This window comes from Thamnophis elegans, chromosome 8 (assembly GCF_009769535.1).
Source record: "Thamnophis elegans isolate rThaEle1 chromosome 8, rThaEle1.pri, whole genome shotgun sequence".
Taxonomy (NCBI): Eukaryota; Metazoa; Chordata; class Lepidosauria; order Squamata; family Colubridae; genus Thamnophis; species Thamnophis elegans.
Genome location: NC_045548.1, coordinates 11,498,498 through 11,570,586, shown reverse-complemented (window position 1 = coordinate 11,570,586; position 72,089 = coordinate 11,498,498).

Genomic DNA, 72,089 nt, shown 5'->3' with positions numbered 1-72,089 from the left:
GCAATTCCCTTCATCAAAAACCTAGAACTGTTCCAGTTAAGTCCAGCCACAAGCAGACCAATGCTAATCCACAGAGCGATGACCAAAGAGTCTACAAGACACATGAAAGTTTCCCAATCAAAATAACCAACAGGCAAACTTATATCCACAACATAAAAGAGTTCATGAAGGAAGAAAAAGTCCAAAGTTTACAAGCCACAATTCAAGTTAAGGCACCGTGTCAATCCAAAGTGAGGCAGAAATCACAATGACTGGAAAACACACAGCTAGGAAACAAACACATTGCTCCCAATATTGTCTCCCTCTGTCTGCTGTGCTTAATTGCCAGCTTCTGGTGCAGCCCATCAAGAAGGGCGAGGCTGCCTCCTCACAAGTAATCTGGCTGACCTTCTCTGCTCCTGCCTTTTCTCTGCCCTACGTTTTTTTGGATCAGGTGCATGGTTTCCCCACCTGGAGCCTCAGGACTGTTCTGCTGCAGCTGTCCTTCAGCCAAACCCCTCACAAATGGCTGCTCAGAGCCATCAATCAACTCAGCTCTTTACATGCCAGGAATTGGCTCATCCTCCCCCGAACTGACATCTAGAGAGGTAAATGGGGAAGCGCCTGAGGTAGTCATCACGAATGGTCATAAACAAACTAGTAAGCTGAGAACTACCTATAGCAGTGATGGCGAACACTTTTCTGCTCGGGTGCCAAAAGGGCGCGTGCGCACACACACCCGTGCTCCCAGGCGTAGGCCTCACTGAAGCCTCTGGACTTCCAATAGGCCCGTTGGGTTGTTTTCGCCCTCCCCAGGCTTCAGGAAAGCCTCTGGAGCCTGTGGATGGTGAAAAAAGGGCTCAATGGCTCTACAAACATCCGGTAGATATGGCTATGCGTGCCACCAGAGTTATAGTCTGCATATGTCTCTTGATTCTTGTCTCTGGCATATGTTCATAACATTATAAAATCACTTATTTACTATCACATTGTATTTAAGAATTAGGTGAATGCAAGTCCTAAGGCTCATGTTGTGGGGCAGGAGGCCTTAAAGAGTCCTTCCTCAGAACATCTTTGATTCCTGGAATCTTCTCTGACTTAAAGACCATTATGTGGGTGTGGTCCATTGATGTCATAATTACAGTTGCCATTAGCGACCGAGCAGAGTAATGTCTTGAGCTGGGGTTCCATGTGAAATAGAGAAGATCTTCCAGCTTGTGTACCTCACTAGAAAGTAAAATGTAAAAGAGTGATTAACAGGAAAAAAAAAAACCCTTGAAGACCACTCCTGAGGTGCCGAAGAGAGAAATCAGTACCTTCTCTTCTCCACTCCTGTCTGCAGAGATATACAATCAACTGTATTTTGAAAAGCTTTATTTTTTTTTTTTTAAATTAACCAATGGTATCTGCAACACACCATCCCTGTTTGACCAGGTGGGACGGGACAATGTAATTGGAATGAGATGGTTCCACAACTAATCTGGTCCCATGCCATGAAGGGCTTTAAAGATGATGACATCAATTGGACCCAGAAGCAAACTAGCACCCGGAGCTTCGCATAATCCCCGACCTCCGGTCCTTCCGACGCGCCCTAAAAAGTTGGCTTTTCCAGCAAGCCGGCCTGTCCTGAATAGAATAAAATATAGGGTTAATTTGGTTGTTAATTTAAATTTAATTTTTAAATTTTTATTGTAAATATCCATTGGTTTTTTTGGATACTTTATTTAATGTCCCTTTTTAATTTTTGTAATAAGTGTTTTCTTTTATGTTGTACGCCGCCTGAGTCCTTGGGAGAAGGGCGACATATTAATCCAATAAATCTAAACCTAAACCTAATACAGCTTGCAACTCCAGAGGCAAAGAAAAGTACTCAGGCCACTACATTCTGCCCTAATTGTAGCTTCCAGATATTCTTCAAGGGTAGCCTCATGGAATGCATATTGCAGTAGTCCATAATGGAGATGATCAGGACATGCGTGACTGAAATAAGGGCTTTCTCAATCAAGGAAGGGTGCAATTGGCACACAACACAAAACTGAGCCAAAGTCCATCCAGATATGCCACCAGCTTCCTGACCAGCAATCATTAATCTGGGAGGATCCCTCAGATTACACATTGGGTCTGTCTGGGGCAGTGCAATCCCATCCAGGACCAAAGATGGTAAATTCTCAGTTATGGAAGAGCTTCCAGTACATAGTTACTCCAACTTACCAAGGTTTAATTGAAGCCTGATGTTCCTCATCCAAACCCTCTACAACACCCAGGCCTCATGAAAGGACACCCACAGTATTACTACTTTCCCCAGGACAAAAACATACATCTGAGTATCATCAGCATGCTCATCAGCACACATCTGAGTATCATCACGCTGATGATACTTCATGCCATGGCAATGGATGATGTCGCCCAACAGTTTCATGTAAGTGTTGAAAAAAGAACAGAGCGAGCACTGAAACATGCGGCACCACACAAAGTAAGGGCTGTGGACTGGACCCCTCACTCCCTATCAACACTGATTGGGACTGGTCACAAAAGGAAAAGGTGAACCAGCACAAAACTGTGCCTCCCACCCTCCCGAAGCTGGACCCAAAAATTCCATGGATCAGAACTGCCGGGTCGCACCAGTTTGGGTGAACCAGTTGTGGTGGTGACACGAGGCTCCACCCAATCACCCTGACATCATCATGGACCCTCTGCGCATGCACAGAAGATTCTGCGCATGCACAGAAGATTCTGCGCATGCACAGAAGGTTCTGCGCATGCCCAGGCGTGCGTGCCCCACTACCGAACCGGTAGCGAAGATAAGAGGGTTTCATGCCTGCCATGGATGAAGGTATTTAAAGCAACAAAAGGTCAAGAAGAGCCAGGATGGATGCACTGCCCCCATTCTGCTCTAATTGAAGATCAAAGTGAGTATTTTTAATTTCCTGCTTGCAGACACCAGGTCAAGGGCAAGGAAATGAGAAATGTGTGGAGATTGACTGGTCCGATCTCATTCACTGAAGAAGGTACCAACAAGTACAGTACAATCCTTAATTTTTGATGGCACAATTTGATTGAACTCTGCTCTTCTTTGTCTGTAAACAGAGAAAAGAGAACAGAGAGGAGGCTGTCTCAAAACGAAGTAAGAATTCAGCATTATTAGAAGCGTTTTTTTTTTCCAAGCTGGGATTTATGTTAAAAATTGCTTAAGTGAGGATGGGGGGGAAATGCCATGAAGATGGCACTTAGCTCTTTCTAGAGGATGTAATGGCATTAAAATAACTAATCTTCTCAGTTTTTATGACACCCTATCTCAAAAAGATGTTCATTTCCAGGCTTTTAAAGAAGTAGCACTGAAAGGTAATTATACTGCAAAGTAATGGAGTTACAAAGACAATTGCGAGTTTTGATGGAATAACAGGCTCCTGATAGAAGCCATTAGCCTACCAAGTACAGAAAGTGTGCCACTAAGCAATGCATGACAGCTATTCCAGATGTAGAAAACTATTTTAAATCATTGTCATTCTATGAGCAACCCAATTAAAGCAGTCATATGCAGAATTACAGATGGGTGAGAGTCCCTATCTTTGGCCTGTTAGCTGCAGTTTGAGAGGAAAGGCTGTGTAACTAAAGAGAAAAAAATTCGTTTACGCACTTGCTGACTTGGGAAGCAGTGTTGCCATCCATATTTATCAGAACCTATACAATGGTCTGAGAGGGACAGAGTAACAGGGCAACAGAACTAGAAGGGACCCGGTAGATATTTTAGTCCAACTCCCTGCTCAAGTCGGAAAATATACCATTCCAGACAAATGGCTAACCAGTCTCTTTTTAAAAGCCTCCAGAGCACTCACAACTTTTTAAGGCAAGCTGTTCCATTGGTTAATTGTTCTCCCTGGTAGGAAATGTCTCCTTTAGTTTTAGATTGCTTCTCTTCTTGATCAGTTTCCATCCATTGTTTTTTGTCTTGACTTCTGGTCCTTTGGAAAATAGATTGATCCTCCTCTTCTTTGTGGCAGCCCCTCAAATATTGGAACATTGCTATCATGTCACCCCCTGGTCCCTCTTTTCACTAGATTAGACATACCCGATTCCTGCCACTGTTCTTCATAGGTTTAGCCCAGTGGTGGGTTTCAAAAATTGTTCAAACCTACTCTGTGGGTGTGGCCTCCTTTGTGGGAGTGGCCAGATGGGAGTGGCTTATAGCAATAGCAGTTAGACTTATATACCGCTTCATAGGGCTTTCAGCCCTCTCTAAGCGGTTTACAGAGTCAGCATATTGCCCCGAACAACAATCCGGGTCCTCATTTTACCCACCTCGGAAGGATGGAAGGCTGAGTCAACCCTGAGCCGGTGAGATTTGAACAGCCGAATTGCAGAACTGCAGTCAGCTGAAGTAGCCTGCAGTGCTGCATTTAACCACTGCGCCACCTCGCCCATGTGACCGGATGTGAAGATGCCGACGACATTTGTCAGAACCACCTTAAATTACCTCACACACAGCACTGGCATGCATAAGAATATGATGTAAACTTGTTTTTTAAAAGGCAGAACACGCAATGTTCTGATTGCACCACAAACTCAGTAATCATCCTTACCTTTCATAGAGGCACTGAGTTTTATAAATATGAGCATGATAGTGTAGAATAATCATATCCAAGGACCAGTGGTGGGTTTCAAAAAATTTTGGAACCTCTTCTGTAGGTGTGGCCTGCTTTCCGGTCCACTGGTGGAACCTCTTCTAACCGGTTCGTCAAATCTACCGAACTGGTAGATAGGTGCGAACTGGTAGGAACCCACCTCTGGTTTAGCCTCCAGGCATCTAATAATCTCCGTAGCTCTTTTCTGCACTCTTTCCAGAGTCCCAACATCTTTTTAAAGAAGTTTTCATTAGAGCTAGGTGTTTTTTTTTAAACTAGCGCTAGACAGTTTTCATTAGAGCTAGCACTGAGGGTTTTTGAAAAAACTCCATCAAATAAGTGAAAATCAAAACTGGATGAACATTTTCTCAGGATTCTCTCATAATTTCTCCAAGGCCAGACTGCCCCTTAACAGTGATTGTGCAGTAGCATCTCTACTGCAAAAATCCAGTGAGGGGAGGTTTTTTTTTCATAATATCTTCCTTTGAGATTTAATTAAAGTTTGGGAAGCTCAGAGGGCTGGAGAGAACTGAAGAGATGATTACAGAATGTAAAATTAGACATTCTTATGCTTGCCCAACTTCCTTTGCCACCTCATAAGTAAACCATCACAAGAACACCAAAAGACAAAATGAATCTCCCTCTTTGGGGAAAAAAAAGTTAAAGCATCAAGGTAATTTTTCTGCCCATCTCTAGCTTTTACATACTGCGGTGTCATATATAAACTATCTAATGAGAGAATTTGGGTCAAAAGAAAGATGCTTTTAACACTCGTTCAGTACATTGATGAATAATAAATGTGGCCTGGTATATGATTCTGACCACTTGATCAAAAGAGGGCTGCTGTAATTTGCCTGATGTGGAATACCATCAAAGATTTAGCTTTAAAATGTAGGGTTACCTATATTTGATACTCTAAGTCAGGGGTAGTCAACCTTTTTATACTTACCGCCCACTTTTGTATCTCTGTTAGTAGTAAAATTTTCTAACCGCCCACCGGTTCCACAGTAATGGTGATTTATAAAGTAGGGAAGTAACTTTACTTTATAAAATGTATAAAGTAAAGTTACATGTGTAAAATATTACAGCAAATCCCTACCACCCACCAAGAAAGCTGGAACGCCCACTAGTGGGCAGTAGGGTCCAGGTTGACTACCACTGCTATAAGTAGATTAGATATTCCTGCCTTCCCCAGCCAGATATCCTTCAGATTGTCAGGTATATCAAGTCAAATGGTTCACCGACAAATGCGCGCTCGACAAAAGCGTGCTGACAAAACCACAGGGAGAAAAGCGCGAGTTCGAACTCGCGCCGACGAATGAGCACAGAAGCGCACCGGCAACAGCGCGCCAAGAGAGGCGCGCTCTAAACCTAACCCTAAAGGTAACCCTAAACCTAATCCTAACCTAACACTAAACCTAACACTAAACCTAAACCTAACCCTGAACCTAACCCTAAACCTAACCCTAAACCTAACACTAAACCTAACACTAAACCTAAATGTGACTCTAACCCTTACCCTTACCCTAACCCTTACCTTAACCATAATGGCGCTTCTGTCGGTGCTTTTTTGTCAGCACGCTGTTGTCAGGCGCGCATTTGTAGGGTCACGAAGTCCAATAGTGTTGATGGTTCTCTGAGCTGTTGTTAAGTTTAGTTCAGTTCACCAAAACCAGATGTTCAATGAATGGGTGAACAGCCAGGGTGACCTTACCACCAGATTACCCTCACACTGTGCGACCCTTTGGTCACATGACCAACTGGCTACAGAAGATCCATAAAAAAAGAAGATAATGGAATCAAGACAATTCAACCATAGTTCCACTGCTGATGTTACCTAGCCTGGTGACGAAAATTTTGGACACTCAACAACCAGCTCAGAGAACAAACCACCACCCACCTCTACCACCTGAGCTACAAATATTTTCCACCATTTCTAAATCCAAAATTTTCTGTCATGAGGACTGGAGATTTGGGAAACACATTGGAAAATCACAAGTTTGGGAAAGGATGTTCTAAATATTTTGCCACTAGGTTGACATTTTCTTCTATGTGTAAGTCAACTGACCTGCTTTCTTTCTCAGGAAATATGTTGAATTTGAGTTGAATTGTAGTCAATGCTTTTGGATGATGGCAGTTCCTAGATAGCCTAAACACCAGCTTTTTCACAAAGAAAGGTAAAATTTAGGCTCCCCTCCTTACAAAGAAGTTAAAATGATCTCAGACAGACTGTGCAGACTACTATATATTGAGTAATGTCAGCCTTAAAGGTCACCTCCCAGCTTACTCTCACACATTTTGTGGAGAGCATTCTGTGTTGTAACCAATGAATTCAGCTGTAGTTTCGGAAATGGAGAATATTTACTGTTAAGCCTAATGTTTTTGATGAGAGATTTCCCGCATATTCAGATAATTATATATGAAGAACATTTCAACATGCCACTTACATAAGGCTAAATTTATGTGGCAATAAACGGAGCATATGGTAACAAAGATGTACTATAAGGCTACAAGCTTGTTCCCATATGTATTTTCTTCATTTCCTGACTGCAATCTTCAAGGATGGATTAAATAAAACTAGTTAAGTATCATGTTATCTTTAACATTGATCCTTTGCCCATTCATTTCAGTTCTTATTTACTTTTACTTGCTTGTCAAGCTTTGTAAGGCACAGACTGGGTGAGTCAATTGAAAGGAGATTCTGCTGAATCTTCAGATCAATTTGTTTGTTTGTTTTTTAATAAATTTTTATTCTTTTTAAACAAAACAACACATACAAAACAAAGCAAGAGGGGGAAAAAAGAACAACTTTCCCCCACTTCATCAAATGAGGTTACAAGTTTTTGTGCATCAATTCTTAAATTTAGGATTAACTGGTTTACATTAAACATAGCTGAATGTTTCGCTGTCATTGAGCATTATATGTTTAGATTATCATTAATATCATTTCATTTATAACAATCCTTTTTTCCTTGAATTCATAATTATCTATCAAATAACAATGAGTCTTTAAACTATTATAGTATCACCTATCTCTAAAGAGTAAAAGCGAAGATTGGAACAAAGAATTCCCATTGGTTTATAATAAAGCATTCATATTTTCAATTGACCATAATGTCTCCAATCATCCAGAATTCCAAGAATGGTTTCCCATTATTAATTATTCGTCCATATAGTGGTTAAGTATTTCAATTCATGTATATATCAATTATTCCTTACATCATCATTGATCTGTTTAATATACAAAGATCTTTCTAATGTGAAATGGTCACTACATACAATTATACCAAAGTATTTAAATCATCCCACTCTTATACATTAAAAACATTATTGTCCTTTATATATAAGTAGTATTCTATATCATAACAGAAAAAAAATAAAAAAGACAGAAAAGAAAAAATTATTACAACATAAGTAAACAGTTTCATTCACAGGTTTTTTTATCCAACCATTGGTAAAACAAGTCCCACACTTTATAATATTGCTCATCCTCTTGTTCTCTAATTTCAAATGTAAACTTACTCATTTCTGCACATTCCATTATTTTCTGGATAGTTTCCTCCTGTGATGGTGCTTTCTCAATTTGTGAGGTTAAACAATACTTTTGAACTGATGTAGAGAAAACTGAAGATATTTGCAGATTTGATCTTCTTCCTCTTCCTCCTTCTCCTCATCCTCTCTTACCATTTCGGGTGTTGAAGAAGGTACATCAGTTCTGGTTCTTGCTACTCTGACAGCCTCAACCATTGTTCATTTGCAGTGTGTCTTTGATGTTGTATCTCCAACTTCTTCTGGGTCTGCCTAGTGTTCTTTGACCTTCTCCTCTTTTTGTATGTCTTATATGGTATAGAATCCCATGGTTCACCGACAACAGCGCGCCGACAAAAGCGCGCCTTCAACAAACAACTAATAACAACCTAATAACCCTAACCCTAATCCTAACCCTAAACCTAACCCTAAACCTAACCCTAAACCTAACCCTGAACCTAACCCGAACCCGAACCCTAACCCTAACCCTAACCCTTACCTTAGCTTAAATCGCGCTTTTGTCGGTGCGCTATTGTCGTGCGCGCATTTGTCAGGTCACAGAATCCCATGACATTGACATAACACAAAAATGATTTGACAGACTTTCTTTACTTTCGTACTATTTCTTCCATTTAGTCAACGTCCAACGTCCAAATCTTCTTGCCTTTAGATTTTAAATGGACTCACACCTCTTCTGAGTCTTAAATCTCAATTCAATACAGATCTTGGCTGATTTGGTACTTGTTTGAGTATTTTTATCCATTCTGCAGGCCAACAAAGCTCCTACAAATGCATTTTCATAAACATATCATTATACATAGTAGTTACAAAACAAAGAAAGAGATTGGGAATAAAGAAGAAAAAAGCAAACAGTGGCACTGATTCTTTCTTAATGTATTGCCAACATTATACATCCAATAACTTTTTCACTCCTTCTCGGGCTTCTGCTAATGTGACTTGGGGAAAATTCTTTTAAGTTATTTCTTGCAAACTATAATCCCGTTGAAATGCCATGGCTTTTAGAAATGACCCCTAGGATCCTTATCAGAATCTGTTTTTTTTTATACAATGTGCAAATCCTTTTAATCTTAATTAACAGCTTCTGATTGCAGTATTTTAAATACAACCAGCAATCAAAAAGTAGAGGAAGTAGGGATTTATTCATTTTTTCACTGCCAGTGGAAGAATCAGCTAGGGCAGCTGCATGTTGCTGGGGAATTCTGGGAGTTGAAGTCCACACATTTTAAAATTGCCAACGTTGGGAGACACACAAGTAGACACATCTGGAACTTAATCTGCATGCATAATTTTGAGTACGATGCATGTATTGACATATAATTATTAAGCCTGTAATACTACTGGGAATTCTGAGTCTTTGACACAGATTCATATATAAATAAACATGCATAAATTATAGCCTAATGAGCATCACAGAGCTACTGTATATAAGGGAAAGATGATACGCAGTGTAACTATTTTAAATAAATTAAATCCAAATTACAGAATTTCATGATTTTGAAATAATGAACAATATTTCATCTGAATTATGTAAAAAAATAACAAGCAGTTTGAGCACGGATTTTGTTTCAACCAACTACCGATATAAGTTACATGAATTTAGAAGTATTAATAATTAAGTGACATAAAACACTATATAGAAGCTTATACAAAAATGCAGCAAACATTACAGAAAAGAGAAGTTATAGGCTGATAGTACATTAAATGAGTTTGGAAATCAAATTATTTATTATTATTTATATTCAATTCAATTCAATTCAATTTATTAGATTTATAGGCCACCCAATTCCAGAGGACTCTGGGTGGCTTACACAGAACAAGAAAAGAAAAACAACAAAATAAAAATAAAAATAAAAATATTAAAAATTCTCCAACACGCATACGTTCTGATTGGGGCCGGACCCTACATAATAAGGTCAACAGCCCCAGGCTTGCCGGAACAGCCAGGTTTTAACAGCTTTTCTGAAGGCCATGAGGGTGGGTGAGGTCCGGACCTCTGGGGGTAGCTGATTTCACAAAGTTGGAGCAGCCACAGAGAAGGCTCTCCTCCGAGGCCCTGCTAGCCGACACTGTCCGGCTGACGGCGACCTAAGGAGGCCCACCCTGTGGGATATTATCGGCCATTGTATATTCACACAACGATCCATTAAAACCAATCCAAACACTCACAGGAAAATGCTAAGCAGATAAATCAGAGTTCCCATATTATTTGTTTGCTTGTATCCTGCCTTTATTATTTTTACAATCAAACCAAGGCAGTGAACATATCCAACACATCTTCCTCTTCCTATTTTCCCCATAGCAACAACTCTGTGAGGTGCGGTTTGGCTTAGAGACAGTGATTGGCCCAAGGATACTGAGCTGCTCAAAGTTATCCAATTGGTGAAGTCCTCTAAGAAAGAAAGAAAAACCAAGACCCCATCTTACTTCTCAGCTCCTTGGTGCCAAGGTTCAAATTTATCCCTCTCCTCAGTCAGGACATAGATAAAGGCTCCAAAACTTTATTAAGAATTTACAGCATGTTGGTTAGATGTAAAGGATCCCTCAAGTAATTTTCCCAAATGAAAGATCCTGAACGGAGGGACAAGTAAGCTTATATCGTCAGTTTCACATGAAGCACTTCAAACTGTGTAATCCCATTGGCTAATTCATATTTGGTCCTGTTCAGATTTCTAAGCAAATGGAAACTCCCTCTCCAAGGTTTACCTGTCTATATGCATAGAATAGTGGCATTATCATAATGGGTTTATTCTGTTATATGTAGAAGCTGTTTGGTGACACAATGTGCAGTTCTACCACATCTAGGAGCCAAGGTGGCGCAGTGGTTAAATGCAGCACTGCAGGCTACTGCTAGATCAGCAGTTCAGCGGTTCAAATCTCACCGGCTCAGGGTTGACTCAGCCTTCCATCCTTCCGAGGTGGGTAAAATGAGGACCCAGATTGTTGGGGGCAATATGCTGACTCTCTGTAAACCGCTTAGAGAGGCCTGAAAGGCCTATGAAGTGGTATATAAGTCTACTGCTATTGCTATTGCTATTACCCTTCTAGCCGTGTAAACACAACAACTATTTGCTTATGTGTTCTGTAGGGTTTCAGCCAGTGGTGGGTTTCAATTTTTTTTTAGAACCTCTTCTGTAGGTGTGGCCTGCTTCATGGGAGTGGCTTGCCAGCCATGTGACTGGGTGGGAGTGGCTTGCTGGTGATGTGACTGAGTGGGCGTGGTCAACTTGTAAAATGTGGTGAAACTCACTTAACAACGCTCTTGCTTAGCAACCAAAATGTTGGCTCAGAAACTCTGGCATTTGAAGCACGCAAGTCTTAAAAGATATCAAGTTACAAGACTCTTGCACCCCTAACCCTTTTAAAAAAAACCTGGGGTGTTCAAACTTGACAGCTTTAAGACTTGTGGACTTCAACTCCCAGAATTCCTCCTGTCGCTCTTCATCTTGATGATGTGCGGACGGGCCGGTGGAGGGAGCTGGAACCGGTTCTAAACAGCACTGTAGATTTGTGGAACCTCTTCTATAGAAGAGGTGAGAACTGGCAGGAACCCACCCCTGGTTTCAGGTAACTTGCATCTCTATACTGAGGAATGGTTGGCTAAGGCTAAACCTCTTTATTAAGGGAGTAAATTCCTGATGATTCCCCCCCAAATTCCTCTGGGTTCATCCATCCCTTGCGCGATCATTTATTGCATCTCGTGAAATAAATAGCTTTGTCACATTTATTTTCCTTCACTGGTTCTGGCAAGCAGAACAGAAAGGGCTCACAAACTGGGTCATCTTGCAAAATGTCTTAATTCTGTTTTTCCTTCCCCCATTCAATAGCATGGAATGGTGGTTGGTTTTTTTTTTAAAAAAAAAAATAGGCTTCTCTCAGAATAGAAATTGAAACATTTTAAATTGCACAAAAGGCCGCACTTTATATTTGAAATAATTCCCACAATTATACTTTAACAATTGAAATAAATTGCTCACCAAATGCTAATTTTAACAAAATGTTTATGAAAAGGAATGAGAAAGAGAACACAACAGCCTTACTACCCTCCACAGGTAAGGCTGTGGGGAAGCAGGCGGGAAGCTCTTAAACAGCAGCATGCATTTTTCAAACTTTAAATTTCAGATAGAGGAAAGTGAGATTTCCCCCTTCTTTTGATACATTAGTGCTATTTTGTGTAGTTGTCATTGTACATAGACAAAGAGGATTCAGTACAGCAGCGATGGGCTTTAAAATTATTGACTGTTTTCCTGATGCAATGTATTTACAGAAATACATGCTGAGCATACAATCGGGGGATACGTTCCTGGCTCAACATACATAAAAAGCTGAAATGTTCAACACACCTAAAAAGCAACCAGAGCCTTGATTGTAACCCAATGACCACCTGTTCATTTTTTTATTTTATTTTTTTCTCCCCGGTTAGATCCGTAATCTCTCCTCAAAACAGTGAAATTATAACCTCAAGAATTATTTGGGTTTCCACATGCTGAGTTAATTACAGGGGCGTGGACTATAAAAAACTGTAAAGAAAACCCCGACTATGGGTACTGTGGTAAGTAAGTAGGAAAAAGATTGAAGTGAATCTTCTGTTCCCGAGCCATTTGGGAGCTTTCAAAGGGAGAAGGTCGGTAGGCGGTTTTACAGGAGATCTGTAGATAGAAAGGAGATCAGAAAGCGAAAACCCTTGTTGTGTAAAAGCAAGTTTCCCCATTGTAGACTGTTCCTGGAATCTTCAGCCCAAATTTTGAGGCTGATAATCCAAGTGTAATGGACATGATGAGAAAATTTATATTCAGGAGAGACCGCCATAGGACCCAAGTCTGTCTTCTCATTCCAGCAATAACACAATCCTCGGACCTACCAAGACTCTTTCCAAATTTGTCTCTTACTGCTACAATCCTTCGACATCCTCTTGTGCTGTATGCCAGCGCAGCTGCATATTTTTTTTAGCACAAGTCTGCTAGGGGTGTGGCTCATGCAAAACCAGTGCACCACTCATGCCAACACAGCTCTGCCTACTGGCTCGGAAAAGGCTGAATTATGCCACCAAAGCAATTAAATATCCCAAGTACAAATTACCCACCAAAAAAAAAAAAGGCATTGAAAACTACTAGTTGCCTTAGAGGAAATATCACTCAGTTAGTTCTTCTTTGTCTCTCTGATTGCACAAAAGCCATTTACTCACACAAAGGTAACAGCTGAATGTCCCCCCCCTCCCACTTGCTGTTCATGCAATTTCTTCCTCTAGTTGCTGGATCATCAAAAATTCTAATCAACCCTGATATAATGTAAAGCACTTTGTGGCATTTGTCATCTGTATTAGTCCTTAATGCCCCATGCAGGGTTTAATCAAAGGTAAGAAACCATATATACATGCACTCTCATGCACACTTACACCAGGAAAAAAAGCCAATAAATAAAGCTGTATGTTTGGAAGTCCAGATAACAGGCGACACATTTGCTCCCTATCACTATGCGTGCCCCTGAACTGAAACTGAAATCAGGGCTATAAAGGAAGGTCTGGAGAGCTTAGATATTTCCATATTTCTACACTGATTGTCTCTTGATAGCTTGCAATACTGTTGTCCCGAACCTGGGGCCCTCCAGATGTGCGGGAGGAGGGCAAACCATGGAGTCAGTTTTAATTTTTAACTTTTATTTTGATCCTGGCGCAAGAAATCAGGTGCAAGAAATCAGGCGCAAGAAATCAGGAACCAGAGTTAGATCCAAAATGTATGCGAGTTGATTTTATGCTGCCTCTAAACAAGAATCTGAACCACTAACTGTCAAAGCGAATTGGTGGTAGATAGGAGTCAATAGGATTCAAGGTGGGCTGGATGTAGATCTCTTGTCCCATAATGGGACTCCAGATAGTTGATGTGTTTGAGGCCCCTCTAAGGTTCTGCCTGATTTTTTTTATTTCCTACATCTATTAGCATACATTATATAAAAATGTGTAAATAGTATACAATGTTTGTAATTATGTGTGTGTGTGTGTGTTGCAATTGTGCTGATAAATAAATAAAGGGAGAGTAGTATAGATCTATTTCAAGCTATTTAGCTCTCATCAGCTAGCCATACCCTTACTGGGAATCGAACCTGGGCTGTATTTCATATTAGGCAGTTATATTAGCCACTAAGCCACAGGCTCTCCTCCTTTATCAGTTAAGCCAGGGAAATATGTATTGTGTCACAATCCCTGGTATGCCCAAATATGGGAGGGAGCATACTGGTTCCCTTTTCTGTCTATCAACTCACTCTGGGAGCCATCCAGGCAGAAAGCCATTTTTTTGTGTTGACTTGTTACATTTGTGTTGCAATTGTGCTGATATATATAGTATTAATTAAACAAAAAATAAATAAACTGGGACTGTAATTTCTAGAAAGAACATCACCCCCATCTTGGAGACTAAGATCTTGGAACAACATCTTGGAAACTAAGAGGTTGTTATATTTCTTCCAGTTAATAGCCTAAATGCTCTTGTGTTTGCATAATAAGTTGGACAGTTTGAAATAAGTTTGAAATCAAGGAGAATAAATTTCTCTAGAGTTTTTTCTTCATCATATGAAAAATAAGTAGATCTATAACAGAGTAACGGCTGTCTATATGATAAATAGTGGAGATCTATGATCCTGGACAGATCCAGTAAATCTTTGTGGTGGACATGTATTTTCTTATGTGTCAGAGAAGGCTTAAAGTTGAGATTGAGAGACGGAGGGAAAGAAAGAGAGAGAAATAGTAGGTGTTTTTATATATTTTCACCCAAACAATTGGCAGTTATGCTTAAATTTTTGCAATTACAGTCTACAATAGTAAATTTATCAAAGGTTTCCAATGCTCTGAATTATCTATCGTATTGGATTATTTTTCCACCATAAAATGTGATGAAGATTTGCTTCTTTTAATCTCCGTCTATTTCACCAAAGTAGTTCACTAATTTCATCTTCCACATAAGTATTCAATTATTTCTCGTGAACCGTTTGAGATCCCAAGAGGAACCCAAACTGTGGGATAATACATCAGAGATTTATTTCCAGGTCACAGGCAACTCATGAAAACAGCCGTTACAGAGAATTTGATTTACACATTGCAAGGAGTACAGGAAAGGCTCTTTTGTGAGATGAAAACTCCCTCCCTCTAGGGACTGCAGCCTAACCTGTGAAAAAAACATCCAACCTCCTGATGCTTCCAATGCCAATTAGACCAAAGCCTCTTATCATATAACGTAGGCTTGTTGTAATGATACTAGCTAGAATAATTATGTGAGCAAATTTCCAAACTGAGAAAGTTATTGATATGGCACGACTAATGGTTTCTTTCATCAGTAAAAGACAGAAGAAGAGGGAGAAGGGGAGGATCGGCCTTAGCAGTAATTTTATTCAACAGAGTCCTGGTAGTTTTTTTTTTTCTTCCTCTAGGGAAATAGGATAAAAATAAATCCTTGATGTTTTAAATCGTATTATATGATTGCAAGCAAGCAAATAGTTTCACAATGTAGGGTGCAGTTCAACGAAGTACCCTACATTTTAACAGACCTCATTTTATGCAGCTATAATGCTTGCACACTTAGGACATACTATTTTACGAGAAAAACATACTAATTAGCATACAGCATGGCTATTTTCGGCAAAGAATGTAGAGTATATAAATCTATATTTCTATAGAGAGCAAGCCAAATTACAACCGCCAGCAGATAAAATGGTCAATGATGAAAAATGCAGGAAGCTGTAGGCCAGTACCATTTAGAACCGGGGTGTCGGGTGGGAAACTGTGGCCCCTTTATGACCTGTGGACTTCAACTCCCAGAATTCCTGAGCCAGTTGGCTCAGGAATTCTGGGAATTGAAGTCCACAGGTCATAAAGGGGCCACAGTTCCCACCCCTGATTTAGAAGATCACAATTTTCTTACTAAATGATAGAAGGATAAAGTCTCTTATCAGGAATCTTTCGCCTGTGTTTTCATAGCTTTCTGTTTGGTGTTTCTCACCGTTTTCAAATTCTCCATGCCTCAATTGGCTAGAGTCCTCCAGAAATAGCAATGTTAACAGTCAGTTGCATTAATAATTATAGAGAGAGACAGACAATGAGGAAAGATCTGACATTATGGGCAGAGAGGAGACGCCATGGAGAAAATAATGGCAGCACAATAAAATAAAACTGAGGGAAAGTGGCAAATATAACAAATAAATAAATCTTGAATTTTGTAAGAGAAATAATGTAATTTTATATTTGATAGCACTTTCTCTTGACTATTATTTTACTGTATTTATTCCTCTTATAATTGCCTTGGGAAGATTTTGCCTCCAAATGCAGCCGTGATAACCTTAGAATAAATAAATTTAAAATAAATATACAGTTGTTATAGTCCACCAACCCCAGGCATTCGGTAGTTACATATTTTGATTCTGAGCAGCTCACAATATAAAGAGGGGAAAAAAGAATAGTCATACAATCAAGTAAAGACAAATACAATTAAATAAACAAAATGGAAAATCTGTCCTTATCTACTTCCAAACATATGCAGCAGAGGTGGGTTCCTACCAGTTCGCACCTATTCGGTAGAACCGGTTCATCAAATCTACCGAACCGGTTAGAAGAGGTTCCACCAGTGGACCTGGAAAGCAGGCCACACCTACAGAAGAGGTTCCAAAATTTTTTGAAACCCACCACTGGTCCTTGGATATGATTATTCTACACTATCATGCTCATATTTGTAAAACTCAGTGCCTCTGTGAAAGATAAGGATGACTACTGCGTTTGTGGTGCAATCAGAACATTGCGTGTGTTGAAGTTGTTTTAACGCAAACCAAAGATGCCTTTTAAAAAACAAGTTTGCATCATATTCTTATGCATGCCAGTGCTGTGTGTGAGGTAATTTAAGGTGGTTCTGACAAGTGTCATCGGCATCTTCATATCTGGTCACATGGGCCACTCCCATCTGGTCACATGGGTGGCAAGCCACTCCCACAAAGGAGGCCACACCCACAGAGTAGGTTCGAACAATTTTTGAAACTCACCACTGATATGCAGTATATATTAAACACCTCTAAGGGCTACTTCGAGGTCTGGGAGAACAGACAGGTCATAAGGCCTCCCAGAATACCATCAGAGTGAGAGCCTGATGGACATGAGGGGGAATGTCATTCTAGAGGGCAGCTGCTATGACAGAGAAGGCACAGTCCCAAGAGGGGACTGTTAATTTGTACTGATCAGGCAGGGCAGATAGATGATAATCCCGCAAATTATCAAGATTTATGTCACTTTGGGCTCTACAGGTGATAAACAGCACTTTGCTTATCATGCCTGGATGCACACTGATCACCTGAGAAGCTGGCAAGGCAGGGTACGCACATAGACCACTTAAAGCTTCCAAAGGCAGCCTTATGTAGCTGTGAAATAATGTAGGTGTTAGGAATATAATCTAACAGTTGGGTTGGCAATATATAACTCATGTAACAATGCTATACCTGTTTCTTTAAATCATACTGTAAAATGTGATTGGTTGCTGTTTTCCTCAATCAGCCATAAGAGGGAGCCAGAATGACTGTTAGCTCTCTGTTCATTAGATGCTGGGCTGATCTGATCTGAGTGTTTTGGAAGCTGGCTGTTAGAAAGTGCCGTGAGCTATTGTAAGTTTTGCAACTGCTAGCAAACTTTGAGTACCAGACTGATTATATGATACTGGACTATGTTATTTGGATTATCCCTTACCTGACAGACGTTGATGACTGACTGAATTATCCGTGTATGACTTGGGCTGTTTGATGGACTCTGCTACCTCTATTTCCACGAAAGTAAAAGCCTATTGAAACTGCAGTGTCTCTGTATGCTAGTCGGTGTGTTCTCCAACACAACTCTCACAACGCTTCTCTGAACGCACTCGCTCTCCCAACGGGGAGCTTACCTAACAGTAGGCATGAATGATTCTTTCGAGGGCCACCTGATCCAGAATCCATGGGTGTATATGCTGATAGGTGAATCTGGAGATGTGAAGAAAGTGCAGGTTTGCCTTGATCAAAAAGCCCTACCTAATAAGATGGAAGAAAACTCTCTTGTTTAGAAGTAAGCAAGCAAGTGAACAAACCCAAAGACAAGGTATTACTGTTCACAGCATTGGTTGTGAGGCCCAACCAATGTGTTACGTTATTGCCTCATATTGTGAAATGATGGCTTCTATGTTCATATTTTGCAACATGAAAGGAAAAGGGGAGAAAGGCTGAATGAAATCCCAGTCTTTGTATAATAATAGCAAAGCCCCATTGGAAGCTCTTCATTACTATACTTTTCAGAACGGAGGAGACATACGGCTTCGGGGATGGCAAGGCTCCAGTCTCTAACTAGGATCGATTGCTCTGCCAACACCGAACACAAAAGATGTTCATTGTTTGCAAACTGCGTTGCAGGCAGAGCTACCTTTTTTTTTTTTCTGGAATGCTTGCAAAATGGGCGAGAGGTGTGTGTGCGTGCACACACACACACACACACACACGCACACACACACACCGAGGCATGCAAGCAAAGCTTTTCCTCCCTCCTGCTTTTCGAAATCTCCCACAGCGAATAAACTAGGCTGATCTGTGCTGCTTGTCCCAGAGGGCGGGAAAAAGCTTTTCACTTCACAGTATGGTTTCCCCATAATAGCTGTGTGACAACCGCCTGCCAGTGTTTCTGAAAAGGCACTGGCCAAAATTATAATGAAATTACTTATGTTAAGAGCCTCGCTAGGGAGGCTTTTACAAGAAAAACGACTTCCTTTATAGTCTCCCATAAAATTCTTCAGGGCATGTCCAGTAACCTACCCGAGCTTGAGAATGGCAGGATAGGGGAAGCCAGGGTTAGTTACCAGGCCCGCTGACTGGGGTTATCAGATCCGGTGTCAGGAGGATTTGGACTTGCACCCGAAATCAGCGGGTGTTTAACTGTGAAAAGTTGTGGTTTTGTTGCCAGCTGTACTCCCGTGGGGTCCATTGAAAAGGACTCCAAATTACAGAGAGTTACTTTCTGCTAAAAGAGAGCCGGCTTGACGTGGTCTTTTCGGAAACAATGCAAACAGCTGACATGAGACTATGAACGATCCAGCATTAGAGCATTAGTATGTATATACATGGATCTTCGAATTATAGCTCAGACAAGCATTGTGGCATGTTGGGCCTGCTTCTCGGCCTGCAGATTGCTTGCTTCCTTGAGAACTGGCTTCGGCTTCCACAGCTGTGCCCATTCTCCCAAAATTTATTTTTAAGTTTTTTTTTTCTTCCCCCCCCCCCCCGGCCATATTTCTGTTTAATGATAAAATATGTGGCTGATTGTTCAAATCGCTGCATAGAATCCAGCCCTGCCTTCCTCTCCCTCCTTCGACATCTCTTTGCCGTCTCCCAGGGCCAGAGCTGTCAAAAGTCACAAGCGTTATTGTACAGAGCCTCTCCTTCACTGAGGCCGCTTCTGTCCTTTTCAGATTCGCCTTCTCTTTCATTAACTCCTCTCTTACGCTGTCGTTTCTCACCCTACTTTCTGCGGTTACACCTTTCCACGGCTGCTCTGCTATTGAAAACGGGATTCACAGATCGGTTAAAAAAAAAAAAATCTCATTTATTTTGCCGCTGGTGTTAATAGGTTAATATTCCAGTCTGTGAAGGGAGGAAATGTGTAATAGATGCATTTAAAATTATCAGCAAACGATAATCTATTTTCATTTCCACCTTTTTCTGTTGCCGTAATTTAAGGATGAGAGGCTGTGACCTACCAGGAGCTGCTAAGCAAAATGGCTAGCATCTGGAGAGGCCCCGGTTCCGCCTCTGTGGCCCCCATGAGTGAAGTTTGCAACAGAAAGTCACATAATATATTCTTTTTAAAATGCACAAGCCTCTGATCCTGTTCTTTATGAATGCTAATTTCCTAGCTGTAAGCACATTTTCAACATGATTGTCCTTTTATGTGGTTTCCACCCCCATTCACATTTCTAAAAATGGGGAGGCAGAAGGAAGCTGTATTATTGACTAAGGAAAGTTATATTGTGTTTAGTGCTAATATTATGCTGCAGTGGAGTTCGTTCTGTCTCATCCCAACCTGCCACAGAAGTGGCTTAAATTTGTCCTTAGCTGTCCCGTTTTCAACACTTTCAGTCTTTTCCACAGACGGTGGTGGAGAATGAATGATCTATAGTGCTTGATTCATGATACAGAGATGGCATGGTCAAGGGCTGGATTTTACTGAGCCCCTATTGGCTAGTTGAGGCTGCTGTGGATACGCCCCTCCTTCTGGTCACTATATTCTGCCTTCCACAGCCATTTTGGCTTGAACTGCAGGATTAAGCAGGCAGTTGCTCAGATAACAAAATAATAGAATAATAGAATAGCAGAATAACAATAACAGAGTAACACCAGAATGACAACAGAATAACAGAATTGGAAAGGACCTTGGAGGTCTTCTAGTCCAATCCCTTGCTGAAGCAGGAGACCTTATTGCGATTTCTCTGTGGGTCGCCCATGAGGCCAATGATGAAGGAAGACACGGACACGAGTCTTCTCTCGGGATGAGACGACCCGGAACAGAGTCCGGAGGCCTCTTTTACTGAGCATACACAAGGAAAGAGTGGAGTCACATAGTGTATGTGGACCAATCATGGTTGTACAAGTCTATGGTATATGGTAACTCATTCACTTCCATGTAGACCTCTGAACCTAGAGAATGCCCATAGTCAGCAAATAAATCTTTTACTAGCATGCAAACTTCTGACCCCTAGTTAATACTGCAGAGTCAGCATGCAAACTTTTGACCCCTAGTTAATGCTGAGAGTTAACCAGTTGTGACCTCTGACCTACTTAGTACTGAGAGTTAACAGGTTGTGACCTCTGGTCTTATGGTAAATGATTACTGCTGTTGTATACGTGTTCCAGCATAGCTATGCATGCCTACACTTATGTTACAACACCTTATACCATTCCAGACAAACGACAGTCCAGTCTCTGACCCATGCTTCACAAAACGCCATTCAAGCATTACATAGGCTTCTTATATATGCTGGCATATCAGTCCTCTGGATGACTACTAGACCAATTATAAAATATGTGTTCAGTCATCTTTCAAAAAGCTTATTTGTAAAACTAAAGCTAACTTCCTAGGAAAGAGATGTACTCCTGGTTCTTTTCCAAAGGAACACATTAAAAGGTTTTGCAGCATTTACCGATAAGGGATATTTGTGAGCTGGGATAAAAATTGGTAAGAGATTCTGCCAGTTTCTCTTTATCAGTCTACCAGTGTTCTAGAAAGACCTCTGGCCAAAAAGAGCCTAATGGACATATGGGCTGGATGAAGTAAGGCGGAGTTTTCTCAATAAATTGAGAAACATCTCCTAGTGTCATCCTGCAGTCATTTATCAGCTGCCTCATTTTGGAAATGGGTTTACTAATCTTCCAAAATATTAAGAGGCCAAGGTTCAGAAAGAACCTTAGTGACAGTTTACTGACATGAAGCACAGAACATCAGAACAACATGTCACTGGAAGGCAAAACCACAAAATTGTGTCTCACTTATTTTGGTCTCGTGTGGGGGAATTCATTGGAGAAAGCAATTATGTTTGGAAAAGTTAGCGGTAAGAGAAAACCAAGCTGCCAAAGAATACGGTGGCTGGATACCATCAAAGCTAACACTAGCCAGAGCATAGAACAACTCAAAAAAGTAGTACAAGGTCAGAGGACATGGAGAGATCTGGTCTATAGATTTGCCAAGAGTCGGACATGACCAGAGGTGGGTTCCTGCCAGTTCGCACCTATTCGGTAGAACCGGTTCATCAAATCTACCGAACCGGTTAGAAGAGGTTCCACCAGTGGACCCGGAAAGCAGGCCACACCTACAGAAGAGGTTCCAAAATTTTTTGAAACCCACCACTGGACATGACTGAATGGATAGCATCATCATGTTTTTCATCATCATCATATCATCATCATCGTCATCATCATCATCATCGACACAGAACTTCTCTACATGGTAACTATCATTTGGGCAATTTGAAAAATGGCTACAGTCTCCATCCTATGCACCCTTTTGGCAGGCCACTCTGCCATACTTTCCTGAGAACTGGGGATAATGTTTCAAGTAAGTTGTTGTTGACATTGGGTTGGAGAGTAAATAAAGCTAGGAGGAATCTATCAATAGTTTTCCTCAAGGACAAGGTTCCACCAGTGGACCCGGAAAGCAGGCCACACCTACAGAAGAGGTTCCAAAATTTTTTGAAACCCACCACTGGACATGACTGAATGGATAGCATCATCATGTTTTTCATCATCATCATATCATCATCATCGTCATCATCATCATCATCGACACAGAACTTCTCTACATGGTAACTATCATTTGGGCAATTTGAAAAATGGCTACAGTCTCCATCCTATGCACCCTTTTGGCAGGCCACTCTGCCATACTTTCCTGAGAACTGGGGATAATGTTTCAAGTAAGTTGTTGTTGACATTGGGTTGGAGAGTAAATAAAGCTAGGAGGAATCTATCAATAGTTTTCCTCAAGGACAAGGTTCCACCAGTGGACCGGGAAAGCAGGCCACACCTACAGAAGAGGTTCCAAAAATTTTTGAAACCCACCACTGGACATGACTGAATGGATAGCATCATCATGTTATTCATCATCATCATATCATCGTCATCGTCATCATCATCATCGACACAGAACTTCTCTACATGGTAACTATCATTTGGGCAATTTGAAAAATGGCTACAGTCTCCATCCTATGCACCCTTTTGGCAGGCCACTCTGCCATACTTTCCTGAGAACTGGGGATAATGTTTCAAGTAAGTTGTTGTTGACATTGGGTTGGAGAGTAAATAAAGCTAGGAGGAATCTATCAATAGTTTTCCTCAAGGACAAAGACATTTTATTGAGGTGGATCTGAGCTAAATTATGCCTGTATATTTTTGGGCTGATTCAAGGATTGGAGGAATGCATATTAATGCAGCTCTTTATTTCAGTCCTCAGCCACTTCATATTAATGCTATATATTGGTTTGAGTTTCACCTCCTTCCCTTTCATTTTGCTTGTTCTTCCCGCCTAGTTTTCTTTCTCTCATCAGTTTTTCCCTTAAACTTTTACTACTTATCCCATTGGCCCGTTCTGTCCATGATAACTCATTCTCCCATGACACTTTAATAATTAACAGTGGTTCCGATTTTCCCCATTCCTACGAACGCTCTTCCTTTTCATGGCTATCAGGGAAAAATGCTCTCATTTCAAAACAGATATTCTGTGAGCAAAATCTACATTGTCAGTGAATTGCCAGCATCTTTTCTTATTATATTTAGAATATCCGCTAACTCATTATGACATCAGGGTAGTTTAACCAATGGCTAAGGCTTGTAACTTAAATGGTGATAAGGAGTATTTTTGATGTATTATAAGATTCCAATTTCACTAGTTATTCTTCAGTTGGTTTGGTTTTTGTTTTGCTTTTATCACCAGCATTACATTTCTAATTTCCCCTTTCTCAACAGCATTCTTGGAATAGTTTAAATTTTAATGAACTAGTTTCTGTTGCGAACAGAATACTAGACTATGGGGACATATCCTGATTCAAGAAAACATGTTCTTATATTAAACTTCAAATTTGGATATCTATCCAAGCTCTATTACCCTTAAAGATCAACCGTAACTATCAAAAATCTGCCAATATTCTCTTTTTTTTTTTTTTCTAAAAAGGAAAAAGAAAACATCTTCAAGGATGTCAAAATATTGCCTTGGCTCCAGTTTTTATAAGTCTCCAAAGGAAAGGAAATTCTGCAATTGTAGGGTAATATCCAAAATGCCTCTTTATGTGTTCTTGTGTACAAATGGAGTGCACAGATGGTATAATCAAGAAGGCATTCTCAGTTGATCTTCAGAGTTGTAATGGGATACAGGGGAGGAGGAAAGCTCTTAAGTATGTTGGGCCCAAGCTGTTGAGGACATTATAGGTCAAGGTAAATAGGACTTCTTACAAAAAATATCCCCTAATAAAAATAATAATTTACCAAAAAAACCAATAAATTACTATCAATATTCACAATTTCCCTAGAGGATCGGAGCGGGGGGGGGGGGGAGTGGTGGAAAGTAAACCCAAAACTCTACATTAGTTGAGGTACATAAAGGGACCTAACTCTGCCAAAAGGCTAAAACTAACATCATGAACCATCTGCTGGGTGGCATGCAATACACAACAATACACAGACTGCACACTGCTCCCTTCATATCTCTTTGGATCAGTGTCCTTGTAATTAAATTAATACACTGAGTAACACTTTAGAAAAATCTCTCTGATGACATTGGAAAACGTATGAAAAATTTATAAAGCCCTTAGAACTGTGTTTTGTAGTTATTTAATAGTGGTGTGTCAAGTTTTCAGCCTATTACATTCTGCTGCTTACTGAATATAAAGGTCATCAGCTTATTTGACTGAAGTGCAGTTATGTTTATTGCAAGAGGGCAAAACAAACAAGAGGTCTAAAGAGAACATTTCACATAAATGAAACTATAGCTAAACCAGTGGTGGGTTTCAAAAATTGTTCGAACCTACTCTGTGGGTGTGGCCTCATTTGTGAGAGTGGCTTGCCACCCATGTGACCGGATGGGAGTGGCTTGCCACCCATGTGACTGGATATGAAGATGCTGATGACACTTGTCAGAACCACCTTAAATTACCTCACACACAGCACTGGCATGCATAAGAATATGATATAAACTTGTTTTTTAAAAGGCATCTTTGGTTTGCGTTCAAACAACTTCAACACATGCAATGTTCTGATTGCACCACAAACACAGTAGTCATCCTTAACCTTCACAGAGGCACTGAGTTTTATAAATGTGAGCATGATAGTGTAGAATAATCATATCCAAGGACCAGTGGTGGGTTTCAAAAATTTTTGGAACCTCTTATGTAGGTGTGGCCTACTTTCTGGGTCCACTGGTGGAACCTCTTCTAATGGTAGGTTCGATGAACCAGTTCTACCGAATAGGTGCGAACTGGTAGGAACCCACTTCTGAGCTAAACAAGTATTCAATTCATTAGTTAAGCCCATCTACATTTCAGTTGCACTGAATTTAGGGACACTTACTCCCAAGGAAATGGAATAGGACTGAAATTTTCAAGAGTAGACAAAAGTATAGAAAATAATAAGCATGAAAATCACACCACAGCACATTAGCACAAATTCAAGCTATTTCTACAACGTGTCTAAAACATATCTTCTGAGAAGTATTAGTCTGTGCAGTAAATGTAAGAAATGTAATGGGGTGCATTAATTTTTGAAAAGAAAGCATCTTGAGTTATTACTGATTCTCCAAGTTAAACCATTTGGGTTATAAACAATATCCAAAATACTAAAAAAATTAGAAAAGTAACACATCTTAATGTTTGGACTTCCACAAAAACTAACAAGGTGCTCACCTCCACATATATTTCCTAGAAATTTCAATCAGCATTATCAAAGGAAGTGTTGGTTAGGAAATTGGGAAGCTGTAGCCCCAACATGTGAACAATTTGATAATCACAATATCTTGCATTGCATCCCTTCTTCCATAAAGAAATCCTTTATGTTCACAGTATAAGGAAATGAAATAAAATGTTGAGTTGCAATTATTGTGGGCAACAAGTCCCACAGTGTTTTCAAATCAACTTATTTTTCTTAATTGTACTCAGAAATATGGAACATCCAATTAACTTCTTAACAAAGAAATTACAATAATTAAAGTGCCTAATAGTGGTGATTAAGGAGGAAACTGTGAGGAGAGGTAAGGAAGGAAAAGGCCAGGGAAGATATCTGAGGCCAAGTGAAGAAAGAATATAGAAGCAGCAGCAACAATGGCTGCCTCTTAAAGAGAAAAATTGCACAATTTATATCCATGGATGATTGCAACATGTGTTATTCTTAAGTGCTTCTCCTGTAAGAGATAGGAAACCCTCCAAATCCCTGCTATTTCAACCAGTAGAAAAGGATGTTGAATAAGTCTGAAGGTTGTCTGAAGATTGAATCGTTGCAACTGGTTTTAATTTTTGTTTAATTTTTATTTTATTTTCTTAACAAAAAATTAATCCAGTTGCAATGATTCAACCTTCAGACAACTTCAAACAGCCTTCAGACAACTCTACCTGGATGGCCCCAAAGGTCCTTTTTCTTTCTTTTTTTATTGAAAATTTTGCAAAAAAAAACTTTTACAAATATTTGCCTCCCTCCCTCTACCCTCCCCCCCAACCCCTCCCAACCTCCCCCCCCCCAGCTTCCCAGAACCAATACAGGGTATAAATCTTTAACAAAGATATTCTAAGATAAACTTTAAAAAAAGTTAGTATCATCTTTCATTTGAGCTTTAACTCCTCTTTGCTAGGGTAGCTCTAAACAGATTATATCATTCCTTGTTTCTTCAGTCATAAACTATCTGGAATTTCTTAGTCCCATATTTATTTTGAGTATAGTCAATCCATCTTCTCCACTCCAGTTTATATCTCTCGTTTGAATGGTCCTTGAGATATGCTGATATTTTAGCCATCTCTGCTAGGTTTGTTACTTTTAATGTCCATTCTTGAATAGTAGGCAAATCTTCCTTCTTCCAGTATTGCGCCACCAAGAGTCCCAAAGGTGCTTTTTCAAGAGGCAACTGGACTTTCTACTTCTTCTTTGAAGACGTTTCGCTTCTCATCCAAAAAGCTTCTTCAGCTTCTTCAGAACCGTCTTTAAAGAAAAACAAGGAAGTCCAGTTGCCTCTTGAAAAAGTACCTTGGATGACTGAGAATCTCCATAGACACTCTACTTGAATGATTGAGAATCTTCATCAACAGATGTTGAGTAAGGGAGTTGTGTAGCATCTAAGAGGAAGGAGGGATTGTTAGAGAGCCAGTTTGGTGTAGTGGTTAAGATACTGGCCTACAAACCAGAGACTATAACTTCTAGTTCTGCCTTAGACATGAAAGCCAACTGGCTGATGTGGGGAAAAGGAGGACGACGAAAGAATATGTATGGTTGCCACCGTAAGTTACTTATACCAAAGGTGGGATGAAAAATCTAAATAATTAAATAAATTAAAAAATAAGATTGCAATTATTGAAAATAAGATTGGAAGTCATTGTGTTTCTTTCCCTTTCCTTTAATTTTTTTATTTTATGCAAATGCTTAACCAATAAATTTTAAAAAGAAAACAATGTGATGTCATTTAAAAAAAAGGGGAGGGGGCTCGTAGGATAACAAAATATCTCTATTGCTATAATATTTTAAAACCAGTTCTTTACTGTGGAACCTAACAGTCTCAGAATTGACTGGAATGGTTTCGGATTTCATGCAGTGCCGTCTTTCTTTGAGATATGAAACACTGAACTGAATTCACTTGTAGACGGATAACATTTCTGTATGTTTTGGAGACAAAGTGGGCTTACGGCTACTGCTTGACAAACAGTGGAGGGTTTGCCAAGAGGTAAGGCCTGGGAGAAAAGATAAATCTTCATTAGACACCTGATGGATAGGATTAGGAGCCTAATGGATATCAAGAAAGAGGGTGAGTCTCCATTCAGATATTGCTAAACATTGGGAATTATATATGCTCCCTCTTGTCTCCTTTATGGTGTCCAGCCAGTGGATACCAGGATGGTCCCTTCTCCTTTTTCCTCTGATCACCCCCAGTGTGATTGACATTTTGAGTGAGTTAACTCTCATGACATGACCAAAGTATGACAATCAGTGGTGGGTTTCAAAAATTGTTCGAACCTGCTCTGTGGGTGTGACCTCCTTTGTGGGAGTGGCTTGCCACCCATGTGACCGGATATGAAGATGCCGACGACACTTGTCAGAACCACCTTAAATTACCTCACACACAGCACTGGCATACATAAGAATATGATGTAAACTTGTTTTTTAAAAGGCATCTTTGGTTTGCGTTGAAACAACTTCAACACACGCAATGTTCTGATTGCACCACAAATGCAGAAGTCATCCTTACCTTTCACAGAGGCACCAAGTTTTATAAATATGAGCTTGATAGTGTAGAATAATCATATCCAAGGACCAGTGGTGGGTTTCAAACAATTTTGAAACCCCTTCTGTAGGTGTGGCCTGCTTTCCAGGTCCACTGGGGAACCTCTTCTAACTGGTTCGGTAGATTTGATGAACCGGTTCTACCGAATAGGTGCGAACTTGTAGGAACCCACCTCTGATGACAGTCTCCATTTGGTGGAGATCTTGGCTTCAAGTGATATTTTTGGTGAGGTTCAATCTAGGACTTCTTTAATGTTTTTGAAGTATTTGCCTACACAATACTTCTTTGGTATTTTTGCAGTCCATGGGATGCATGATAGTGACCTCCAGCCACCACAATTCAAAGGTGTCCCCCCTTCCCCTTCCCCTGTCTGTTATTTTGAAAGTCCATGTTTCACAGCCCTAAGTGACAATTGGAGTAATTGCATTAACTAATCTACATTTGGATGTGAGACCAATGTCTTTACCCTTCCAGATGTTACTCATACCAGACATTGCACATGTTTATTTTATTTTGCCATTTTAATAGGCAACATAATGTTTCTCCTACTTTTTTCCCAATTGTTCTGACCTAGGCTTCCCAAGAGTATGAAGCAAATTCCTTGTCCTGACAAAAAAAAAACTTTTATTAATTTACTGTGAATTCTGCTCATTCACATCCATTAAAGTCTTTCAGAGGATTTACAGTCACAGACTTTATCTGGCTTGGAGAGCTGACAGGGCCGATATCTGCAAAACTGGGCAAAGAGTCTCAGAGAATCACCAATTAAGCAAACTAATTGTCTCCTGCAAACTCCACTCCCCTTTCACTCCTCTTTTATTTTCTCTGGGAGGGCAATTCATCGTCTACCTGTGGCCCTACTCCCAAGTCGACCCCTGTTCTTTAACTGTTCCCTTAGTTTGACAACTGTGCGGATGCGCACACTGGGAACCGTGACCCGTCAAAAGCGCGAACGTCATAAGCGCGCCGACAACACCGCAGCGCTAAAACCGCGATTTCAAAAGCACGCCGACAACAGCGCGCCGACAACAGCGCGCCGACAGAAGCACAATTTCATTTAAGGTAAGATTTACAGTTAGGTTTAGGGTTAGGTTTAGGGTTAGGTTTAGGATTAGGTTTAGGGTTAGGTTTAGGGTTAGGTTTAGGGTTAGGGTTAGGGTTAGGGTTAGGGTTAGGGTTAGGGTTAGGGTTAGGGTTAGGGTTAGGGTTAGGGTTAGGGTTAGGTTTAGGGTTAGGGTTAGGGTTAGGGTTACGTTACAGCGCGCTTCTGTCGGCGCGCTTTTGTCGGCGCGCTTTAGGGCTAATTAGTCGCTCATTCGTCGTGCGGTTTTGTCACCACGCTTTAGACACCGCGGTTTAGTCAGGCACACTTTTGTTGTGCGCGCATTTGTGGTGGAACCACTGGGAACAGGCGCCAGCTATTTTTCTGCCTCACTGATGTCTGACTCTGAAGGCAGCTGATAACTGACATACGGCTCTCGTCCCCTCTCTGTCTCTGACACAGAGCCCTCATCAGAGCCTTCCCCAGACTCCAGGACTGGCCCATGTTTCTTCCCAACCTCCTCACTGTCTGAATCTGGTGCCAGCTCCACTGGCCGCTGGCAGGCCACAACACCAACAGGATCAGTGCTGTATCATGCACTTGGTTCTGTACAAAAATAAATAAATGCAAATCACTACTGCAACTTCAGCAGAAGGGTGCTGTGACTTCAGAGACATCAGCAATGTAGCTGGCCCTCTAACAATTCGGCATAACCACGAGAGAAGTGAATGCTAGTGATGCAGTGTTCTAGATCAACAGTTCCTCTGACTGAGACATCTTAATCGAGCAATTAGATAGCTTTCTGTTGTCATCTTTTAGTGTTTCCCAGATTGGAGAAGGGAACAGATTTGCTGCTTTGCTCCAATGACTGCCAGCAGCAGTGTTTGTTGTTAACAAAGATATTTACACCTAACCAACAGTTGGCAGGTGTTAACACTTTGTTACTTGCTATTCCCACATGCTGAGAGTTGTGGGAAGGCTGCCAAGCCCTTCGTCTTGATCAACACTTGAGTTTTACAACAGGAACACAACAAGAAAAGCAATAATATTTTTTTTTTAAAAAAAAATGGATAGAAGCAATGGAAATGCCATGTTTCAGGTTTGAGATTTTTACCTGAAGGAAGAATTAAGCTTTATGGAATTTGGCATTTCTTTCTTTTTGGGGAAAGGATGAAAGCAGCTGGCCTGGGAGGATGTCAGCCTTAACATGTATCGTAGTGCGTATATAATGTGCTCACCAATCAAGCTTGACATTTGCATCAAGAGGAGGACACTAAAGTGTATTTTGTCAGCACAGTGTTCCATAATGCAGCTTTGCCGTGCATGAAAACATTGTAAAGAAACAGACATTTCTATACAATTCTCCCCGAACCTGGTTGGAGATGATTTTCCATCTGTTTTGATCTTTAGGTAGTAACAATTTTTGCTGGCCATGAGAACTGAAATCCAACAAATTTGGGAAGCAGACAATGTTTCACGCCTTTCGGGGGAATGGCTTTGAGAATTGGGAAAATGGAATGGTTTTTGTTTTTTTTTGTCCTATAGAAAAAACGTGGAATCAAATCTTGTGAATATTTAAAATAGGATAATAAATATCTGTTTTGGCTGGCTGGTTAACAGTAAAATGGAAGTTCCTGGCTTTCTCAGTTGGGGACTCTGTCCGACATGGGGTGAAAGAAACAGGTGTTTTTCTGTGACACAGGGGTCTCCAAATTTGGCAATTTTAAGACTTGTTAACTTCAATTCTCAGAATTTGCCAGCCAGCAATACTTTATTTGTTTCTTCCACCTCGTGTTGAAAACAGTCCCCAACCGAGGAAACCAGGGAATTCCACCTTGGTGTTACATGGCCGGCTAAGGAATTCTGGGAGCTCCAAAAGTCTTATAGTTGCCAAGTTTGGAGGCTCTCCTTCTCTAGTAGCATAGCCAAAGTTCAAAAGGGCTGATTAGAAATTCCTGCCTGGAGTTAAATTTCTGTCCTGTGCACCGGTGGGATTCTACCAGTTCGGCCCAGTTCAGGCATACAGGTAGCTCCGAAGATCAACTGAAATCGAACCGGTTTGCTCCGACCTTCAGGTTGGGCCCAACCACTTGCCCCTGGGCTATACTCACCTATATTTCCTTGTTTTTTAGCCCAGCTGATAGGCATGGCAGAGCACCTCAGTTGCTTTGGCGTGCCTCAGTTGCAGTAGAAGGTATGTTTTTTTCAGCTTTGTTTTAAACCACTGCGTGCGCAAAGCACACATCCAGCGAACCAGTTGTTAGACTGGTTGAATCCCACCACTGACACAAATCCTCCAGTTTGACCATTGGGGAAAGGGTGAGGGACGAGCAGGGCCGGATTTAGATGAAAAGAGGCCCTAGGCTATTCCACTTATGAGGCCCTTTCACCTCCCATTTTTAAGTTTGTAAATTACATGAGAGACAATAAAATACATCATTACTGTGATATATATCAATATATATCAATATATATAGCTGGCCTCCCGACGGAGGGCGGCTCTGCTCTGCAGCAAAGGCAGCGAGGCCAGCCGCCTCCCCTGCTGCGCTCAGCTGCCCGGCTCAGCCCCCTCGTCCTTACCTGCCTGGCCGCTGGTAGGCTCCGCGTCGATGGGGAGGCTACTGGGAGTGGCCGCGCCTCTCACCCAACCACCGGTGCCGGGAATGTGGGCAGGGTCCCCAACTGGCGCGGTGCTGGAACGATCTTAACCAATACATTTTTATGTTTGTTTATTAGTCATATGCGTAGAATTTCTCCTTATTTTCGGTTCAGTGTTTTAGTGTTCACTGTTTTTAGAATAGTGTAATTTTAATTTTGCTAACAATTTGAATGTAGGCCCCTCTTGATCTTGAGGCCCGAGGCTGAAGCCTAGTTAGCCTATAGCAAAATCCAGCACTGGGGACGAGGAAGGCAGGATTGGAGCGGATGTCTTTGAAGAAGGGAAGACAGGCATCCACAAAATGGTGGCCAAGATCTTTTTTTTTTTTCCCACAGGAGAATGAAGGCATTTTCCTAGATATTGATTACGGTCACCAGTCCTGCCATTCTGCAATATCTTAGAAATGTAGAAAGAATTATCCCTGACGCATTTGAGTTGTGGTTTCTTGCTTTCAGTCTCTCCAGGTATAGTTTTGTGGGTCATATTGGAAATGGCTATATGTGTGAACAGGTTGTTGTTTATTCCCTTCTAGGAAATGTCTGGTGTTGGAGACATGTGGAAGAATAATGCCCTTTTGTTAAACTACAAAAATCCAATTATAGAAGGGCTGGAGGAAAGAATTACTTAGACTTAGTCAGCAATGATTATATTTTTAAAGTGGTTCACAATTTCGCTTTTTCGAATTCAGAAGAAATGTTTTTAGTTTATTTGAATCATATAAATGCATCATTTCCTATCCTCACTAAAAAAGAGTTCAAGAGAAACTGCTAAGAGTCTTCCCCCTACTCCCAAGGTAAATGCCACAGCCCTGGATTTTTATGTTTTCAGCCCAACAAAGATAGCTTGATAATAAGATAGTACAGTGGTTCCCAAACTTGGCAACTTTAAGACTTGTGGACTTCGGTTCCACCACAAAACCACGGTAGACTAAAGCGCGCTCGATGAAAGCGCGTACCTGATGTCATCACAGCGCGATGAAAACATCACGCTGTGAGCGGTAAAGTTAAAATTAACGCGAAAACCTTACCCTAACCCCCCCAAACCTAACCCTAAACCTAACCCTAAACCTAACCCTAAACCTAACCCTAACCCTAACCCTAAACCTAACCTTAAACCTAACCCTTAACCTAATGCTAAACCTAAAGCTAACCCTTAACCTAACCCTAAACCTAACCCTAACACTTAACGTAACCCTAAACCTAACCCTAACCCTTAACCTAACCCTAACCCTAAACCTAACCCTAAACCTAACCCTAACCCTTACCTTTACGTGAATCGGCTTGCTTTAAAAGCGCTTTTTAAAGCGCCCTTTTTTCTCCGCGGTCGTATTTGTCGCGCTGCTGATGACGTCAGGTACGCGCTTTAATCGGGCGCACTTTAGTGGACCGCGGTTTTGTCGTGCCACGGTGGACTTCAACTCCCAGAATTCTCCAGCTGGAGAATTCTGGGAGTTGAAGTCCACAAGTCTTAAAGTTGCCAAGTTTGGGAACCACTGAGATAGTAGATCCGAATGAGAAAACTGTATGGTGGCGAGTTCCTTTCGTCTGTTCTATGCTATTCTATAGGGAAAATGAACTTCATCAGTCCTGGAAAAATCCAAAGAAAATGCAAGCAGAGCCTTGAAGGCGTTCCTCATTCCCAGCGTTGATTAATCAGAGATTCTGTTCACTACTTTTTTGATTTAATGTTGATAAAAGCCATTGAGCAAGCTCACTTCAGATTTATATAGCGAACTGAAATAAGGCCCAATCATTTTTTTAAAAAAAGAGAAGTATTTGAAGAGCTTCTCTTAAAAGGTTTTATTTTATTCAGAGAATATCTCTGGAACAACTGTCTTACAAACAATATTCCCTGCTGATGTAAACAAGGTATCAATGCTCCTAAGATTTTGAACCCAAGGGAAGAATTGTGACTTACCTAATTGCTTTTGTGCCAAGAACTGACTGCTGTAGGAAAACTTTGCATGGAAACCAAGTCTCTTCCAAGCTGGTGTGCATGAAGTACTAACACTGGTGTGTGAAAGGACATGCTGTGACAGTGCCAGGTACTCAGCTGCCAATAACTGCAGGAGAGTTTTTAAAACTATAAGTAAACCTTCACTTTATTATTTTTACACACACATTAGATATTGCAGTTTTGATGTATCAAATGATGTAATAAAAGAATGCCCCAACAAGATACGCGTTTTCTTTGTCTTATGAAAGAGAAAAGATATATTTTGCTGATAGAGTCCACCCACATCTGGTTTTTCATAGGACAAGTTAAAATGATAAAATGTATTTGTGAAAAACTGTCAGCTGCCATTTCTCATCATGCTTATTCTTCTTTCTCTCTCTCTCTCTCTCTCTCTCTCTCTCTCTCTCTCCCTCCCTCTCCCTCTCTCTCTCTCCCTCTCTCACACACCCATACACAAACACACACACACACACTTTTCAACAGTTATAACAAACAGCAAGACATAAGGATCAAATGAGTTCTTAGCGTGGATCTTCATTTAGTTTTCTATTTCATGTCCTTAGCTCCAGTGTGTCTTTGGAGCAATTGGATATCTGTCCGGAGATAAGGCATTGCTCCAATTTCTGAAAAATAAAAGTTATATATCTTCTTTATTATCTGTTCCTTGTACTGGGTGTTTCTTTTAAAAGAGTTGTCTATGATTCCCCCACCCCTTTCAAGAAGCAATCATGTTTCCAGTCAAACACTGCAGCTTGTGAGAAAGATGGTTATGCTTTGTCTATGTTAAAACTGATGATTACAGCTATAACAGGTACATACTTGTATCTGAGAAATGAATTCATTACATGCTGCATCACATTCGCCACCACTTCTCTACTAGCATAAAGTATGGATGACCTAAAGCAGTTTTGTTTTGCACTTGTAGTAACTTTCTTACAAGGATTACCTAGGTTTACTATGATTCAGTCTCCTGTGTTCTAAAGGAAAAAGAATTCCCAGCTCATATTTAAACTACCAGATGCTATTTTCATTTTATTTTTTTCATTTTACTTTATTTGTATGCCGCCCTTTTCCCTGAAAGGGACTCAGGGCGGCTCACAACTCAAGGGAGGGGAAAAACAGACAAAGTTACAAAACATAAAGACCATACACAGTTAAAAAAAAAAGCACAACAATCATACCATTCGAGTGGGGTTACAAGTCTTTAGCCCCAGGCCTGTCGGAACAGCCAGGTTTTAAGGGCTGTGCGGAAGGCCTGGAGAGTGGTGAGGGTACGAATCTCCACGGAGAGTTCGTTCCAGAGGGTCGGAGCAGCCACAGAGAAGGCCCTCCTCCGGGTAGTTGCCAGTCGACACTGGCCGGCTGATGGAATTCAGAGGAGGCCTAGTCTGTGGGATCTTATTGGTCTAGTGGAGGTAATTGGCAGTAGGCGGTCTCTCAAGTACCCAGATCCAATACCATGAAGGGCTTTGTAGGTGACGACTAGCACCTTGAAGCGTACCCGGAGATCAACAGGCAGCCAGTGCAGCTCGCGGAGGATAGGTGTTACGTGGGTGAATCGAGGCGCACCCACAATCGCTCGCGCTATGTGGGACTGATTGGGGTAGATTGTAGGGGTGACATCGAAATATAATTTTATCATAGTTTATCTATATCTTAAGCTATCGTATTTTATTCCAATTTCATTTTAAATTGTATTTTATCCAATTCCATTTTAAATTGCTTTTATCAAATTTTAGTAATAATTTGTTTCTGGAACTCTGCATGGAACCCAAGGGATAATCAATCGATCGACCAATCAATCAATCAATCAATCAAGGGAAAAGCATTCCCAACTCATATTTAAACTACCAGATACTATTGCTGGAAATTCTGGGATTTTTTTGCCAGCAAAAGCTTGATTGGCAGTTGTGATATTAGTTTTATTTACTAACTTGGCACTCCAATCATTATTGACTGTGAGTAGTGTACAACACATCTAAACCAGGTTAAATATGTAAATGTATATAATGAACACTCTATCAGTACCATGGACAATTCAGTGGTATTACTACACACATCTTATTTAGTTTTCTGGTGTCACACTGATCTCCATGGTACATCTGGCACATTCTATAAAAGTTCTCTGATTTTAGATCCTGGCATCTCCAGTCATGCCAATTGGGCACCAACTACCCCTCAGAGACGGAAATAATGTGTTTATATACAGCTTTTAATGTATCCAACAAAACATTTTTGTTTGTATACATATACATGCATACATGGCCACACAAACTTTCTCCCACAAAGGACACAGATTGGTAAGATTATGAACAGGGATAAAGCTAGCTTTGCATTCTGTCATTCTTTGGATATGTAAAATTATTACAGACATTGTTAAGGCAAGGAAAATAAAAGAGAAATATTGCCTGGGAAAAGCGCCTCCCTTATCATTTGATGGGTCGTCTCATGTAGCAGAATCAAGACCTGTAATATGGGGTTTAAATATAGAATAGTAGTTAGAGTAGGGGCAGAGGCATTCCCCTAAACCCAAAATGATGGGAAGATGACATGCACATGTGATGCAGGAGGGGTTGCACAGGTAAACCCACCAGTGGCTGGCCAGGTTAGGTGGTCTTAATAGAATGGACCTTATAAATTCATATTAGCTTGGCTTCTCATTCTAGTGCCCTGGAGTCCCAAAGTTGACTTTTAGCTGGAGTGAACTTTTCTCTCCAACTTCCTCATAAGTATTAAAAATAGGGCTGAACAGTGTGGCAAGACCCTGTAAAGGAGGGGCATAGGAAGCCAGACGTGGGGGAGAGATAGAACAGAGGTAAAAAAAACTGCTGGCAGCTTAAGACATTATAGGAAGTGCTCTTTCTTGTATTTTTCCTATGTCCTTTGCTGTAACATTTCAAATGAACTTCTGCTTTTTGAAATGTCATGCTTGTCTCGTGTATGGAAATGCCTTGAGAATGCACAGTGTGGAACACGGCACAAAAGTAGCATCCTGGGCAGAGCCCAGGCAGTTCAGATTTTGGTGTGTGAACACGCTGAACTTGATGCATCCAATAAACCTGTTTCTCTCACCTTCGTGGTCTCAAGTCCTGCTCTTTCGTAAGTAGATTACAAACCTCAATTTGCTGCAACACATGGGGACTTCAGAATGCATCTTGCCCTTATGAACTTGACATTGGATGCAAATACCTAAACTGTGGAATTTGCATGCCATGTTATCACATGCTTCACCATTTGCCTTTCCTGCAGATACTTATGAAGATAAGGACCGTGTTTTCCCCAAAATAAGACAGGGTCTTATTTTCTTTTCACCCCTGAAATAAGCACTTGGCCTTATTTTGGGGGAGGTCTTATTATTTTTGAGGTGCAGAAGATGGCAAGCATGGGTACCTCAAGGCTGCTGCTGTGTTGCAATATTTTTGGGGAGGGTTTATTATCCGGGGTGGTCTTATTTTGGGGGAAACAGGATACAAAATACTAAAGACTCAAGAACTGGAGCCGAGGTGGCGCAGTGGTTAAATGCAGCACTGCAGGCTACTTCAGCTGACTGCAGTTCTGCAGTTCGGCTGTTCAAATCTCATCGGCTCAGGGTTGACTCAGCCTTCCATCCTTCCGAGGTGGGTAAAATGAGGACCCGGATTGTTGGGGGCAATAGGCTGACTCTGTAAACTGCTTAGAGAGGGCTGAATGCCCTATGAAGTGGTATATAAGTCTAACTGATATTGCTATTGCTATTGCTAACTATATTTTATCTTTTGTGTGTCGTATCGGAGCTTATATTCCCAAACTAGGTAAGATCAGCATAAAATGAAATTTCAGTTGAGTTTAAATTGAATTAAATTCACAAGTTTACGATGAGATGTAGGTTTTACTCAGAGAAGAGGGTGGTGGCATGCCCAGCCTTTACAGAAACACATGTGTCTAGGAAAGTAGAAAGCAGGAGAAGGAAATTCAAACCAACTCTGCCTTGATTGTGTCGGATATACATGAAAGTAGAGACTGGCTTTGAAAGGTTTTCAGGATTCCGTGCAATACCCTAATCACATTAAACCAGTGTTTCTCAACCTTGGTAACTTGAAGATGTCCGGACTTCAACTCCCAGAATTCCCCAACCAGCATTCGCTGGCTGGGAAATTCTGGGAGTTGAAGTCCAGACATCTTCAAGTTGCCAAGGTTGAGAAACACTGCATTAAACAATCGAAGACTCCTAACCTTGCCTATCTGAAAAGACTGACAAACATAAAATTAGCATAATAATTTATTATGTATTTAATGACATTTCCATTAAGTCTGGATAATGTTTTCCTTTGCTGTTGCTTTATTTTCAGTAGAAGTTTGTAATCAAATGAGAGGTATTCCTTGCGTTTAAATCAGGGTGAAATTCAGCAGGTTCTGACAGGTTCTGGAGAACCGGTAGTGGAAATTTTGAGTAGTTCGGAGAACCAGCAAATATCACCTCTGGCCCCAGAGTAGGCTGAAAATGGAGATTTTGCAATATCCTTCCCCCAGGAGTGGGATGGGAATGGAGATTTTGCAGTATCCTTCCCCTGCCATGCCCATCAAGCCACACCCACAGAACTGGTAGTAAAAAAAAAATTGAATTTCACCACTGATTTATATTTTACTTTTTCCTGAGGATGTGAACACGTCAACCCTTTCTGTTTTGTTTTTACAACAATCTTGTGAAGTAATTTAGATCGTGACCTGTCAAAACCACGCTCGACTAAACCATGCCTGATTAAACCGCATCGCTGACGTCATCAACAGGGCGACAACAGCCAGCGCAGAGAAAGAAGGGCGCTTTAAATAGCGCTTTGAAAGCAAGCCGATTCAACTTAAGGTAAGGGTTAGGGTTAGGGTTAGGGTTAGGGTTAGGGTTAGGGTTAGGGTTAGGGTTAGGTTAAGGGTTAGGATTAGGTTTAGGGTTAGGTTAAGGGTTAGGGTTAGGTTTAGGGTTAGGTTAAGGGTTAGGATTAGGTTTAGGGTTAGGTTTAGGGTTAGGTTTAGGGTTAGGTTAAGGGTTAGGTTTAGGATTAGGTTTAGGGGGGTTAGGTTTAGGTTTAGGGGTTAATTTTAGGTTTATGGTTTACAGTGTGCTTCTGTCTCCACGCTGTTGTCACCCTGTTGACGTCAGCGACGCGGTTTAGTCGGGCACGGTTTAGTCGAGCGCAATTTTGTGGTGGAACCAATTTAGATGGAATAGGGAACTTGGATCTCTCCAATTAGTCCCATACTTTAATCTAGGGGGATGCAATCTTAGCTAGATCTTGTAGTGAGATAATATCGCAGACTGCACAGCCCTAAATTGGAATTTGATTACAAACCTCTACTGAAAATAAAGTCGCAACAAAACAAAACTCTGTATCCAGACAGCTCACCTTTGAAAAAAAGTGTTCTACTTAGCAGATCTAAGTAGAAGCTTCCCCAAGTGCTTTGTGGTCTACAGAGACCGCCTAGCACACCTGCTCATTTTGCTCTCTCCTGTTCTGCCAGCCAGCAACTTTTTTTAAATGAGCCAAATGCAGTGGAGTTAAGCGGGTCATCAGAATCTTGTGTCTTCTTGGGAAGCCAGAATGATATTTAGGATTGGCAGCCAGAGGCCTCCATCCAATGCAGAATGATTGTCTCTCTCTAATCAGAAGGAGCCACGGAAAGGACACGTCCTGAAGTTTCCTCTTATTACAGGAGGAAAATCTTCAGTATTATTTGTGTAATAGTATCTGAGAAGCCCTGCATGGCTTGGGATCTGGTTACCTTAGAGATCGTGTATCTCTAGACAGAGTTCTCCGTGAGGATGCTGAGATCAGCTGGGCCAATCTTATTAATCACCTAAAATTCTCTGTGGAGGACCTACACCTTGGCAATTTCTAGCCTGCTTTCAGTGTCTGCAGAAATAATCACTCCTCAGACCAATAAAGGATAATATTTCCAGCTCAGGGTTGAAGTGAGGGGTGCTTGGTGCTTTCTGAGCTTGGTTTGTTTTCTTTGCAGATGTTTCATTACCCAAACTAGCATCATCACTGATGCTGGGGGGAGGGAGATATTTTGGGAGTTGAAGTCACAAGTCTTAAAGTTGCCAAGGCTGGACACCTCTGTTCTAAGGAACAAAAAATTAAATTGTTGAGGTGTGCCTCAAATTTCCTCAAAGATGAGAAAGGGAGCAGGATCGTTTTGAAGCATATTCTGTAATATCCCTGAGTGTTGATTGCTCTACATCAGTGGTCTCCAACCTTGGCAACTTTAAGACTTGTGGACTTCAACTCCCAGAGTTGAAGTCCACAGGTCTTAAAGTTGCCAAGGTTGGAGACCACTGCTCTACCTAACCTGGGACCTTGCGCTCTACATGGGGCAGCCTTTGAAGAGTGTTCGGAGACTCCAGCTGGTCCAGGATGCAGCCGCGCGAGTGATTGTGGGTGCACCCTGGTACACCCACATTACACCTATCCTCCGCGAACTGCACCTATTGCTCTCCGGATACACTTCAGGGTGCTAGTTATTACTTATAAAGCCCTACATGGTATTGGACCTGGGTACTTGAGAGACCGCCTTCTGCCGATTACCTCCCACAGACCCATTCGATCCCACAGACTAGGCCTCCTCCATATTCCATCTGCCAGCCAATGTCGGCTGGTGACTACTCGGAGGAGGGCCTTCTCTGTGGCTGCCCCGGCCCTTTGGAACGAGCTCCCCATGGAGATTCGGACCCTCTCCACCCTTCAGGCCTTCCGGACGGCCGTGAAGACCTGGCTGTCCCAGCAAGCCTGGGGTTGAGTTCCCCCCCCCCACTCGAATTTGCTGTGTCTGTTGTGCTTTTAAACTGTTGTATTGTTTGTTTGTCTTTGTCTCACTTTTTGTAATTTCCCCTCCCTTGGCTTTGTTCAGCCGCCCTGAGTCCCTTAATTGAATAAAATCCAAAATCCAATCCAAATTTTATTTAAAATGTATTCCAAGTGAAAATTTGGAAGGGGCAACATTAGAGGAACACTGAATATGAGAAATTCAACCCAAAGCAGTCCGGAATAAATCTTTCTGTTGCAAACGTTAATGTGTAATTGTATTTAGAAGACTTATTAGGAGATAATATTTCTATTTTAAATGTTAATTTAAACCTTGATTATCTGCAGAGAGTCAACTTGATGTATAACCCAGTCAAAATTCTGAAATAAGTATTAAGCAGTTAGTTTGTGAACCTTTGGTTGGAAAGAGCATTGTGTTTCAGGAGCAAGCAGAGGTTTATTAAGAATAATAGCAATAGCACTTTTATAACAGCTTATTGCACTTTCCAGCACTCTCTGAGCAGTTTACAATGTTAGCATCTTGCCCCCAACACTATGGATTCTCATTTTACTGACCTTGGTAGGATTGGAGGCTGAGTCAATCTGGATGGAAGTACTCATTCTTGGCTTTGTTGTTGTTCAGTGGATTTATAAATAATGTGGATATGAGGTTAAAAATATTATCAAATTTGTGAACAATACAAAAACAGGGAGGACAGTAAAATTCTGAAAGTGGAGTATCAGGCTATCAAAACCCTTGAAATTGGAACATTAGGGGAAAACTAAGATGGATTTCTACATGGATAAATGTCAATCCTTGAATTTGGGCAGGAAAAATAAAAGACATAAATCAATGATGGCAGATGCAGGGACGTGCAGTCAGGGGAGGAAGGGGAGGCAGGGCCTCACCACTGTCATGATGAAAAGAAAAAAAAATTAAAAGGAAAAAGGCAGAGGTGGTTGCTGCCAGAGTCACAGTGGATGATTCTGCTTAGTGCTTAACTGCAGGAGGAGGCGAGAGAACTACGGGTCTCCTTTAGACTATCTTTATGATCACTTGAGCAGAGTTAAGCAAGGGTTAAAAAGCGAAAAATTCCTTATGCAAAGGAGGCACGTGGTTCTCTCGCCTCCTCCTGCTCTGGTAGCAGCAGCTTTTGCCTTTTTCTTTTTACATTTTGTACATTTTCATCATGGCAGACAAGAGGAGAGTTGAAATCCTCTGTGACACAGCTGGAAAAGGTATGTGGGTGGGATGGAGGGAGGGGGGAGGAATTCAAAAGTATTGTAATTTAATTTGTAAGTAATTTTTATTGTGAGTAATTTGTGTGTGTGTGTGTGCGTGTGTTTGTTTCTTCACTCAAACAAACTCTCTCTCAATTTGAGAGAGAGTTTGTTTGAGAAGAGAGGGAAGGGGGAGAGGCAGGGAGGGCAGCCTTGTTTGAGAAGAGAGGGGCAGCCCACCAGCAGAAGCGGGCCTTTTACCCACCTCTGCTGGCGGGCTGGCGCTTTCTTTCTTTTGCCTGTTGTGCCCCCCTTCCCTTTCTCCTCTCCACCCCACTGGGAGCCCCGTCCTGCTCCCCTCTCCCTTTCCTCCTCCTCCTCCTCTCGCCTTTCTTCGCTGGCTGCCGCCTCGCCCCCCCGTCTCCTCCATCTCTGCCGCTGTGTCCGACAGAGGCATCTCACGTCTACGGCGGACATAAACACAAGACACCTCTGTCGGGGACAGCGGCAGGGACGCTGCTTCTCACCGCCACCGTGCTCTTGCCTCACCAACCATAATCCTCACCGCACGTCACTGGGCAGGTGCGTGTGTGCATAGAAATCCTACTAGGCAGGAGAAGTTATTGAAGAAAGGTTGTTGGTGGATAGCAAAATAGTCCCCTTGCCTTTTGGAAAAAGCACTTTTAGGACAACCATGAATTAGATGATTGAGAATCTCCATAGACCTAAGTCAAGAGTGTAATGTGGCTACAAAAAAGGCAAATTACTCTTAGGCTGCATCAGCAGAAATATAATGTCAAGTTCATTCTTTTGTACTCTGAGTTGGCAAGATCACCCCTACATATGGGCAAAGAATGTTGAATGGCAATTGGCAAATTGGAGCATGTCCAAAGAAAATTACCAACATGATCACACATTGGAATGAAAAACAGCAGAAACAATTGGCATTGTTGAATATGGGTTAGCTTGGAGAATACTGTAGGAATGCATGAGAACATTCTTAAAAACCTGGCAAGGTATCGTGTAGAAGGATATTGGAGTTGTTTTAGGAGAAAAGATCAGAAACAATTTGCACCGAAATAGATTTCAATTGCGCGTCAGAAAATTGTTCATAACAGCAAATGCTGTTCAACAATCAAACAGACTATCTTGGAAAGTGGTGAACTCTCCTTCAGTGAAGGTTTTTAAACAGAGGTGGATGTCAATCTGGTAGTTGTAGTAAAGAATTCCTGCACTGGGCAAAGGAATGGATTAAATTATTTCTAGTATCTCCTATATTCTGTGATTTTATTAGTACCTGGATTGAGAGCTAAACATACACTGGAGCATTTCATTTCTATTAAAATTATAGTCATTATTTCTAACTTTGCACATCTACATTTAAATCAGCACATGCAAATGTTATGCAAATTACATTTTCCTTTGTCTTCTCGTTGGGGATGGGGGGCATTTCAGTTTGTCTGTAGCTAAAGAAGGGTCACCTCAGTTGCAATTGCTAGACTGCAGGATGAATTTTCAGGTGTCAATTCATTTTGTGCACAATGCACAGTTATCCTAAAACCATGTAAAACAAAACCCACCTTTGTTAGAAAGATATTTGGAAGCTAATGTAGTAGTAGCTGATTATGACCTTGTTTTAATTGGATGTGTTTGCACTGCAATTTTAGTGAAACGATGTGTAGTTTCATTTTTAATTGGATTTTATTATTGTATTTTATTAATTTTCCAAGCTGCCTCAACATGGGAGAAGCAGTGTAGCAATAAAAGGGAGCAGAATTAGACATTTCCATTTTATTATTTATAATTTATTTATAGACCTGTTTATGAATTGCCCATCCATCTACCAGATGCTCAAGTGGCTACACAACTGACTAAATAATAAATAAAAATAAAAACCCGAATTTATTTCAGAAATAAATCCACACAGCAGCAAATATATGCAGGGTAACTAAAGAACCATACTGAAACCATTCAAAGTTCACTAAAACAGAATTCTTTTCACTGACTGCCTAAAGCATAGGAAAGAGGATCAATTTAATCTCCTTAGGGAAGAAGTTTCATAATAAAGGTGCCAGTGCAGATAAGACCCTGTCCCCATGACCTACAGGTCTAACATCACTAGGAAGTGAAATATATAAAGAACTGAGGTAACAGCTACAGATTATGAGTGGCTTGAAGAATGGAAAAGATTAATTTTGCTTGGTTTAACTATGCTAGTCCTTCATATTTCATCTTCTTTTAATACTTGGGGGGGTAGCTTTATAGCACTTAGCAATAGCAGTACCATTTAGACTTATATACCACTTCACATAAGCCCTCTCTAAGCGGTTTATAGAACCAGCAAATTGCCCCCAACAATCTGGGTCCTTATTTTATTGACCTTGGAAGGATGGAAGGATGAGTCGATCTTGCGCCTGATGAGAATAGAACTGCTGAACAGCTGGCAACCAGCAGTCAGCAGAAATAGTTATATAATTTCTGATAACCAGAACTGAGTTAGTGGTATAATCTTCCTATATAGCCAAGAATATAGTTTACCCAGTATTCTCACGGTAAACTTTATCTAGGTAATATCCTCAAATCTTACTACAGTAACTCCCCCAGTGGTATTCAGAGGACTTCATTCCAACCCATACAAAGAAGATATGAATAAACTGCCTTTATTTAAGGCACCAGAATCTGCACTATAAATAAATATGCATATGGACCATTATATAGCAGCACAGTAATCTCTTTAATGCCACTTAGTAGTCTTAGTTTCCGGACTTCCGAAACTTCTAGTAGGCCCATTTTTCGCCATCCCCAGCCTCTGGCGGCTTTTCTTGAGCCTCCGGGAGGGAAAAACTGCTTCCCCTGGGCTCTGGAGGCCCTCCAGAGGCCAGAAACAGGCCTGTTTCTGACTTCCAGAACTTCCGGTATGCCCATTTTTTGCCCTTCCCGAGCTTCCGCGCATCATTATGCACTTACCTTGCATGATGAAAGGGCCACGTGGATATTCCTGGGAGGGGCGGGGTGGGTAGGGGTGGGAGGAGCCAGCTAGGGGTGGCATTTGGAGTTTGCTAAACCGGGCAGAATCCTAGCTAGAGGATCACCTGAACCCATGCAAATCCACAACAGCTCTCCCCTGATCTCCATTTTTGTGCACTATTTTTTAAAACCTGATCTTACCTTAAAATATGTACAGGTTAAAATATCTGGTTAACTCCTGAAAGTAACTGGGCCTCCTCAAAAATGTTTGACAAATGCATATGGATTAGTTAGTCCAGTCTATACAACTGACAAAGCAAAGGGAGGAGAAATTGTTTTAAAAGGCTTGGGTTTCGTTACTCCCCCCCCCCCATCCTTTATGCCAAGAACATTTTGCAGATCCATTGGTGTGTATCTTTAGGAGACAGGAGAGAAAACCAAGGGACTCTATTAGAAATTGCTTCTGCTGCCTCATTAATCTTTTACAGCAAATAATATATGCATAACATAAGATAGGAGACAGTCTCCAAAGAATAACATTTTTATAAGGTTAGAAAACAAATTGGAGAAATATATTAAGTTACTGGAGCATTGGAGACCTTTGAAAAGAGACCTTTGAAAAATGTTGAAATTTCTTCGGTCTTACTATTGATCTAAAAATAAGCATGTAGATGTTTGTGCATCTTGGTGTGTACATGGGGATTAGAGGAAATGGGGGAAACATTCCACCGAATATAATATTTATTCTAAATTATGCTGTTTTACTTTGCTTCTATGTCATATTTCATAACTGCCAGAATCTTTTGCCCTCCACAGTTGAAAGTTTGTAAAGAACCCGGGGAAGGAAATAAATCAAATCTACTGGTGAGTTTGGGAATCCAAAAAAGCTCCTTGGCTCTGATTCAGTTAAGGAAAACTTGCCGATCTATGCATTGCTCAAACCCAATTCCAATTAATTCAATAGGACCTGAGCCCAAGTAAATGCATTATAGAATTGCAGCCCAACTCAATTAATCATATAAGTTTTTAATCAATTAAAATATCTGATCTACATAAATTTACATATCAATAAATAAGTGTTCTGAACAAAACTTGTTTCAGATGATTGATAGGGTTCTTTTTTAAAGGAAAGAACAATATCTTCCGAAATGGTGCTTGCGCCTTGAATTTATAACTATTTACATTAAAAACAATTAGTTGCTTATAGAACTGCTGCCTAATTAAACCGAGGACAATTTATTTGATTAAATTATGGTAATCAAGTAGGGTAGGACGGTTTTAGGCAGTGGAGCAAATCTTGCAATGAATGTAGATCGCCCAACCTCTCCACTAAAAGGCCCAGGTCAGAAGTGCTGAGCAAAACTGTTCTTGCAATTCAGATCAGTAAGAACTGGGTTAGTTGGAGAACTAGATAGACAAAGCATAACGTAGCATTCCCTAGTCCTGAAATACAATAGTCTGACTATCTGTAATCCATTTTCTCATCACTGTTTTCAGAACCATTCCTATATACCAGGTTTGTCTCAGTAAACAGCATCTTTACCAGAGGTCTCCAACCTTAGCAGTTTTAAGACTTTAAAGCTTTGCTGGCTGAGGAACTCTGGGAGTTGAAGTCCACAAGTCTTAAAGTTGTCAGATTTGGACACCCTTGCTCTCTACAATTATATGTCACCAGCTTTGTGACAAAGTTTACCAGAGTGTGTTCTCCCTGGCTTTACTACTTTCTCCTTTCTTGAACCCCTAGTTGCCATCACTGCCTTTCTCCACTTCCCTTTTTGCCAGCCCACATTTTCTGTGCTCCCCGTAAAGCCAAACCCAAACCCTTTAAGTCTCCTTAAGCATATAATGCTATCAGAAATGGGAAGCTAGGTCTTCTCACAACTCTGCAGCTCTCGTCTGAGTATTAGACAAGTATCAGGGCCTGAAGGAAGATCTAAGACAGGATGTGGAATGGAAAAGCCAAAGTAATCCCAGTAGTGATACGAACCCTCGGGACTGGGAGGATGGCTCCAGCAGACCCCGGGAACAATATCAGAGCTCTCTGTCCAGAAGAGTGTGGTGCTAAGGAAAGCTAAGATTGTGCGTAAAACCCTCACACTCTCAGGTAAAGGACCTAAGATTCAGGAAGACACATACCACCCATATGGGTAAAAAGGGATTTACACACACACACACACAAACACTCAAATGCATACATACAAAGTGTGTGTGTATCAGTGGTGGGTTTCAAAAATTGTTCGAACCTACTCTGTGGGTGTGGCCTCCTTTGTGGGAGTGGCTTGCCACCCATGTGACCGGATGGGAGTGGCTTGCCGCCCATGTGACCGGATATGAAGATGCCGACGACACTTGTCAGAACCACCTTAAATTACCTCACACACAGCACTGGCATGCATAAGAATAGGATGTAAACTTCTTTTTTAAAAGGCACCTTTGGTTTGCGTTAAAACAACTTCAACACACGCAACGTTCTGATTGCTCCACAAACGCAGTAGTCATCCTTACCTTTCACAGAGGCACTGAGTTTTATAAATATGAGCATGATAGTGTAGAATAATCATATCCAAGGACCAGTGGTGAGTTTCAAAAAATTTTGGAACCTCTTCTGTAGGTGTGGCCTGCTTTCCGGGTCCACTGGTGGAACCTCTTCTAACTGGTTCGGTAGATTTGACGAACTGGTTCTACCGAATAGGTGCGAACTGGTAGGAACCCTCCTCTGGTGTGTATGTATCTATAGTGTGTTTGTGTGTGGAGAAAGAGAGAAAGAGAGAGAGAGAGAGGGAGAGAGAGTGCAATTTCAATCAAACTTGGTACACAGATGACTTACTCTCTGGAAACGAATACTATGGGGCTAAGACAACCCTAACACCCCTCAGGGTGTGTGTGTTCTGTTAAGATACAGCCTGTTGTGCCTTAAAATGGTTAAACAATCATGTGGCCTTCAAGCGAGTCAAGCAATCCTTAAGTGACCAGCTTCTACTTCATTGACTGACTTTACTTGTCAGAAGCCAGCTGGTTGCAAATTACAATCATGTGAGGGATGGTGTGGCGGTCATAACATCAAGGACAGGTCATTAGTCGCTTTCTCTGAACTCATCATAACTTCATTAAACCATCATTAAATAAACAACCGCAAATCAAGGATGACCTGTATAGATTACTGTGTCAATTCAAGCCCTTTCACGCCTTCCAAGATCAAACCAGGCCCCTCCCTGAGAATTTCCCAATTCTCATATATGAAGCTTAATTTTTTTTTACAAAGTGTTTTTTTTTATTTTTTAAACATAAAAAAAAAACAATATTTTAAAAAAAATGATCTCATCCATTACATACAGCATGTCGTTTGGTTACAAGTGTTTTTCCATCCATATTCTCAATTACATTTGCAATCACAGATTTTCCATCTAATATAACTAAATACCTCACTTTCATTGTACAATGTATATTCAATTGCAATTATTTTTTTTTCAATAAACCTAATTCCCTTACATTCTTAATTGTCTGTTTAATAACAATATACCTTTATATTATCACAGATCCCAACGTGAAAGAGATTTAGCAACCATTTATATTTGTATATCACTGTTTTCAATTATGTATAATTCCACCAATCAACCATCGAGTATGCAATAGCAATAGCAATAGCAGTGGACTTATATACCGCTTCATAGGCCTTTCAGGCCTCTCTAAGCGGTTTACAGAGAGTCAGCATATTGCCCCCAACAATCTGGGTCCTCATTTTACCCACCTCGGAAGGATGGAAGGCTGAGTCAACCCTGAGCCGGTGAGATTTGAACCGCTGACCTGCTGATCTAGCAGTAGCCTGCAGTGCTGCATTTAACCACTGCGCCACCTTGGCTCTTTTAAGTATGCTTATGTTCATTATTGTCCTTGTACATCATACATTCAAACAAAGTTGTTATTCCTTCATTTTTCAACAAGGTATTCTAAATAGTACTTCATATATATATATGTGTGTGTGTGTGTGTGTGTGTGTGTGTGTCTGTGTCTGTGTGTGTGTGTATACACACATACACACATACACACATACACACATACATATACATATACATACACATACACACACACACATATATATATATATATATATACACCAATTTTTAATTACTTCCTTATTAAAATTATTTATCAACAACAAAATATCTTTATAATATATTCTTAGCGTTATACATTATATCACCATGAAGCTTAATTTTTATCCTGCTCTCAAGACTGCAACTTTGTATACATGGTGATGCATTGCAAGAACACTGATAGCTTGAAGACCTACTACTACTGTGAAACATCAGGATTAAAAATAAGAATCTGGCAACATTAAATCCCTTTAGAATTTTGTGGAGATCAGCAGTGTTGATCTGTGTATCAATATATGAAAACTGAGATATATGTATAAAGTTACCATATAGTAATACAAAAAGAAGGAAAAGGGGAGACATGATAGCAGTGTTCCGATATCTCAGGGGCTGCCACAAAGAAGAGGGAGTCAAGCTATTCTCCAAAGAACCTGAAGGTAGGACAAGAAGGAATGGTAGAAACTAATCAAGGAGAGAAGCAACTCAGAACTAAGGAGCAATTTCCTGATAGTTAGAACAAGTAATCAGTGGAACAACTTGCCTCCAGAAGTTGTGAACGCTCCAACACTGGAAGTTTTTAAGATGTTGGATAACGATTTGTCTGAAGTGGTGTAGGGTTTCCTGCCTAGGCAGGGGGTCGGACTAGAAGACCTCCGAGGCCTCTTCCAACTCTGTTATTCTATATTCTAATTTCAAAGCCTTCATCTGAAAAGACCCCAATCAAGTAATGAATCAACTTAATTGATTCATTACTTGATTGAGGTTAATATAAACTTTTGGATTGGACTACAATAACAACAACAAAGAAAATTTTCCAGTAGATTCCCATAGACATATGGATGCCCAGTGCAAAGGCTAGATTAGATATGCCTTTTATGTCCTGTTTTTTTAAAAATTTCTCTGGCTAAATGATATAGAAAATATACTAATCAGCCTTCCCTGGTCTATCAGAGAAGTTTGATTAAAACTGTCTCTATTTATATAATAGAAAGTTTTAAAATTTTTAAAAATGGTAACATTATAGAGCACTTTTTAATAAGTAGAAATACACAATGTTCACTCTGCTTTTCATATTTCTCTATGAAGCTAAGGTTACCATAACGGAACAAAAATCTGGATGACCATTAGATGGTAACAGAAATATACAGAAAACTTTAATGCTTTGCTGCCATCTAGTATCTCTCAGGATTTTGCAGCCCAGATCTGCAAAGATCAGTAGCCTGAAATGACTTTGAATTGAAACTGACTCTTGATTATTACAGATATATGCTGACATTGTAAACTGCTTAGAGGGGGCTGTAAAGCACTACAAAGTAGTATATAAGTCTAAGTGCTATTTCTATATCCAACCTGAAAGGGAGATAGCTACTGAATACCTATTAAGAATACATATGAAAAAGTAGAGATGAAGAGAGTTTGAAAGCAGAGTGGATTTTACAAAGGAGACAACTCAGCAGGGAGAGAGAGCTGTTTACCTGGAAAAAGACATATTAGAATTGTAAATCACTTTTTTTTTCACTAGAAATTTAAACACGAGGTGTAATAAACTAGTTGGCCCAGCACAGGTGAAAGACCAACTGGACTGTTTTAAACAGTTGAGGAAAAGAGGCAAGAAAAGAGCTGATAGTTCTATATAAAAAAATATGGAGGAAGTCTGCACCTCTTATAAGAGTGGAAAAGATTTGTGTGTATCGTGTACCAAAAAAAAAGAAAAGAAGTTACAAGAAATATGGCAAATTATTAAAATCACTAATTCCTCATACCAGCAAAGTTTTGTTTAAAAACTTACAAAGAAAAATGGTACATGTGGAAATGAAAATATTAAATGAATAAGTACATTTCAGAAAAAAAGAGGAATATAAGACTATACAGTTCATATCAGAGTGAATAATAGAAAATTCAAGGTTTACTTTTATTTTATTGACTAGATCCAGGCCTTTGATTATTATGATCATGCCAGAATATGTAACATATTGTAATGGGCCTAAACATCTTATTATTCTTTAAAGGAACATCTATATTGAATAAGAAGCTACTGTAAGAACTGAATTAAGAGAAACTGTGATTCACTCTTCCAAGCCAGCTATTTTTCTAATAGATTAGATAACTGGTAGCATCTATCTAATAGGAAAAGGATATATGGTACAGTTACCTAATGTATTAGAAAAATAGCTGGATTGGAAGAGTTGACAACTGAAATAGAAATTGGAAATCCAAATAGTGACAACATACAGATACAATTTGGTAGCTGAAAATAAAAGAGACCTAAAAGAACTCATTTTTAAGAAAATTAAAAAAGAGAAAGCTGGTTTAATGTTAAATATTAAGAAGGCAATGACAACCAGTAACGTACTATGATATAACAAAGTGAAGGTGGGCAGTTTTATTTTCTGGAATAAAGACAGTGTAGGAAGAAAGGCAATGAAAATGTAGAAAACATCACGAAGAAAAAAGATTTTTGTGGAAACGAAAATCAGACTAAGAATAAATTCCCAGTCTGAACTATCAGAAGCTCCATTTAGCTCCATTCATTTCATTAGAAAAGATATTGCCAATATTTCAGGTAATAATCTTGCCCTCTACTGTAATTATTTATTTTCCTCAGTCTTGAGTAATTAATAGGAATATGTATATGTATATATGTCAGTGGTGGGTTTCAAAAATTGTTCGAACCTACTCTGTGGGTGTGGCCTCCTTTGTGGGAGTGGCTTGCTGCCCATGTGACCAGATGGGAGTGGCTTGCCGCCCATGTGACCGGATATGAAGATGCCGACGACACTTGTCAGAACCACCTTAAATTACCTCACACACAGCACTGGCATGCATAAGAATAGGATGTAAACTTGTTTTTTAAAAGGCATCTTTGGTTTGCGTTAAAACAACTTCAACACACGCAATGTTCTGATTGCACCACAAACGCAGTAGTCATCCTTACCTTTCACTGAGTTTTATAAATATGAGCATGATAGTGTAGAATAATCATATCGAAGGACCAGTGGTGAGTTTCAAAAAAATTTGGGACCTCTTCTGTAGGTGTGGCCTGCTTTCCGGGTCCACTGGTGGAACCTCTTCTAACAGGTTCGGTAGATTTGACGAACCGGTTCTACCGAATAGGTGCGAACTGGTAGGAACCCACTTCTGATATATGTGTATCTACCGTATGAGTATGTGTGTGTATACACACATGTATAGACACATGTACTCCCATCTTATAAGAATGGACAGGTTTAAAGGACTATGTTCTATATGAAAGCAGATATTCTGTTTATGTCAAGAGACATTATAGCTGGCCAGAGTCACTATGTACTCTCCTACATGGTGACTCTGGCTGGCTGCATTGTCTCTTAGTATAAGCAGAATATCTGTTTCTTTCTTTGCAGTCCTTTAAATCAGCCCATCTTCATAAGAGACATATGATAAATCAATCAATAACACATATGTGTCTTTTGAATCGTGATTTCAGTAAGCAGAAGCAATATACTTGTTTCTTTTTTGAATTTAACTACATATCAACTTGCACAAGTTCCCCCACTTGACTACTGTTTACAATGAGTGAATTATTGTTAGTGCATTCTCATCACTTCTGTATGCTCTGAAGAGAAATCTCCATTCTTAGTTTCACCCGAAGGTTACCAAAAATAGTACACTTCCCTGGTGTAGAGAAATTAAATTCTGTCCAATGGAAATGGAGGTTAGGGCAAAGTGGCCTACTTGCAATCAGACAAGGGAAAGTCAAGTACCTCTATCTCCATTTGACCTAATTTCACAGATTTGTATAAATGGAAGTAATACCCTACTCCCTACACATGGCACTTGATGTAAGGAATAGCTGAAAAGAAAACAACAAATCAAGAAATGTCTACTCAGATTTCACAATTGGCTATAATAGATAGCCTTACGCTCTCCTTTGTCTCAATGGCCTCATCTGAGGTACGGGATGGACTAAATAGGACTTTACAAAATCATCCCAAGACAAGGATAGGAAGCTTTTCTTTGCCCCATAGACCATATTTCCACACAAAATGTCTCTATGGACTAGACACCATTTTCCTTTATCCTTCTCCTTCCTGACTCCTGCATTTGAAACTTCCAGAGTCAACAAATTGCAGATGAGAAGCAGATAAACCTTCCATGTTGTCATGACATCATTTGCATCTACAAAAGGGGCACAGCTTTCACGGTGGCATGATGCTGCTTTTGTCATTTGAATTAAAAGTGGTGAATTGTGCGAGCATGTATGGGGGTTGGTTCTCCCAGAGCAGGGTTCAAGGGACAGTGTTTTTCTCTGTGCGCTGAGAAACATAGAACCATCTGACTAAAGGAATGGTTATAAGTCGGGAACTACTTAAATCTAACGGAATACTTACTAGCACTGATGATGTTACTTAGTTTGGTTAATGAAATGTCTGCAAGAAAGCAACCAATCTGAGAAAGCATCAAGGACCCCTCATTTCAACCCAGACTTCAAATATTCTCCTTTATTGAGATTTACTCTTGAAACTCACTTCCAGTCTCAGTACATTCAGTGGACCATACTCCCACACTGAAACACAATTAATGCAAGCTTAATTTAAGTTAGGTCCTTCGTAGTCGTGTTACAGATCTTTGTACATTCCCTAAATACATGTTGGTCTTCGTTCTGCAACTTTTCTAATTAATTTGCTTTATTCCTGGATTGTTGGGGGCAATATGCTGACTCTGTAAACCGCTTAGAGAGGGCTGAAAGCACTATGAAGTGGTATATAAGTCTAACTGCGATTGCGAACTGCGATATTCAGGTCATGGAGCTGTTTTGTATTTCAGCATGTCCCCCCCCCCCCCCAAAAAAAAACCTCCACTATTGGTGAGATTTTCAGGATAACATGTGCACTACAAAGAAGTTAAACAAAATTAACAAATTCAAATTAAATCCCTTCGGCTATGACGCACAAAGTTATCTGGAAAAAGCTCCAAGGATGGGAAAGATGGAAGGAAAGGGGAAAAAAAGAGCAGAACCAGCAGCAAAATGAAGAGACTCTGTGGTAAGGATGCAATTTTGGATGATCTGAAGGACCAGGCTGGGGACAAGGAGAAGACCTATCTATGTGGTTGCTACGAGTCAAAAACAGCTTGATGACGCACAATCAATCAATCAAATTAAATTAAAATGCAAAAACTCTAATGATAGAAACATTAAGTTGCAAGGTAATGGGTACTAAGGAATAGTTTTATAGATGGTGGAGTTAAATGGGCATGCCTTGAAGTCCAGTTTTATTCTGACATTAAATGAAATGGAAATATAACTGACCAAGAACGCCTTTTCAGAATTCTTCCCAGACAAGCTGATCTTCATATTTTTATAATGATTAGCTCCAACATTGACTGATAAACAGGGAAAGATCTCCCAGAATGTGCAGCAGCAGTTGTTTTCCAATACAGTAGCTATGGCCTCTGTCACAGCAGTAATTATGGTCAGCTCTGGCAGCCATTTCCACCAGATTCTGCCTGCCAGATGTTTTGGGCTGCAGCTCTCATACTTCCCCATTCAGATGGCCGTTGGCTGGAAATGATGGGGATAGGAGCCCAGCTCCTGTGACAGATGCCAGAGTAAGGGAAGGCTGCCCAGTGATATCCTTTTCAATTACAAGAGTTGCCAGATTTCATCAAAAGTGAACTTGAAGCAAATTTGGATGCGGCTGCTTTTGTCACCGCTCCTGAATACTGTAGCAATTAGGAAGGGAACCAAAATATCATGCGTGCGAATAATACAATTTCTCGGGAATCTCGCAGATTTTTCATTGGATTTCATTAAACGTGAATTCTGAAGAGAGTTCGAGATTTCAGTGGTTGTATCTTTCAAACAAAGGGGAAAAAATATAAATCGGCAGGTTCCTTTCTTTCTACTGTATGGAATCTCCCATCTGGACTTGGGAAGGTCTATCCATACACTGTGCAGATGTTCCTGTGTACGATGCCAGATATTTGGTTGTGACAAACAGCATTTTCATATTCTTTCTTCCTGAAGGCCAAAATGGTGATAGGAGCACTCAGCACTGTGACTCCTAAGCTGCGAGGGTGGCCCCAACAGATCCCAAGAACAACATCAGAGCTCTCTGTCCAGAAGAGTGCAGTGCTAGGAAGAGGCTGAGATTGTGAGTAAAACCTTCAAACTCACAGGTCTCTGGTAGAGGATCCGACATTGCGGAAGACAGGCATGTGTGTGGAATATGTGTATGTACATCTATAGATAGATGATAGATAGATAGATAGATAGATAGATAGATAGATGGATGGATGGATGGATGGATGGATGGATGGATGGATGGATGGATGGATGGATGGATGGATGATGGATGATGGATGATGGATGATGGATGATGGATGATGGATGATGGATGATGGATGATGGATGATGGATGATGGATGATGGATGATGGATGATGGATGATGGATGATGGATGATGGATGATGGATGATGTAAGATAGATAGATAGATAGATAGATAGATAGATAGATAGATAGATAGATAGATAGATAGATAGATACAGATGAGAGAGAGAGGGAGGGAGAGGGAGAGGGAGGGAGAGACAGTCAGACAGACAGACAGACAGGAGAGAGAGAGACGACAGATGACAGACGAGAAATGAGAGACGAGAGACGAGAGAGACAGAGACAGAGACAAAGACAGGAGAGAGAGTGAGAGACAGAGGAGAGAGAGACAAACAGACAGACAGAGACAGAGAGACAGATAGGAGAGAGAGGGAGAGAGAGAGATTGGCCCAAAGTCACCCAGCTAGCTTTCATGATTAAGGTGGGACTTGAACTCATGGTCTCCTGCTTCCTAGCCTGGTGTCTTAACCACTAGTCCAAACCTGGCCCTCTAATATATTCTAATAGGGTCAACCGGAGAGGTAATCAATAACAATTTGTTATATTGTATTTTAAATTTGGCTGATGGCAATCTTAAAATGTTTTGAATTACAAGGTTGCCATCAGACAAATTTAAAATTTGTCTGATAGCAAATTTAAAACTCTGGACCACCTCGAGACTTTCAAGTATGTATTATGAAAATACGACTGAAGTATATTAAAGATTAAAAGAAAAACCACTTACATAAACAGCACAGTTTGGCACGGATCTGACACATGTTGAATTCCTTTTAGGAAATTTATTTTATTCACATTTCATATTCTATTTATTAATTTACAGGAAAATGACTTGATATCTTGCCAAATGATATGCCCTCATTGAATGCAAAATTGTGAAGTATTTAGGAGAAGTTTTTATTTATTAGTTACCTTATAATCATATTAAGTGAGGCTAAAAAAAGGGGGCAAACCAATTTCAAGCTAATACTTTTCCCCTGAGTCCAGCAAGCAATAATAGTAAAAATCTGTGAAATAGGATAAATACAATTCAATAATTATATTGATAAATAAAATGAAAATCAACTAATTGTGCCTTTCACTCAGATGCTTCCCTCTGTTGTTGCTGGCTTTCTGCTTCAGTGCGTGTTAAACTTTTTCTGTCACACTTCAATAAATTTAATTGTGCAGAATAAATGAGCTAATTTTTGAAGTCACAGGCTCTGTTTGCAAGATAAGGGTGGTGATTTATTGACCTCCTCAGACTCCCTAAGAGTATCCCCTCCTTTGCTAATGACAACTGGGTGAAACCTTTCTTCCTTTTTTGTCCTTCTCCTCCACAATCCCGTTAAGGCCATGGTGATTTACCTTGTGGTCTAGTTTTGTGAAATCACTTAACTTATCACAACAGTTCCCTGTGCCATAATGCAGTTATGGCCAAATTCCTGGTGGTATTTGGGGATCTGTGGGAGGATGGTGAAGGGGAAACATTTGCTTCCTGAAGTACTTCTGTGTGTTCTCTCTATAATAGATACAAAGAAATATACAACTGTATTTCTACGCCACATGGAATTCCAACAAAGAAAGAGAAAAAAAGCAGAGGATTTTTTTTTAGATCCTTCCAGTGCTATAGGATGGTGTAATTAAAGATGGAGGTCGCAGATGGGCATTAGGTTGAATGGAGGAGGCTGCCTTAAAGGAGACCTTCTTTAAAGTAATGTGACCCTTGGTGAGTGGTTTGTCTACTAATAAAGAGATTAGGTTTGATGCACTGTTCTGCATGTAATGAAGATGCAGAAGGTGCTTAAAAATGTATCATGGAGTCAGGGAAGGTATGTTGAGGGAATTTAACCTTCCCTTCCCTGCTGCCACCCCTGAAAATCTCATATCTCAAACTAACATTTGCATGTGGAGGAAATCTGTTCTTATGGCTCTGATCATCCCCAATGAGAAGAGCTGAGATGAGCAAAAGAAACTTGGATATTTCCCAGTTATTAAGAAAGTATGATGCTGGGCCTACAATCCAATGAAGCTGAAGGGAGTCCTCAAATCAGCAATATAATTACTTACTGACTCAAGGATCATCAATGAGGCATTTTATTTCTGCAAGCTTCGAAAAGAAGAGAGAAACCAATATATAACATAGATCACCAACTGCTTACATTGCTGTCCACAGTAGGGACAGAATTAAACAGGGTGTGTGGGAATCGGCAAGATATCTAAATGACCCGATCTCCCCAAAACAAAGAATAGCTTTCTTCAGAGCCAGATTTAACATTCTTCCTTCAGCACTCCTCCAGGGCAGGTATAAGAGAACACCTATAGCAGAACGCGTTTATATATGTGGTAAAGGAGAAGTGGGAGATAATTCACATGTTCTATTACACTGCGAGCTATACAGAGCTTGTAGGTCTGCACATATTCTCCCCTTATTAGAGAGATTGCCAGGGAGGGCAGACCATTTTTATCTAGGCTTCCTCCTCCAGGACACTAACCCGGTTACCACGTATGCAGTGGCAAAGTTCTGTGCTGCTGCAATGTCCATAAGAAAAAAATTGGCTACAGAAGTATAGTACCATCTTCTACCAAATATCTGGACATACCTCTAACAATCTTTGGACCATTATGTTATTATCCACTTTTAACGTGAATACTTTTTAATTATATTTTAATGTTAGTATTTTTTGACATAGTGTAAAAACTAATGTGTATTGCTGGTCTTTGACTGTAATAAAGATTTTATCGACTGGCGACTACACGGAGGAAAGCCTTTTCTGTTGCAGCTCCGACCCTGTGGAACGATCTCCCCGTCGAGATATGCACCCTCACCACCGTCCAGGCCTTCCGCGCAGCCCTTAAGACCTGGCTATCCCAACAGGCCTGGGGATAAGTCTCTGATTTGCCCCACCCGAGTGTTGAATGTTGAATGCAAGTTGTGTTTTTATTACTTTATTTATTTTGTTCACATATTGTTTGTTTTGAATTGCACCCCCTCCCTAATGATTGTAAGCCGCCCTGAGTCCCCTCAGGGAAAAGGGCGGCCTATGAATCCAAATTTAAAAAAAAAAAGATTTTACTTACTTACTTACTTACATTTGAGAATTAGCAAACGACCCAGCTACCGATAGAAAGTTGATTTTGTTTCGGAGATCCCTGCCTTTGCCATATTTGGAAATTTTTTGAAGGATCTGAATATTCGTGTTTTCATTGTTAGGCTCCTGGGGACACAAGGCTAACATGGACATTCATTAAATGACTAGCATTATTGGGGGCTTACAAAGACCCCCGGTTGTCCAGTTTTATAGCCATTGCCTGCTTACTCACTCTGAGCGTGAGCAATGGCAGGTATACAGAGAAATGGCGATAACCTTTTTTTCCCCATTTCCCTCCAAGTCCGTAATGATGGCAAATAAGCAAGCAAGATCAAGAGTACAAATTAGAGGAGACGTGTCTATAACCAGCATTGACTCACCTAGGGGGCTAAGGAGACAGTCAGGGGGGGGGGAGTGTCTTGGTGAATAGGTTATCTCAAGACCTATGGAAATGATGCTGAATAAACGTACCGAAAGTCCGGTCTTTGAATAAAGACAATTAAGATAACAGCTCGGAGCACAGACCCTAGCAGAATAATTCAGAATTTTGTGTAGCCTGCTGGAAGCGAGATATTTATCTGAATATGTTTTCATACACAGCGATAGAACAGTAAAGTGCTGAACAAAAGCTCCCGAGTACTTAAACTGCCACGGTGAAAACTTCATAGATATATGCAGATAAGAATCTTCAGAAAGTTCTGCTCAAGGTGATTTAAACTGACTTTTACTTCTTTAGGGAAGGACGAAGCATTCCCGGAGGAACTGCCAAGTAAAGCCATTGCTAATTTCAATTGTATTATGTGAGTGCGAGGGGAGAGCTCATTAGGGCAAGCAGAAAGCTGAGTTAGCAAAAGGAATGATTAAAGCAGATTAGCAGAGTAAAATTGTACAGAACTTGCGCAATTAAATGGAAAAGAGGTGGACGGTGGAGGAACTGTATAAAACCTTTATTTTTCCTCAAAAAGGTTCCAAAGGGATATTATCCTAGAATGAAACAATATAATCTAGTATTTTTTTTCAATGGTCCCAGGTCAAAGGGAACAATATTGAAAGATGGAGATGTGGGATATATAATTTGGGACTGAACCCAGCATCACATCCTGTGTCTGAGCCCTTTCGGAGGTTATTGTGATAGCAAGACATGGATATAAGTATACATGTGGTCCTTCCTTCACAACCACAATTGAGCCCAAATTTTATGTTGCTAAATGAGATAGTTGTTAAAAAAAAGTTTTGCCCATTTTTACAATCTTTCTTGCCAGGGCCGTCTTAACAGCATTATGGGCCCCAGGCAAAGCAGTGCATTGAGGCCCCTAGGACTACTCACAGTAATAAAAATGTAAATGGTTGATAAAATGAAACACGTTGTTAGTTGTGAAGTCATGTCTGACCCATCACAACCCCATAGAAAACGTTCCTCCAGGCCTTCCTGTTCTCTACCATCCTCTGGAGTCCATTTAAGCTCATGATGACTCCATCCAGACACCTCATTCTCTGGTGTCCCATTCTTCTTTTGCCCTCAATCTTTCCCAGCATTAGGCTCTTCTCCAGTGAGCCCTTTCTTCTCATTAGGTGACCAAAGTATTTAAATTTCATCTTCAGGATCTGGCCTTCTAAGGAGCAGTCAGGGTTGATCTCCTCTAGGACTGACCGGTTTGATCTCCTTGCAGTCCAAAGGTCTTGCAGGAGTCTTCTCCAGCACCATAATTCAAAGGCCTCGATTCTTTGGCACTCAGCCTTCCTTATGGTCCAAATTTCAAAGCCATACATTGCAACTGGGAAAACCATAGCCAATAAAATGAAACATATATTTATTTTATTGGCACTTCCAACAAAGTTGGTGTTGGTATGGGGCCCCTTTGCTCATGGGGCCCACAGGCAAGTGCCCATCAGGCCCATGCAAGGAGCCGAGGTGGCGCAGTGGTTAAATGCAGCACTGCAGGCTACTTCAGCTGACTGCAGTTCTGCAGTTCGGCTGTTCAAATCTCACCGGCTCAGGGTTGACTCAGCCTTCCATCCTTCCGAAGTGGGTAAAATGAGGACCCGGATTGTTGTTGGGGGCAATATGCTGACTCTGTAAACCGCTTAGAGAGGGCTGAAAGCCCTATGAAGCGGTATATAAGTCTAACTGCTATTGCTATTGCTATTAAGACAGCCCTGTTTCTTGCCACAGTTGTTAAGTGAATGACTGCAGCTAGTAACATGGTTGCAGTGGTGGGTTTCAAAAATTGTTCGAACCTACTCTGTGGGTGTGGCCTCCTTTGTGGGAGTGGCTTGCCACCCATGTGACCAGATGGGAGTGGCTTGCCGCCCATGTGACCGATATGAAGATGCCGATGACACTTGTCAGAACCACCTTAAATTACCTCACACACAGCACTGGCATGCATAAGAATATGATGTAAACTTGTTTTTTAAAAGGCATCTTTGGTTTGCGTTAAAACAACTTCAACACACGCAATGTTCTGATTGCACTACAAATGCAGTAGTCATCCTTACCTTTCACAGAGGCTCTGAGTTTTATAAATATGAGCATGATAGTGTAGAATAATCACATCCAAGGACCAGTGGTGGGTTTCAAAAATTTTTGGAACCTCTTCTGTAGGTGTGGCCTGCTTTCCGGGTCCACTGGTGGAACCTCTTCTAACCGGTTCAGTAGATTTGACGAACCGGTTCTACCTAATAGAACTGGTAGGAACCCACCTCTGCATGGTTGTTAAGTGAACCTGGCTTCCCCACTTGACATTGCTTGTCAGAAGGTCACAGAAGAGGGTCACATGGTCATAGGACAGTGCAACCATCATAAATATGAATCAGTTGCCAAGAATCAAAATTTTGACATGACCATGGTATGTTGCAACAGTCGTGTGAAAAACGGTCATAGGTCACTTTTTTCAGTGCTTTTGTAACTTTGAATAGTCACTAAATGAATGGTTGTAAGACAAGGACTACCTGTATAGGAAAGTGTCTTATTCCAGGCCAGGACATTAGTACTGCCTTGTTAGTACACAACAGAGGTGGGTTCCTACCTGTTCGCACCAGTTCGGTAGAACCGGTTCATCAAATCTACCAAACTGGTTAGAAGAGGTTCCACCAGTGGACCCGGACAGCAGGCCACACCTACAGAAGAGCTTCCAAAAATCTTTGAAACCCACCACTGAAACACACACACACACACACACACACACACACACACACACAAACAGACACATGGAGAGAGAAAGAGAAAGAGAAAGAAAGGAAGAAATAAAGAAAGAAAAAAATAAAGAGAAAGTGAGAGAGAGATGAAAGAAAAAAAGGAAAAAGGGACAGAGAGACAAAAGGAAGGAGAGAGAGAGAGAGAGAGAGAGAGAACACATGGCCGGCAAGCCACTCCCACCAGGTCACATGGCCATCAAGCCACTCCCACAAAGGAGGCCACACCCACAGAGTAGGTTCGAAAAAAATTTGAAACCCACCACTGGTGCACAATTATTATTTTTGAGAATTTAAATTTATCATCAGGGGTCTCAAATGGATACTTATGGCAGATATAGACAATAAGTATAAATGTGGTTGTTTATTCAAATAACTGTTGACTTACTATTAGAGCCGAGGTGGCGCAGTGGTTAAATGCATCACTGCAGGCTACTTCAGCTGACTGCAGTTCTGCAGTTCGGCTGTTCAAATCTCACCGGCTCAAGGTTGACTCAGCTTTCCATCCTTCCGATGTGGGTGAAATGAGGACCTGGATTGTTGTTGGGGGCAATATGCTGACTCTGTAAACCGCTTAGAGAGGGCTGAAAGCCCTATGAAGCGGTATATAAGTCTAACTGCTATTGCTATTGCTATTAGACCTTAAATGTGAATCGATAACTGCCCTTTATTTTAAAGGGTACCCAGTCTGCCAAAGTACAAGTCGTCCAATACAAGATGGTATCACTAGCTAAGTGCATTAGTCTTCTCTTCTGCCGTTCAAAGATCCTCTTTTTAAAAATCAGTATTTGCCTGTTAACAAACATGTGTTTCTAAAAATTATACAAAAGTGCCCATACAGTTTATGATGCAATTCGCATGATAGAAGTGCTAAAGACTGCTGAGAAAACCCAATTTGAAAAGAGAGGAAATGGATATCACAAACTGGTGTTTACCAAGCCTTCCTGAGTAAACGCTGCTTATTGGATTTCCCTGGGTTTTGTGTACAATCTAGATTCCCCCCCCCCCAAGTCCCACAATGTGGCTGATTTGGCAGTGGTGGTGGGCACCAGGGCCAACACTAAGACAGTTAAAGAAAATAGAGGAGAAGGAGCAATCAAGCTTGCCAAGTTATATGTTGTGGGTGCTCCTTCACTAAAGGTTTTCAGGAGCAGACTGGACAGCCACTTTTTGGGGAATGGTACAGGGTTCTACTGCAAAATAACAATGTTATTTTGTTTTGCCATCTGTGCTTATATTCTAAGATCCTAAATTTTTCACCGTTATCCAATCTTAGTGTTTTATTTGTTTATTTGTTTCCCTGATGAGGAAATGTCATTTCAGAAGAGGGCCTTGCCCTTTGCCACCAATAGCAATAGCAATAGCGGTTAGACTTATATACCGCTTCATAGGGCTTTCAGCCCTCTCTAAGCGGTTTACAGAGTCAGCATATCGCCCCCACAGTCTGGGTCCTCATTTCACCCACCTCGGAAGGGTGGAAGGCTGAGTTAACCTTGAGCCGGTGAGATTAGAACCGCTGAACTGCAGATAATAGTCAGCTGTAGTGGCCTTCAGTACTGCACCCTAACCACTGTGCCACCTCGAGAAACCAGTGGGTTTCTCAGACTATTGTGTTAAGCATGTTCCATTTCTTTGAGTGTGGAATGCCACCAGTAGTCCGAAGTACCCGCCTGACCAAATTATATTCGCCTATCTCCCCATTGTCTTGTGACAGAGGCACGGGCGAGATCACACAAAAACTGGTAGGCTGCTGTGTTATTTCAAGGAAAAGATTGCTTGGAACATTTGTCAGTGACATTAGCCAAAGTGCAGATTTGTGTATTGTATTATAATTACCTAAATAGGGATTTTGCATGCTATAGCCAGTGATTCATGAACTGCAGGGTATCTGCAGAAACAGGCTGTCATCGGGATTAAGGGATGTAAAATGCCGGAAGGTTTTTTTCCCCCCACCTCTTTGATAGCAGACCTGTTATTGCATCCTCACAGGCTTTGTCTGATAAATTATATTGGTGCTTTGCAGCTGCATTCTACATCTTTTCTCCCTAATTTTATGCCATTGAAAGAAAGAAAAATACATTTTTGTGAGAGTTTGGGCTGTGAAGATATATAATGTACTGGGTTCTGCTTAAAGACAGGTTGCTCTGTACTAGAAAGAAAATAAACAAGAAGGTCTTGGGCTTATATGTCTTTATTATGTTTTCCCTTCTGTTTGCAGCAGGAGGGGAGGGCATCATATTATATTCCTATTATATTAATAGGAAAATAGTGATACTTCATTGGAGCAAGCTTACCTCTTGAGCTAGAAAGCAGTTACTGCAGAGAATACAGTGCAAACTCCTATGCATTTATTTGCACAGAAGTAAATTTAATTGGGTTCACGGGGCATTATACCTTTGTACGCATATTTATTACAGTAGTCTGAATGACTTAATATTGAAAGTCATATTTTCTGTTCCACATTATTGTTACTCAGCTATGGAAAACCGTGCCTCCTCCACAAAGGCATTAGAGGAATTGAAACTCAGTAATCTTAAAGGTAGAGGGCGTGGTGGCTGGGGGTTAAGACGCTGGGCTTGTTGACTGGAAGGTTGGGGATTTGAGACCCAACCACCGGGGTGAGTTCCCATTCTTGCCTCAGCTCCTGCGAACCTAGCCGTTTGAAAGCATGTATATGTGAGTAGATAAATAGGTACCACTTTGGTGGGAAGGTAACAGCATGGGCACTGCTCCGTAGAGTCAGATATGACTGGACAGGGGAAACTTTTACCTTTAGTATTAAATATGAAGCTGTTAACCTTTAAGCCGAGGTGGCACAGTGGGTAGAGTGCAGTACTGCAGGCCACTTCAGCTGACTGCTATCTGCAGTTCAGCGGTTCAAATCTCACCGGCTCAGGGTTGACTCAGCCTTCCATCCTTCCGAGGTGGGTGAAATGAGGACCCAGATTGTGGGGGCAATATGCTGACTCTGTAAACCGCTTAGAGAGGGCTGAAAGCCCTATGAAGCGGTATATAAGTCTAACTGCTATTACTATTGCTATTGCTAAACTTTTATTAACACTATTAAGCTTTTTCACATATGCCTATCTTAAAGAGACTTCACTGAACCTTGACCTAGAAAGTAAACAAAATTTCTTTCAAACCACAAAATTGCTTTTAAACTGACTGACTGACTGATTGTTGGAACAACCTGTCAGAACTAATCCTTCCTTCCTCGCCCCCATCCAACCAGAACCAATGAAGCCTCTGGGATGACAACAAAATGTCTTCTTCTTCGTCAAGGGAAAAATCTTAGTCCAGTTGTCTTTTGAAATGCACCTTTGAGGCAACCATAACTTGGATGACTGAGAATCTCCATAGACATTCAACCCATTTAAATCATTGATTTACTTAGAGGTTAGAGAGGTGAACTAGGGAAAGTTCAAATATTAGACAACTCTCCATGTAGAAAAACCTGCTTATATTTTTCAGATCCAAACTAATGCCAAACCAAGTTCCATCTCCTGCATGAAGAAGGCGGTGAGGTCACCTTTGTAGTTTTTCTTTTAACCTCACAATCTGTAATGGGCTATGAGAATAACCTGGGAAGAGAGGAGGAAGAACTGCAGCCTAGACAACAGTCTGATAAACAAAATCTGAATCCCATGTAGAAATGGGTGGAATAAGCCAGAGGTGGGTTCGGCCAAGTAGGTAGTAACTCAGCCTGCCATGCCCCAAACCGGCTCTATCGTCATTGGTGCCATCTTAATTTTTGTTTCTGCACATGCGCAGAACAATCTTCATTGAAAAAAATGGCAAAAAAAATTGCGCGCCGAACTGGCAGTAATGCTGGCAGCAACCCACACCTGGAATAAGCATCTCAGAAAGGACTCTCCCTAGTTCTCCAAGACATAAAAGCAGGACAGAGAGGAAGTGCTCTCAGAACTGCAAAATTCTATTATTGTAACCTTAACTTACAGGTAGTATTAGTATTCTTAGTTTTAGTTTCCTGGACTGAACTATCTTGGATAACATAGCCCAGAGCTGGATCAGAGAGAGAGGAAGTGATTGGATTAGATTAGATTAGATTAGATTATAGGATAGTCACTCCCTAGAATCTTCCAGGATATATCTATTAGCATGTGAGTAGTATAGATTTAGTCTTGCAAGCTTTTCTGTGTAGAAATAGAGCTGAGGTGGCACAGTGGTTAGAGTGCAGTACTGCAGGCTTCTTCAGCTGACTGCTAGCTGCAGTTTGGCAGTTCAAATCTCACCAACTGAAGGTTGACTCAGCCTTCCATCCTTCCGAGGTGGGTAAAATGAGGACCCAGATTGTTGGGGGCAATATGCTGACTCTATAAACTGCTTAGAGAGTGCTGTAAAAGCACTATGAAGTGGTATATACGTCTAAGTGCTATTGCTATGTAGTATGAGCAATAAAAAACTGAAGTTTGGCTGGATTGATCTATATTTTTCTGGGGCTGGGGCTGATTCTTGAAGAGCTAACCTAGTCCTCTTTCCCAGCTAAAAATATGGCTCTGGAAGTTTGGTCCCATGATAGGAACAAAATGGAAGGAGATCTTTGAAGATTTTCTTATTATTTTATTTCTTCACAAGGGAGTCTCTTCTAGATCCAAGTGGTTAATTAGCCTTAAGGATATTACCAAAGACTTAATTGTAAAGGCAATTGTCTAATCTATCATATCTATGTAGTCAAGCCTCTTGGTGGCTTATATTAATGAAAACATAAAAACAAATTGCTGTTGGTAATAATTAAAATTATGTAATTGTAAAATCAATAAAACAATGTTTAAAATTGTCAGTCCTAGGTATCATGCATTACTATAGCCTCTCTCAAACAACTTTTCCAATAGTTTTTGGAAGACTAAAATTCTTCCCAGAACTCAGCACTCATTCTGAATGTGAAGAAGCTGCTCCAGCATAACCTTTCAGCAGGACAAATTTTGCCCAAGCGACAGCCTACATACCCTGACAGGGTTTTGAGGCTCAGACCCCTCCAAATTCTCTGTCCCATGAGGAGCTTTGATGCTGGGGTCCTTTCTGGCCCTCCCTATTACTCACAAATGCCTTAATTGAACCTCCAACTTTTTTCAATCCACATCCAACATTGTTTAAAGACCGGAGAAAGCGATGACGCAGCCGCCCTCATCGAGGGACTGAGTCTAAAGCTGGGTCTACCTAGCAGGGGCGTGATTAAACAATGTTATCAGACTCAGTCCTCGCAATGAGTGGATGAAGGTTAACCCAGTCCAGATGCTTCCTCCACCACTAGGGAGAATAAGACCATTTCAAAATTGCCAGTATATATCACCTATATTGCCAGTAACCTAACCTTGTTGGTCACATAACAAAGGGTGGCTTACAACAATTAAAATACAAATATAAAGCAATATTATTAGAAGCAGAACTAAAATTGAGTTGTCAACAATTAAAGGTTGATGGAAGAGAGGAGTATTTGTCATTTTACTACATATTGAAAGAGTCCAAATGCGTCTTCCCATATAAGAGAAGGCCTCTTCCGCACGCCAAATAGACAAGTTTCCAGCAGAGGAGGAATCTTCAAAAGGGTCTCTCCCACAAGTTGAGTAATTGAACAAATTCATAGATGGAAAGTTCATCCTTCAGATACTCATCAGTTATGTTTCCACAAGACAGGTGCACATGTACAAACACAAACATGCATTCATTTCATGTGAAATGAATATAACTTTCATTGCTATATTGTTATATTAATTTCATTTCATTTCATTTTAATTTATTTGTATGCCGCCCTTTTCCCTAAGGGGACTCAGGGCGGCTCACAACTCAAAGGGAGGGAAAAACAAACAAAGTTACAGAAAACATAAAACCATACATAGTTAAAAAAAAAAAAAAGCACAATAGTCATACCATTCAAAGTGGGGCAGCGAGTCTTTAGCCCCAGGCCTGTCGGAACAGCCAGGTTTTAAGGGCTGTGCGGAAGGCCTGGAGGTGGTGAGGGTATGAATCTCCACGGGGAGTTCGTTCCAGAGGGTCGGAGCAGCCACAGAGAAGGCCCTCCTCCGGGTAGTCGCCAGTCGACACTGGCCAGCTGATGGAATTCGGAGGAGGCCTAGTCTGTGGGATCTAATTGGTCTAGTGGAGGTAATTGGCAATAGGCGGTCTCTCAAGTACCCAGATCCAATACCATGAAGGGCTTTGTAAGTGACAACTAGCACCTTGAAGCGTACCCGGAGATCAACAGGCAGCCAGTGCAGCTCGCGGAGGATAGGTGTTATGTGGGTGAACGTACTGTTATAACTTTCAGATGAGCTTACATAGGCAAAAATCATTAAAATCAGAAAAACCATTCATAATTTATATTTTCATAAGCCAGGTACACAAGGACACACACACACACACACACACACACACACTCATTTATTTCATTATCATTCTTATAGCTTTCTGATGAGGTTGCAGCAGAACATTATTACTGATTATTATTCATTCAATAATTGATCAGGTTCACCAGTCCATCTAGCTCCAACAATATTGGAGCTGTAGGTACTCCACACCCATACACTCCACTGTTTCAAATTCAAAGATTAGTCAGCAATTGAACAAAATTACCCTAAATCTTTTCAGAGTTTTACTTTTACCGCTGATTAGTAATTCCATCATTTTAGCCTTCTAGTGAGACTGTACGTATAATATTTGAGAGGGTGATCATTTCGTAATGGTATTTCTCATAGAAGCGGGTTAAAGACTTATAGTAAACATGACAATGATGAAAAGATTTCTGACTCTGAAACAGAAGACCTGTTTGAATTTAAATTGGCTTCCAAGAGTGAACCAGCTCTTTCCTTTTTTCTTTCAAGTAAGTGAAACCGTCGTACTGCTTGTCTCAATAGCTAACAGCATGAGTGACCTTCGGTGTTACCACTGAATAGTGACACGAGATTATCTCACTGCTTATCCATATTAAATTAAAAACTTTCCATCCTTCTGTTGATTCCACCATCCTCAAACACATGCGTTGAAACAAACAGGGAACTGGAATTTTCTGCACTAAAATTGACAGCAAGATCTTTTCCCCCCTCACTTCCTTCTCTGATTTTCCTCTTTGATTAACTTTGGACCAGATGGCCAGTCCCCAGTCTCCCAGCATGCCTTTGACTGACAGGAGCCTTTGATAAACCTCGGAAGAATGGAGTCATCTCCAGGTCACCTCCTCTGCCCGGCCTTTAACATCCAAGCACATCCCACCATTATCTGCTGAATAGGAGACAAAGGAAATTAGCTGCTATTCCCTATCATTCCCATTATTTCTACACTTCAACAAGGAAGTAATGAGATGCCCTTCACTTTCCTTGGAAAGGTACAAATGTCAGCTGTTCAGAAATGCAAACAAGCAGTTTCCCATGTTAATGGATGGGCTTCTATTGTAAGGACGCAAAGTGGTAAAACTGGGTTTGGTCTGTGCCTGTCTGAGAAGAAAAATATTGTCGGGCTTGGAAATGTGTTTGCCACTTTTTATTTTTGGGGGTGGAAAGAAGCACTGGTGGGGGGACCCCAATGAGACTTGTGTTTTGCTTCGTGAATAACTCCTGGTGCAAAATATATAGTAGATGAGCACAAATGAAAATCTTGAAACCAAGTTTTACAAAATGTTCAAACTAATAGTACATTGCCATTTATTCTTCTATCTGAGTCTAAGATAGGAATACACTTGAAAGGGCTTCTACATCAAACGGTGGTCAGAGGTTGTATTCAGCCTGTTCCAGTGGTGGGTTTCAACAATTGTTCGAACCTACTCTGTGGGTGTGGCCTCCTCTGTGGGAGTGGCTTGCCAGCCATGTGACCGGATAGGAGTGGCTTGCCGCCCATGTGACCAGATAGGAAGATGCCGACGACACTTGTCGGAACCACCTTAAATTACCTCACACACAGCCCTGGCATGCATAAGAATATGATGTAAACTTGTTTTTTAAAAGGCATCTTTGGTTTGCATTAAAACAACTTCAACACACGCAATGTTCTGATTGCACCACAAACGCAGTAGTCATCCTTACCTTTCACAGAGGCACTGAGTTTTATAAATATGAGCATGATAGTGTAGAATAATCATATCCAAGGACCAGTGGTGGGTTTTGAAAATTTTTGGAACCTCTTCTGTAGGTGTGGCCTGCTTTCCGGGTCCACTGGTGGAACCTCTTCTAACCAGTTCGGTAGATTTGATGAACCGGTTCTACCGAATAGGTGCAAACTGGTAGGAACCCACCTCTGGCCAGTTCAGACCGGTTCGGGCGAACCAGTAGCGGAAATTTTGAGTAGTTCGGAGAACTGGCAAATACCACCTCTGGTTGGCCCTGCCCTCCTGCCCCCATCGTTCCCTGTCCTATATTCCCTTGTTTTTTTAGCTCAGCTGATTCGCGCAGCCAGAGCGGATTGCTGCACCTCAGCTGAGCTAAAAAAACAGCTCAGCTCACCAATGCTGGCACCAAGGGCGGCTTTTGAGTGTTGCGCATGCACAAAATGCACATTAGGTGCGCACGAGCACAAAGCGCTCTCAGAACTGGTAGGAAAAGATTTGGAATCCCACCACTGTGGGAGATGTGATCCAACTACCTTGGCATGGTCTTTCTGCAAAGTTCTATCCCCAGGGAGGCAACCAGAGGTGGGTTCCTACCAGTTTGCACCTATTCGGTAGAACCGGTTCATCAAATCTACCGAACCGGTTAGAAGAGGTTCCACCAGTGGACCCGGAAAGCAGGCCACACTTACAGAAGAGGTTCCAAATTTTTTTGAAACCCACCACTGGTCCTTGGATATGATTATTCTACACTATCATGCTCATATTTATAAAACTCAGTGCCTCTGTGAAAGGTAAGGATGACTACTGCGTTTGTGGTGCAATCAGAACATTCCGTGTGTTGAAGTTGTTTTAATGCAAACCAAAGATGCCTTTTAAAAAACAAGTTTACATCATATTCTTATGCATGCCAGTGCTGTGTGAGAGGTAATTTAAGGTGGTTCTGACAAGTGTCGTCGGCATCTTCATATCCGGTCACATGGGTGGCAAGCCACTCCCACAAAGGAGGCCACACTCACAGAGTAGGTTCGAACAATTTTTGAAACCCACCACTGGAGGCAACAGTATACAATTTCCCCACATTTGTTTCCTCTATCAGTATGAATTAACCCTAGAAAAACCCTGTTGCTTTATATTTTGCTGCTCTGGATTTATCTGACATTCTAAGGAGACTTAAACCAACCCCGGGTTGATGAAATGAAGAGGGGGGAAAACCTTCTCAGGTCTCACTAGGCAGAAATAGCCATCATGGTTGACAACACAGAAATAATTTGGCCTGACTGAATTATTTTACAGCTGTTGGGAAAATTAATTGGGAGGCCTGATGAGATTTGACCATTCAATAAACTCAGATTTGCCTCTTTTCTAAGCAAGTAAATATCGTAGTCCAGTGCCATGTGAAATGAAAGGACACAAAGAGAAGTGATTGTACCTTTTTTTTTTTTAAAAAAAAGAGGAGAGCTATGAAAATTTGTTTCTGAATCAAATTGTTTCCTTTTGAAAATACATGTTTTGGTATAGAGGTGATACTAAATCTGTCCGGTTAAAATAATTCGGTGTGATTTTTACTGGCAAATACATATATCCCTCCCTTCAGTTACAATCCATCTTTTAAGAGAGATTGAGTGGAATCCTTCCTACAATTCCAAATCACACCTGTTGATCAGTATCTATTGCCATCCAATCTAGTACTGAAGGAGGAGCAGACACTAGCAGGCTGTTGTCGACAAGGATCTTCTTGTTTGTCCAGTTCAGGACAAACAATAAGGTTATTTAGTACTGTACCATCACGCAAACTATGGTGGCTGTGGCAGCTGAAGGAAAGACTCTCAACCCATTTCCTCAACATGTCACTGCTTCAGCCCCACTCCAGCGCTACCACCCATATCTTCTAAGGGAAGGAAATCTATATTCTAAGGCAGTGTTTCTCAACCTTGGCCCACCTGAAGAACCGTGGACTTCAAAGCCCAGAATTCCCCAGCCAGCTCTGCTGGCTGGGGGATTCTGGGAGTTGAAGTCCACGCATCTTCAGGTGGGCCAAGGTTGAGAAACACAGTTCTAAGGGAAGGATCTATATAAGCCACGGTGGTGTAGTGGTTAGAGTGCAGCTTATGACCTCAAGACGAGCATAACTCTACCGTGGCAGGTTTCTTCCTCTAACAGACTTGCTTCCATGTTCTGGAATCACACCAAACTATTTTAATCAGACAGATTTAGTATCACCTCTATATCAAAACATGTATTTCCAAAAGGAAACAATTTGATTCAGAAACAAATTTTCATAGCTCTCCTCTTTTTAAAAAAAAAAAAAAAATGTAAAATCGCTTCTCTTTGTGTCTTTTTATTTCACATGGCACCGGACTATGATATTTACTTGCTTAGAAAAGAGGCAAAGCTGAATTTATTGAATGGTCAAATCTCATCAGGGAGATTATAGCTTTCATGTCGTTTGCAAAGGCAGCCCACAGAGAATTGTTGCAGCAGGCCAATAATAAGACGACCAGAGCACAGGTTATAGCATTTATTATTATTATTATTTAGAA